Here is a 72,089-nt window from a genome sequence, read left to right as displayed (position 1 = left end):
TACAAGATCTCCTGGTTTAGTATAACACACCGTTGTTCCACAATAGTTTCTCTTTTATATTTTGGTACACTTTCACATTTTTGCATTAGCTGCTTCTTTGGATCCTGATGAAGGCCATGACACTTCTATAGGTCGTAACGGCCGAAACATGTTGATCTCTCTAATGTAGCTGTCTCCAATGTTGACAGGCTCATTATTCAGTTTATTGGGTTTAATCCTGTCACATGGTAGCTGAATAAAGCTTGCTGCTAGCTCTGTGGGCAGTTTTAACCTATTTTTCACACTTCACTCCAGCACTGCACCACACAATTTGTTCGCACACCACACTCACATAGGGTTTTTGGGACAACCCATATGTTTTATATGAAAACATCCCTGAGCTGCTCCCTCATTGAGAGGGGGTTGTAGCCCGTGCTAAGACTAGGTCTTGACGCGAGGAGGCACCCCTATGTTGAAGCATGACACCTTTGGTGTGTGAGGGGAACCGTCCTTAAAAGGGATATTCCCCTCTCTTTTCTTTATTGCTTGGTATATTCAATCCACATACGTACTGGATCTTTAATGTGGACCCGTGGGCTTGCTTTGTGCTGTTTACTATGAGTGGGGAGTGTGCCCACGCTGGTCCCTAAACCTGCTCTTGGCCCTCTTTTTGTGAGTGGCAAAGCCTTTTTCTATACCTTGGGTAAGACATGTAACATTTTATTTCCAAATATTAGGACTTGAGAGCTTCTGGAGTAACCCAATCTTTATAACAAATGTTACATGGGATGTGATAAAAAAAACTCATTCTGGAATTACACAATTGAACAATATCATAGAAGTATTAAATCTGTCAGTTTACAGGATGATTTTCTGGATCACAAACCAACTCCTGCATTTGAGTCCTATATGGACGCTATTAGTTCATTTTACGCCAGAAACCTGTACATTAAGTTTAGAGTGGGTATTTTATTTATTGATAGTCTTCAAATGGAAGCAATGCACAGAGAATCATTTTGCTCACATTATAAAGATACAATTGAGGATACTGACCACTTGCTATGCAAGAAAGCTAGAAGGACCTCTCTGTTTGAACCTTGGTATTAGGCGCTATTCTATAGCTTCCAGGCTGTTTCAACCTGATACCAACTCTCTTGTAGTATTCTCAGTCAATAAATATCTTTATGCTGTTTGGCTTGATAGGCAGTGGCTGGGACTCCGGTTTTGACAAAGGCTTGTTTTATTATAACGATTCACATTGAAGTGCAATTTGTATGCTGTTTCTACCAGCATTGGTTATGCTTCATTATAAATTTGCATATGGAATCTATATTTTTCTTTTAACTCATGTAATTAATTGTTTTAACTTGAAATTGTACTGTACTATTTTTGTGTGTTTTTATGGGTGTCTTTCCCCGAAATAAACTATTTGGGTACTAATAATACTTATTTTGATACTCAGCATTGCACATGGCTGCAATTCTAGAACGTTTCACAAAAGTTTAGATTCTATCAGCTAACTCATCAATTCAGTGTTTTTCTTCTCCATACGATTTTCACATGCTAGAAGTTATGTGCTGCTCAGTACTTTAGTCGTGTTTTAGTACATTTCATTTTATGTTCTGTTTCTTTATCTAATCATCTTCATTGAATGTATTTCATGTTGGTTTATTCCAGTCTGCAAATTTGTGTACTTGTCCTCGTTACTTGAAGACATTTTCATTTTTATGGTCTGGCTTGACGCCACAGCTGTCACCAGACAATTATGCGAGCATCACTAGGAAGGGGCTTTGCCTCTACACAAAAGTTGGTTGTATGTTTTCATTAGGCAGAAGTCGTGTGCTTCCACAACAAAATTGTTCATGCCTCCTCACAGATGTGATTATTTTGTTTATTTAATCAGCTGCTTGAACTTGTACTTTCCGGGGCATATACATACCATTGTAATGCAATGGTGTTAAAGAGTCTTAGATAACTGGATACTTTATGGTGTTTTTCTCTGGCAGCAGCACTAATGGGGGGGATAGTTACTACCCCTACATGGATTTTTAAGTCTGGCTTGACAGACCTACACCAATATTATTCTACAGTTCTTTGCTTTCACACAATTATATATCCATTCTCATGTTATCTACGTGCAAAATGTCACGTTACCATACAACATTCTTTTAATGCCAGTCCTATTGTTATTGTCAATGCTTGTTTAATTGTTTGTGCCATTAACTGAGCGAGTAGTGGCTTAAGAGTGTGCCTGAAATTAAGGCTTGTCTTCTTACAATGTATTATTTCAGTTGTATGAATACTGTGCCATTTTACTTGTTGGACGTTAATCAGTGTTTAATTAAATGGGAAAGGGGGCATTACAGAACGCATGATCGATGGTTGTTTGCTGTTCCATCCCTCTTGAATCGCCTGCTGCACGCTGGGTCTGTAATCTGGCATTGTGTGTCTGTGCGATGGAGGATGTTGTCATGGTAACGCTGAGCTCCGCCAGCTCTGTTCTACTTTCCCCGTCTTTTGTGATCGGGAGCGGAGTCTTCCGGGTCTAAATACACAGGTCTTCCACACAAACAAATCGTATGCTGCGGTTATTGACTTACTGACCACTTTCAGAAAATCCTTCCGCAGGTGACTCAAACATCTGAGAGAAATATCGCTTTTTGTGTGCGCGAGGCCAATGCTTTCTGGGTGGAAGAACAAACCGCAGCCATAGAAGCATTGTGGGCTTGACTGAGGCAACGCGCCCTGTATTAAAGGAAAGCCTGTTAATCTTTAATAATCTTTTGCCACCTCGTGGTATTAAAGGGGAAGTGCTTCCACGAGTTTATGGAAAAGAAGAAAACACATTTTCTTTACAGTATAAACACGTTGCCAAAATGTTTTTAAAATAGTTCTATTTTTTACAGGAGGTTTGTAAATGTATCTTACATTTTTTTAGAATTTTTAGAGTATGATCATAGTCTAAGTGACACGATCTTGACCATATGTTCTGTTTGCCGTTGCCCAGGAGCCTTTTCTGATTGGATTAATGATATCGCCTCTAAAGCCACAAGTGTTTCCATCTGTGATATCTGAGGGAGGACAGACACGGCTGAGAGTGATGAAAGACTGTCACCCTAGGCTAGTCAAAACGGGAAATAGAAAACATTACGGAAGATTTGGTGCAGTTCGTCCTTTCTTATTTACACTCAGAGTGCATCATGACAAGCTTCATAGCTAGCAATCAAAAGTATATTTTTTACATTAGAACCTGGAAACAGGAGATTTTAGGATTTTAGCTACGACATCCGGGGCATATTTGTGTGCCCCTGTGTCGCTCTGGCGGCGCAAATGGAAAATTAGATTTATGAAGCCCCTCAAGGTCACCATGCGTGGCCCTGCATGGCTTCATAAACCTCGAGTGATGTAACGCAGTACAAATCGCTACTTTGCATAACTCTACTCCAGGGAGGTGTTTCCATGGGTGTTGCATGGGTGTTCCACGCAACATCCATGGATTTTGACACATTCCCAGATTCACAAGAACAGGTAAACCTGGGAATGCAGGTCCTCCCTCTGCTGCTTGTTGCTTCTCCCAGCTACCTGGTTCCTTTTTTTTTTCAGCTGTGTTGACATTGCCCAAAATAGATTGCCTGCATAGCCTTTACTGCTACATTGTCTCCCCTCAGACTTAACGTTGTATCCAACGTTGGATAGCCAACTACTGTTATTTAATTAGCCCTTTACTGAAACTTGTTAACTTTTGCAGCTGCATCTGTCTGTTTTGTCCTTTGTTGTATTTTGCTGTTTTGTCCCGTTCACCTGTTTTCCCGCTGTAATTGCTGAACCTTTCCCTCACGCTTCCTGCCTCCCAGTGCCCCTCCCACCTCTGAAAGGCAACAACACAGTTGCAGACCTCTTAGCCCTGGATTCCGTGTGCATCGACAACAACAACTGCTGCTTCACATCTCCAGACACCACCAGAGGATAGTTCTCCTGCCAGCACTGCCACTTCACCTGCAACACCGAAGCAGCTAACAACACTGGAGACACGGCAAACATGCCTGCGTCCGCCACGCCGACCGACACCACCACGGTACAACTCGAGTGCATTCTACCTCAAAGCACAATCGCTCAGCAATGACTTCACATAGATCAGGGACAACATCTCAACCCTCACAGAGACCACGCTGGAACCCACGTCTGCATCAGACATAAAAATCGCCATGAGAACAAACCAACAAGCACGGAGGTGGAATTGCCATCATCTACAAGGACACCATCTGCTGCACGACCTCCTCAGATGTCTCAACCCAGACAATGGAGCATCTCAACTTTCAGCTCCACACAGATGGAAAAAGCACCTTCAGAGGCACTCTTGGCAATAGACCACCAGTACCACGTCCCAGCTTCTGCAAGCCATTGCTGACCTCTTGCCTCAATCACCATCGACTCTGAGCACTAAATCTTTTGCGGGGATCTTAACTTCAACCTTGATGACCCCAGCAGCACAAACACAACTGACCTCCTGGAAAGCATGAGCAACATGGGCATCGAGCAACATGGGTATCAACCAACTTGTCACCAACCCTACCCACATCGCAGGACACACGTTCACCCCTATTTTCACATCCAGGGGCAGAGTCAAATACAACCACGTAACACAGCTCACCTGGACCAACCACTGCTACATATGCTTCACCATCTCAGCACTTACCAACACTGGCACTTTTACCCCCAGCTCCATGCACCAAAACTGGAAAAAAATATCAGAATTCCAGTGGAACAATGCTCTCAATTCCCACCTCTCAGACACAATATCCAACCAAGAACAGGCTGCGAAGAGCTTCTCCCAGTGGATCACAGAATGTGCCAAAACAATTGTTCCTGCCAAGACAGTCAAATCCAAAGGACCTGCCAGAAGTGCCAGCTGGTTCACCTCAGAGCTGAAGTCCACCAAATGCAATTGCTGGCAACGAGAAAGGAAGTGACGCACCAGCAAAGAGATGGGCACCCATATGACCTTCAAGATAGCCCTCAACCAGCACCACCACCTCCTGAAAGAAAGAAAGAAAGAAGAATGCCCTAGCAGACTTCACAGAAGCCAGCATAAACCACAGCAAGGAGATCCTCACTATTGTGAAGGAGTTCTTCAACCCCGTAGCCGCCGAGGATGATATCACCTCCTCCCAAGAACCTTGTGACACCCTGGAGGACTTATTGCACAACAAGATCTCAGTCATCTATGAAATCTTTGAACCCCAACCCTCTGCCGCCAACAGCATCAGTCTGCTCACACCCACAACAAACCCTGAACACCAGCTCACCCATTGGAACCCTGTCACAAATCAAGCCAAAATCTCCATCACGAACTCCAGGCACTCAGGAGCACCCATGTACCTCTGTCCCCACCACATCCTCAACCATGGGAGCAAGTTTCCCTTGCGGACAGAGTAGCAGTTGTGAAAATGTAAATCCTCCCCAAATTTCTTTACTTGTTTTTAAATATAACAATCTTTTTTTTTTTTTCACAGAGTTTTATATAGCACGAACTTGACCCGAATTGGGTATCAGAGCGCTTTACCTAGCACCAGTTGCATTACACGAGAACACATTCATTATTTTATTGTTTTTTTTGTTAGGCACGGTGAGATTAAGTGATTTGCCCAGAATCACAGGATGTTCAGTGTTATTCCCGAGACTCGAACCCAGTTCCCCAGATTCGAGGTAGACCGCCCTAGCCGTTAGGCCAACTCCTCTCCCCATACTCAATAGAGCAATATTCAAGACACTTAAAACAAGTTTGTTAGCTCTGGTGTGAGCGGGTAAACAGCCGAGATGTAGTTAAGACAACCTAACACAATGAGAGAGGGGGTTTTAGTGCCCCTGACTTAAGACTCTATTATTTATATCCGCAGGCGTAATTCGCACACTATTGTCATTTTCCTCAGAGCTATCTCCCATATATAGCGGTGGAGGCAGACAATGCAGACCCAAACCCCCTAACTGCCATGGTGTTGCACAACAGAACAGAACTTAATAGCCATGGCCATGGCTCAGACAGCTGGACATTAAATATGAACTCTTTGAAAGTGCCTGGCTGCGGATCCCATGGACGGCGTCTCAAAGGAATTCTTTGACCCAGAGGATCTGTGACTCTTCCTCGTTGGACTTTCGCAGCAGGACATGGACACTGCCTCCCCCACTGCCATGGGTCCCCACCACATGGCACAGACGTCCCTGTCTGACCCCTCCAGGGGGAGGCGGCAGACCGACACCAGATCTCGACACCGGGGCCGGTACCCCAACAGGATGGCATGTTCCCTCCAGGACGTGGCGGTCCTACACAAGATCAGGGAAGAGACAAGTTTCCCTTCCCCCATAGCCTGCCTCCACCATGGAGTGACTGCTCTGTCGCCCCACAGGGCTGGTTCACCTAACGAATCCGACTGAGCTGCCACAGGGACCTGAACTCCGATGCCCGCCGGATGGCTGAGTACCACTATGATTGTTTGAATATTTTGACACTTTGACTGTATTAACTGTTGATAGATTTTGCATGTGCTCTAGGTGCGCTGTACACCCTTTGGTTTCAGCCTACCCTCGGAGTGCTATGCTAGTCTTGTCCGCTTGCTGCAGTAGCAGGTAGACGAGTAGCCAGTGTCCCAGGCCCCTATCAATCTAGCCAGCACACACACCCGGCCAGCCTGTTCTCGCTGCCCCCACTCTGGCCCAACCTGTAGCTTTGTTCCCCCCTGGGAGCTCTGCTGTCTCCTGGTATCTGGCTCCTGGATCTATGCTCCTACTCAGGCCTGGTCTCAGCCTACCCTCGGAGCGCTATGCTTGTCTTGTCTGCTTGCTGCAGTAACAGGTAGAGGAGTAGCCAGGGTCTCAGGCCCCTATCAATCTAGCCACAGCACACACCCGGCCCGCCTGTTCTCGCTTCCCCCACTCTGGCTTGACCTGCAGCTTTGTTCCCCCCGGGAGCTCTGCTGTCTCCTGGCTCCTGGATCTACGCGCCTACTCAGGCCCGGGTACCCCCAGTTCCCCTTCCATTTGGGCCTGCACTCCACATGCCCACCCTACGGGGTCCTCCTCTCCCTCTCCCACTGTTGGGGACACCCCCCATACTGGTGATAGTCCACTGCAATCCTGCCACTAGGACCCGGTCATGTGCCCTGCTAACCTTGACCCGACCGAACCTCTGGTCAGGGTGCTATGCTCTTCTATGCGACCCCATCTCCTGAAAGGGTGGTACACTGTCACCACTGCATCCCGGCATGTGCATTCCTGCTATTCCTCACCCTAGGGGTACTCCCCTGGAGCATCCATCTACCCGTGCTCCATTTTATCGAAGAGCACACCATGCCCCCGGACATCCACGCATACGCCTGGCTGTTGGCAGGCAGGCCCAAACCGGCCCCCTCCCTAGGCACGCCGTCTCAGCAAGCCTAGACCCACAGTACACAGCTCAGTGTACCCTTCGCTGCATTTGGCTGCACTTTGCTGCAGCTCCTTTTCCCGTTCTTTCTACTTATCCCCCATTATCCCTATCCACTTGTGGCTCGTGTCCTTGACATTGGTAATACATGCTTCATGTTGGGTAGTACCCTCGAGAGAGTCTTCCCCTCTGCGTGCCCAGGATTTTGACTGCCCACTCTCCCTTTCCTGCCTCCCTACAAGCCCTACCCCTCCCTGACGTTCACCATCCCCACCCGCCCCTGTCTCTCCATCCGAGACCCCTCACAAGACTTCACCTGGCCCTTGTCACTGTGCCGCTCTAACAACCTCTATGCCCTTGCACACCTCCTCACTTACGACCCTCTGCCTCCACTCTCCGTGCTGGATCCCAATCCCTGGTGTACCACAGTAGCCCATTAATGTCACATGCCCCGGGAGCGCTCATGTCTACCCCCACAGCATCCACCTTTCATCCACTACGTGTCCTCTTGCGGAATATCAACAGCCTCACCCACCACAGCAAACTGAAAAGAAATCTCTCTTATCACCAAGCGAAGAGGGCAAACATAGCTGTCCTTCCTTCAAGTGACTCCCTTAGACAGCCTCGAATACAATAAACTGCGGTGTGATTGGGTGGGTAGGGTGATCCACAGCAGTGCTGCATCAGCGCCACCTGCTGAGGACGGTACGGCTCATAAGTGCAGGTTAGCGATTCCTATTAGGAAGTCCCTACCTGTCACAGTCGTGAAAACATGGTCGAATGAAGATGGTACGTTCGCCAAATTGCGATTAGGTGACAGGTCCCTCTGTGTAGGATTGGTAGATGCCCGACAGGGGCTAAATGCCCCTTCCTTCTTCAAATAAGCTGCCTGCTTTTGGAGATCAGGCCTCACAGTATGTCATTGGAGGGCAATGAACCTCGCCCGTGACACTGTACTGCATAGGACAAGGCCCTTGTGAAGAAACAATAACCCGGAAAGAGCTCTCTTGGGAGTCACGGCCTCGAACCACAGTCTAGTGGACCACTGGCATCTGTGTCACCCAGATAACTAGGAGTACAACTTCCTCTCACTGGTCCATGGCACACAATCTAGGCTGGACTACTGACTCATCTCCCAAAGAACGGTGGCTCTTGTTGGAGAGTCCTGCATATTGGAAGCTGCACTGTCTGACCACTCCCTGGTCCTCCTCTCTTTTGATGTGGGTCTAGCCCCACAGGGCCGCAAGCCTTGGCACCTGAACATTCAGTGCTATCACTTCCCCAGGGCAAGTCCCAATTGAATGCCTATGTCTCCACCTACATGTCAGACAACAGGGGCTCTGTGGACTCCCTCAAAAGGAACTACTAGCGGGAAGATGAGCAAAGAAGAGATAGCATTAGCCATCTCCGAACTGCCCTGCCACAAAGTTCCGGGCGAAGATGGCATCCCTGTGGAATTCTACAGATGGTTGGGCAAAGAGGTAGTCATCTCTTTGCATGCTGCGTTCTGGGAGGTTGAAGAGACGGCTTCCCTGGGGCCCCCCTCCAGCAGGGCGATGATCGCAGTTCTCCACAAACTAGGGAGGGACCCGTTATTGAGTGAAGCTACAGGCCCATCTCCCTGTTGAATGCCGATATCAAAATTCTTGCCAGCATCTTGGCATCATGCCTTCCCAAAGTCATACTTTCCCTGAGCCACCACAGGCGGGTTGGTTTTGTGCCAGCCCGCTCCTCTACGAACCACCTTCACACCCTGGTCCATAACCTTTGGGTGGCCAAGGACCTTTTGGACGACACAGTGGCCCTCTTCCTGGATGGCGAGATGGCGTTTGATCTTATCAAATGGGGATACCTCTTTGCCACCATGGAGCCCTTCGGATTAGGGGGCGACTTTATCACCAAAGTACAACTGCTGTATGACTGCCCAACCACCCAAGTCAACTGCGGGGATTTCATCTCCAATCCTTTCTCGATCTGCAGAGGTACTTGCCAAGGCTGCCCACTCTCCCCCTCCTTTTCCTCTTGGCCATGGAGACCCTTTTCTCTGCTATCGCCACTCACCTTTTATTGCAGGAATACCGCTTGTGGACAGCCTGTTCAAAATTTACCTGTATGCCGACAACGTACTGCTCACCCTCACAGACCTCCAACACTCTTTACTGGCCCTGCTGGAGGTCATTGAAGGCTTCGCAGCTCTGTCCAGTTACAAAGTTAACTTAGATAAAAGCGAGGCCCTTCCGCTTTCTCCAGCACAACGAAAGCGGCGATCCACGGCCACCCTTTTTGCTCACAGCCCTCACACCTCAAATACCTAGGGATCCTTGTCAATAAAGGACTAGCCGGGAAGGTGTCAGACAAATTGGACTTTCTGATAGCCCAGATGAAACTGGACTTTGAGAAATGGTCCCTTCTGGGATTTTCCATGTGGGGCAGGACGCAAGCGGTGAGAATGGTGACCTATCCGCGCTTCACTTACACACTATTACAGAACAATGGAGGAACCCAAACCGTAGGACCTGGGTATATTCGTTACAAAAAACAAGGTGGTCCTAACAGGAATTTATTTTTTCAATTCAACATAAAGTACCCAAAAATGTGAAACATACAAAAATTGAAAGAATTGACCGATTTTATGAATTGATAAATGTATTCAGTATATAGGCTCCAGAATTGGTAATGGTAGTAATCCAATATGAATGCATACAGTTACTGATAGGAGGCAGTTGCTCCGTAGTGGATCAAAGTGAGTGAAAGGTAAAGTGCTTGTGATTCATTAAGGAAGATGAAAAAGGGTAAAAACGAATCGACAGTATTTACAATATTTACTATTTTTCACATGTACAACCTGTCTATAACACTTTATGCAATTAGAGAATCCAGAAGATACAGATGCAATATATGCCCAATTATTTTCATACAAGTGTAAGAATGTATCAGTACCGGTTTAAAAATATAGAAAGTATCAATGTTTCAACCCCATAGAGATGAAAAGGGCCAATTATCCCTCAAGACGGGGTCCTCAGCAGGACAGGGGAGCAACCTATAAAGATACATTGTGTATTAATCTATTGTATCTACACCTTTTATCCACCGTTGAGTAATCAGTGGGGTCCATGGTGAGGACTTGGGAAAACTCCTATACAGAGGAAGAGTGGGGGCCTCTTCAATAGACGTGGCCGAGTTACAATGAACCATGTGCTAAAATAAATGGCATCCTGTTATTTCTAAGATTGTAGCCAAATTGAATTGAATTTCTATGAATATTCTTTCCCAACTAGAGAGCAGGAAACTCATCCCTCATGGGCTACAATTTTCTTGACAATGGAGCCTAGTCGGGGCTCTCTGGCCGTCTCAGTGTTTTGTGTTTCAGAGTGAATCAGACTGTTTCTCAAATAAAGTCTGTAGAGCAGAACAAGGAAATGGGAACAGCAAGGTTAAGAATGTGCCCTTCTACTTAATCCTAAAGGAATTCCCAAATCAGTGGCCGATGCGGGATTGTCCTTGGAAGATGCTCTGGACTAATCAGGCAACTTGACACGTCGAAGAGCAGCTGCTGAATGGTCTGGCTAAAAACAGACACGTCAGCGTACCTCATTTATGGATTCCTCATCATGCACATTCAGGTTTCCTTCCTTTATGACGCCATTAGGGAGAAGAGCAGATGGGGAGGGAGGATGCCAAACAGACATGCATTTATCAAAGAATGCCAGCAGAGATTCATCAAGAATGCAATGGAGCTGGGAGGAAGTTATTGGGACCTGAGTCTGATCTCAAAATTCAGCATGATGTTCCTGTATAAAGTCCACTTGAGAAGAAGCAAATCAGCACTTTACTGGAGGAACAGAGAGTAAGTAGCAAGAGTAATAGCCCCTTCACCAGTCCTGTTTTAAATCTTCCTTATGGACGACTGGCAGAGTCTTCAATAAACACACACTGTGCAGTTTCTAAAGGTGTGTTGCTAGAATGACTTTAGTCTTGCACAATCTTGGCAACTCTCAACCCATGAAATCACGGCCCTTGAACCTCCCAAGAGGATTCAGGGTTTGAAGTGGGTCCGTTTCTCTATGGTTTGGAAAATGGATGCCTTGATACAATTGGTTCGTTACTTATACAGTGTTTCAAAGGTGTTGGATGCTTTAGAGGCGGGTCTATATTTTAAGCGGGGTGGTAAATGGGTGTATGGAATCAGAAATAAATATTATTTTCAGGTGCAGTGGAAGGCCTTTAAGTTGTGGCATGAGAAACATAAAGAACCATTGTAAGTGGTGTGATCAATGTAGAAGAAGTGGTCTATCTTATGTGTTACTAACTACTTACATATGACCCTCATATACTTAAAGGAAAGCTACACTGAGCAAAAATATGTTGCATCCCAACCCAGGGAGATTGATAATAATATATTTGATATAATAAATTGAAAGGTAGTCCAAATAACTATCACTCTCACTTTCATGGGCAAGACTTCCCATCAACACAAGGAGAAGTGACATCTTTATCATACTGGCATTGTCGGGCAGAGTCAGGTAATTTCTGCCTTCACACAGTTGGAGAAAGGTTTCCTCATTAATCTGATTCAACAGGAGGAAAGGTAAAAGCTCTCAATCTATTTCCCTTTGATAAGGCAGATCGCTGAAGCTTGGAGCCATACCATGGTCACCACTTAAGAGGTGCCAGGAAGGGCAACTGGGGCTGGTGACAGGGAGTCAAGGAGTTTGGATTGGTGGGCTGCACATTAGAACTGGCCTGTCCAAACACACCTTCTCAGGCTTGCCATGGTAGGGGACTGGTGAGTGATTGCACTTTGCCCTAAAGGAAAGGCAGAGCATAGACCAATGCATGGGAATGACTCTTAGAGGTGTCAAGTAACCTGCTGCTCTTTGTGGTCATTTGCAGAAGTGGGAAATATTTCTGAATTCTGCACAAGGATGTTGAAACTGTATCCTTTTTTGGGGTTTACAATGAAATCAGAAGCTTTTCACTTTGCAAAACTTGCAACTCCAAAGACATCACATATTTGCAGATCCCTAATCAACATGACACTATGCCAACAGTCCCACCGATCTTCACGTTTCACAAACTGACACTTAGGGCTTTAATTAGAGTCAAGCAGAGGGTATACTCTGTCAAAATGTGGCCGCTACCCCGTGTTACAAGTGGCATAGGCTGTAATGCACTCTTAATATGGGGCCAGGATATCTGCCACGTTAGTTATGAGGTATCACATCCTCTAAACTCTGAATAAGGCCCTTAGATGCCAATCTTTCAATGAAGTAACATAGGTCTTCTCCTCTGACATAAAAGAGGTGTTTCTCATTTTACCCTTCATTGGAATGGATAGGACTGACTGGATAGGTTGAACAGTCATAGCAGAAAATCATTGTAGATTGTTCATCACATCTCCTTTATATACTGACCAGAATTTTAAATTATTTCAAATGCCTTAGGTGAAACGGGTCAAACATGAAAAAGTGTACATTAAAGACAAAAACAGTGCAAAATAAAAGCATTTTAAAACCGTTAAAAAAATTGCAATTCTGATTCACAAGGGGCAAATCTCTTCCTCTTGACTAATTTTTCCCCTGCTCCATCCTCTAAATAAAAGAAGGCATACAAGGAGGCAGGGTAACTGAGTATATAAATTGGTCAGGGCCCCTCCCAAACCGCACCTACAAAAGTGCTTTCTCATCCACCACCTCAATTCCTTTGGTAGGAGCTGAGAAAAAATGTAACCTTCGATGGACAGAGCTGTTGTGCCTCAGACGGCTTGTGAGTATGATGGCTATGTTTCTTTAAACCGAAATCTGCAAGCCCTGTCAATGTGAAAACGTGACATCACACTTTGCACACACAGTATATATGGAGCCATATACACATACACATTGCTACTAGTTTGTGTAAAGTTGCAACATCACCAGACTCGCAACTTCAAAAAACGTTTTTCAATCTTTGTGAGCTTTACAAAACATGAATGTTAGACCTGACAGCGTCCCTCCATTTTTCTGTGCTAGTTTTTGCTGGTTTTACGACTCTGCATAATTTACCACTGCTAATCAGTGCTAAATTGTTTCTGCTCTCTCCTCTAAACATGATAACATTGGCTCATACCCAATCGGCATATTAAAGTTTCTTATACGTCCACAGTAAAGTGCACTACATGTACCCATGTAGTGAAGACTGCTATTTATATACGTACAATGCTAAGTTTGCACAACCGCGTTAGATGTAAGAAAGCCATCTTGCCACTTTTGCTGCTTTTGCACACGACACTGTAGTTACATGTTATTAATTGAGAAATGCTTGCTCGTCTCTGCTTCACATGAGAACTGTCTGTTGCTCACATCCCTAGCAGTGATCTGCGACCTTGGTCTGAACATTGTGTGAAGAAATAGTCTGGGTCGCTAGACGGTGCATGTTGTTGGGTTCAGGTTGATCGGCCCACTATTTAGCCATAACACGCACGCAGCTGCAAATACCTGAAAGTCGAGTGCTTTTAATATTGCAGGCAGCATGCTTTATACACATTCGGAAGAAGAGCTTTCCCAGGAGCAGAGTCTAGCTGATCCTGTGATGTGATTCCACTAAGCTGATCTTTACTGTATGGGGTTCCCCATTCAAGCCTAGAGACCTTTTATTAGTAATAATAATATTATTAGTTTACTAGCGAAAGGAAGGTGGCTGTCATCCACTGTCATTTTATTATGATTACTCCTTTCATTTTCTATGGTATTGTAACTATGCTGATGGTTTTGATTTTAATCATTTGTCTTCTTATGTTAGCCAACGTACTGCATCTTAGGACACAAGGTTTATAAAATAAACTCTTTAAACTTTACAGTGTATCTGTTTATTCTGTTGTGGACTGATATGAGAATAATTACGAACAGGTATTTCTGATTCCCACCATTCCTGAGAATACACTAAGTTGCTTGTTCTGGGTTGTCTATACATTGGGACCGCCAAGATAAAACTCGGATAACGAATGGGACACTGATGCTGGTCAGATAAGGGGTTCTGGGTTCTGAGGTGAGTTTTTGGTACACCACAATTCACTGAGGTCCTGGTTTCCTGTGCATAGTTCTGTGCATAAGCAGAATCCCTGCAACATGGCGCACCTAACGTTTGGTCAATTGATTTGAAACGCCTTAGTAGTGCTTATAATAGTCCACAACACCCTCACTCTTGTTTCCGGTTAACGGGAGTGACGGGTTTAACCTACCTGTGTCTCGACTAATAGGTTCTTTCAAGCTTGATCATTAAAAAGGTTTTTTCTGAACCCCAGTGCTACTGTTGATATCGTTGATACTCTTTGGTGTGTCCTTATGGCGGTTGACATTGCCGCACATAGTCGTGCACCTCTGCGCCGTCATTTGACGACGTATGGGGTGCCGGATGATGGGATGGCTGTTATTTTTGTGGTGAGCCCTGATGTGTCCTACCCGTATGAGTTGTTTTACTCTTGGGTGACTTTTCCGGCGGTGGATCCAGACGATGATATGTTTCATTCATTTACTCCCACGCAGCTACCTGCAGTCTATACGCCGTATAGGACACAAGAAATTCCTATTTCGGCCTGGCAGCATACCGTTTGGTTTAATGGCGCCCTTCCCCATGCGGTTGCACCGGCTAGAATGGGCCCTTTGTCGATTGCAGGGGCCACATGGCCGGTGCTGGCCGGCTTTACGCCTCAGCCCCGCTATCTCACGGTGGCGGTGGCTGAGTTGCGGGTACTACACACAGCCCTGATTACAGTTCATAGGGCTTTAATGCAGTACGTGTCACGCAACGTGCAGGTGGGGGCACCTGCTATTGCGGGACAACCAACGGACCACCACGCGGTGGTTATTAGTCCTGTTATGGTTAATTCGGTGATGGGCAAGCGCCCCCAAAATAAGGATGATTTGCCTTATTGGCTTGCTGAGAAATTTGACCAACTGGAGGTGGTTTTTCCGCATACCTCTCCTGTGGAGAAACACAGGATTCTCACCATTAGTTTGCCGAAAGACTTGGTCCCAGATATGGCCGATTGCGCAAACTGGGGCAAGGTCTTTGCCGCGACCTACTCGAAGTGCTTCGGCACTCCGTCTATGTCTGTACTGCCCTCCGTCATTAAACGTGTTCAAGAGAATCACGGGGCGGAGGCTGCTGTTGAATTGGGAATGAGGCTTGTCGGGGTGTTCGATGTGGTTGCTTCCATGGTAATGGGCAACCTCAAAGGCGATGCCATGCAGTTCCAAGTAGCTAATAAGCTGGACCGCGTGGACGAACTCAACAGGCCTAAGGAGTTCGCTAAAATAATTGCGGAAGCCTATAGGACCATAGGCCGCAGTGCCTTGGGTGTTAAACCAACTGTGATAATTCCTGATATAGTACAGCAAACTAAGGTGAGCTCGTCTGGTAAAGACGAACGCCCAAATTTTCCTAAACAAAATCGGCGAGCAAAGAAACAGGGGAAGCAGCAACAGAAACAGGGGTCTCATCCTGCCTCACTCGTACAGTCGTCTAGTGAACGCACATAGGATCTGCGCAATCAATCTAGTATTGAGTCACCTGGTAGGTTTCAGGTTTCTGAACAACGTTCTCCTCGTTCTTCACAGGAAACATCGGCTTCACAATCCGGTGGCAGAGAACGTGGAAAAGGACGGGGTGCCAAAGTCATGCGCAACCCCGTCAGACTGACGCCAAAGGCAAGCAGGACGAGTCTGCACGTCAACGACCCCCGTTTCAGAAGAAGAAAGTTGCTGCGCTAACAGTGAGGTATGCCACAGATAGTGCGGACGCAGCTTCAGAACCTGACATGGGCACTAACGCTGCTCGACAGCACGGCGGAAGTTACAGTAGTGCGACAAGCACTGCGTCCATATCTGGTGGCGACAGCAACTGATACGTTCATAACTGTAGAAACTGCTGACACTAGAGTGGCTGCCCCTGACAGACTATAAAATATAGTACTTTTAATTGAAGGTGACATACAACGCACGATTCAAGGGATTTTTTGGGATAATCTGACCTCTTCGTATGATATTCTATTGGCAGAGACAGATTGGCCCCCGGCTTTCATTTTAGATGCTCCTAGAGGGGAGGAGATGATCCTCCTGTCCTTTGCGCACACAGTGCCGAAGGACCAAGCTAAGAAGTTCGCCGAGGAGTGGGCTCTGGTGCTTGCACCTGCTTTGTATCGTAATCAGGTAGGCTGGGATAAATTGTCCCCCAGCCATGAGATTCCATTGCGGTCCTCGCCCCAGCCACAACCCCAATATCCCACGCGTCGCGATGCAAGACCTCACGTCGCGGCTGTCCTTGAACAGTTGGAATATCAAGGTGTAATTGAAACATGTGTGTCACCAATGAATAATCCTTTATTCACTGTGACGAAGCCTGATCGGTCATACTGCCTGGTTTTGGATTACCGGCATTTAAACTCTCATTGCCGGACATGCGCAGTACAGAATACCCACAGCTCGGCTCTCGTCGATAGTCTCGTGAGAAAACGGTTTAAAACCACACTTGACATTTCCAACGGCTTTTATAGCCATAACCTGTCCTCTCTTAGTAGTAAGTGGACAGCATTTACCTCGGGCGGCAAACAAAGACATTTCAAAAGATTACCGATGGGCTATAAGAACAGCCCTGGTGTCTTTGCCGCCCGTGTAGTTTCTCTGTTAGAGAGCATTGACCCTGATGCGTACTCGTATGATATTTATCTCACAGATGACAAGTTGTGGCCGCATCTGTGTCGCGTTGATCGCATTATTGTTTTGTTTGCGGACTTCGGATACAAATTCAACTTTGCAAAGTTTCACATTGCTGAATATACAGTGTTGTTTTTGGGATACAAACTCAACAATGAAGGTCGAGGATTGGCTCCGCACTTCCTAGAGAAATGCGCATGCCTACGTGCTCCTACGACACTGAAGAAATTACAATCTTTACTGGGCTTTCTGAATTTCGGTCGAACGTACATTCCTGATTATGCCCAGCGTATCAAGTCGCTTTATGCCTTGGTACAACCTACTGCTGGAGCATTCAGCTATATTGCAATCTTTGCAAGCTGACCTTCTTGCTTCAAAATATTTACTGACGCGTGATAACCACACTAACCTGGTCATAAGAATTGTGCCAGGCGCAGTGGGTTTCACGTACTTAACGTTCAATGAGGGCGACACCGTCCCCATTGCCTACAAATCACACCTGTACACTTCGGCTGAACTGCGATTTTCCGCTGTCGAGAAAGTTTTGACGGCAGTGCAGATGGCGATTCTGAAAGAACGAGCGCTATCGCAAAGAAAACGCATGTTGGTGGTCACACCATATCCAGCCCTTGAGGCGGTGACGAAAGCAAGTGTACCAAATTCTAAGGCTTTGCATCCACGGTGGATACAATGGGCCACTTCCTTGACATTGCCCGACATCACATATATCTTTGACGCAGCTCTGCAGACTCAGGAGTTCTTACAGTATGAATTCGTTCATCCAGCTCCTCTGTCTTTGCGCCTGCTCGAGGATTACCATTGTGTCATTTACACTGACGGTTCTGCGCAACTGGCGACTGGATTGAAGCATGCCTATTCAGCGGCCTGCGCAATTGTGGTCGGTACTTTCGTGAATGGTGAATTCCAATCTGATGTTGTGCATACGCAGTCATTGGGTGATTGTACCGTGCAGTTAGCGGAGCTTTGTGCTCTGGTGCTTGCACTGGAGTTTGCTGATCCTCGAGTCACTACCTTTATAGTGAGTGACTCGTTCTATTGTGTTAAATCTTACAACGACAATCTACATTTTTGGTCTCAAAATGACTACCGTGATTCCAAAGGTTGCACAATTAAGCATAAAACGCTTTGGGTTAGAGTGGCAGAACTTAAAGAACATCTGCCTCTCGTGAATGTTATTCACACTCTTGGTCACCAACGAGTTGGTGTCCATGCTGTCGGCAACAGCCTGGCTGACGAGGCAGCAAAAACAGCAGTGGCGACATACTTAATAGCAGCAGTTACAAGATCACAAAGTAAGATCGATGATGACATCTTGGCAGCTATTGCTGCTACAGAGAAGGGAACAAATTACCCGAGAGGTTTCCCTTCTCGTTACCATTATCGCTTAAGTCCTGATAACGTCCCGTTAGTGAGGATTAACGACGTTGGTGACAGATTGATTCCCAACGCGGACTGCAGACCATCTTTGATATTAGCGGCTCACGAGGGCATGGCGTCTGCCCATGCCGGCGTTGCAGCTACTGTATCTCTGTTACAACAACGTTACTGGTGGTGCGGTTTATATAAACAAGCTTGCGCTTATGTTCTTAATTGTGACATTTGCCAGCAGATAAAACCTTCATCTGCGGCGTGCCCACCACAGACTCAGTTGTACATATCTAATAACCCACTGGGGTGTGTTTATTTAGATCATTGCGGTCCATTCACCTCTGATACTGCGTACAAATATATCTTGGTTGCAGTGGATTCGTGCACACGTTTTCTGTGGGTATGGCCACAAAGGAGTGCTGATGCCAGTACTGTCATCAAGGATTCGCGTGTCTTTGTTGGAAGTTTTGCATGTGGAACCTTTCATTCTGATCAGGGCCCTGCGTTCGCCTCTAAGGCGTACAAAGAAGCCATGAGAAATTTGAGAGTCCAAGTCAAATTTACGTCTCCATACCGACCTGAGGGTAGTAGTGTGGTGGAGGGAATGAACCGTGACATAAAGCAATCTTTGACAGCTAGGGTTTTAGGTACTGGCCGGAACTGGCTAGCCCACTTGTATGACATACAACGTGCACTTAATAATCTCCCTAGAAGGTGTCTGGGTGGGCAGACCTCATACATGATTCTCTTTGGCATACGAATGTTTGTCCCGGACCTTGATGGTCTAGACATGGCGGCGTCGGCAGCACCCTTTGACGTGGATGATCACTGTGCTGTATTGCAGAATCTACAAGAAGCCAGAGACAGTCTAGCGAAGGAACACTTGCCCTCCACATCTGATACTGCGCTTCAGATTCCGGTAGTCGGCTGGCTACCTCGAGTTGGTGATCTGGTCCGTGAGAATGTGGAGAACAAGAAGGAGTACAGGGTACACGTACAGTCATTTTACCTCCACTTCCTGGTCGCAAGGATAACAGGTACATCTCTATTGACAATGTCAAGCTACAGCAAGTGGCCAATTCTTCTTAGTATGACTCCAGTGGTTTCTTGCCCTGCGATGCTTTGAAATTCTGTTGTGGCCTCAGCTTCTACCACCTTGCCTGATGTTGCCGTCGAGATGCATACAGTTACTGGTCCTTTATTGCCACCGACAGCTGGTGGTCTACCTGAAGATATTGAGTATGCTTATCCTGCGGATGTCCCACTGCCTGTTTTACAATCCACCACAGTTACCCAGTCGCGCTACTCCTTTGACACTAATTCATTGACTTCCATTGCCCCATCAAAAGTTTCGATTTTTGTTGCCTGGTTTAAAAGACATTTTTTAATTCCCCCTTGGACTTACATTTGACTAGTTCTCATATGTATTTTTTTGTTTATGTCCATTGGCTTTGTGGTAGTGTTTTTTAGACTTATAAATGGACACTACCTGAAAGAAAGATCTACAATTAGACTAATTGATGGAACTTTGGCACCCCACTCCTCATCACATATTATGAAAAGGGACCAGACTTTTGTGAACATTACTGCCTGGCCTGTACTGGATGGGATCGCTTGGGATGCTGTTAAATTTCAAATTCATGGTCCCACTGAAGTAATCAATGTGCCAAATGTATTTCGTGTTTCTATGGTTGATGTAGTTAAGCAGAACATCCACTCAGATGATTGGGATGTTCAAGCCATAGAAGCACTGTTTTCTGATTTGAAATATTATGCTGCGTGTGATGCTGAGGATTTGTATTTAGACACTGCTAATTATGATGAGCAATTTTGCTATCAACATTATGGCGCTCATTTCCTACACAAAGCAAATACGTTTAGAAATTATGTAAATTATACGTAATGGGAACACTGTCCAGCCCCTAGGCTGGGCAGCTCCACCACGCTAGTGGACAAATTTAAATATTTTTCTGATTTCAGTGTGTCGAATCCGGCCTCCTTTTATTTTAAGGTTGCAGCTGAGTCTGCTTCTAAAGTTAGACTGTCACACACCAAATTGTTGTATTCCAAGTCCTTTATGGACGAGTTGGCAATCGGAGGCTATGATCTGTGGAAAGCTACTATCGATCTTAAATCGGTTTGGGGTTCTAAACCGTGGCAGGTACAGGGAACAGAAGCTTTGCATCGTGCCTGCCTCATCCCGAACCACATGTTATTTTTGAATTCGTCAATTTTTCAGACCACCTGTTTTGGATTGGCTACTTCTAAAAAATGTAATTCTCCCTCCACTCCGGGTCTGGGTGCTTATCCTAATTGGGATAATCATACGGATCTGTCCCTTGCTACGTTGCAGTCATACATTTCCAACACATCCTTCAATATTTCCGAATTGAATCCGGAAGGGTGGTTAATATGGCAAACAAGCTCGGATTCCTGTCAACATCGGTTTCTGGATTTGGCACCGGGGTATACACAAGTTCGTGTAGACCCCCGTTTTGAATCTTCTCACACTGTAACTACCTACTCAGTAGGGAAGTTATGCCAATCTACGCTGCAACATTCCACCTTAGCATCTGTTAAACTTCATTTATCACAATTGAACGACAAAATAGATTTGAATGATTTTGTTAAGGGTCCTGCGGAGTTTGGAAGCTATCACAGATTGAAGCGGCATCCAGATTACGAGCTATTGATCAAGCCAATATGGAGAAAGTATTGGCTGTAATAGCTAATAGCATTAACACCCTGTCTTCCAGAATTTGTACCTTAGATAATATTGTTTCATCTGTGGTTGACATTGTGCAGGATGATTTGTCTGTTTTGTATCATGGTCAAAATCAATTGCGTTCTATTATGCAGTTTGCTTGGACATTGCAGACGTTAAAGGCTGGGAAAGTCCCTTGGGATTACATGAATACTTCATCTTTGTTCCTTCCATTTAATTTAACTGCAAAACAACAGTTCATGTCCATGAAAGATGTGACATACTCATTGCTGCACATTGAAAAGTTAGAACCTTTACCTTTCTCTGTTGCCGAATTAAACTCCGCTGTGTGGCTTATCCACAGGTTGATCACATTACCATTCCCCCTGTTTAAGTTCAGTTTGTGCATGAAACATTATGCCCCTGGCAGATATGAAAAACTGGGTACTGCCTTCCTGCATGAAGTCTGCTGTAATAACGTCCTTTTCCCACCCCCGCATGGACGCCTCGATGTATCCATCTGGCCTTCCATTCCAACCTTGAAAGCAGAGTTCAACAAGATGAGCAGAACAAGGGTTCTATTGTCTCAAAAAGAAGTCGCGTTGACTTCATCCCGGGAAACATTTGTCCTTCACGTAGCAAACACGCGCACAGAGGTGCAAGCGCTTTTGAATACTCATCTCCCACTTCATTTTGGGGCCCTGATTCAGACTATCTTTAATGCCTCGTCAACAAGTGGCCTGGCACATTTTTTCAAAAATGTGGGCTCCGGCTTCGTGACCTCCTTTCAAACTATTTTTGGTGTGATCCCGACATTTTTTCATTCTATTTTTTCCAGCTTCTTCGGAGGTCTCCCTTTGATTCTCGCCCTCGTAGCTGGGGTACTTTTGTTGATCTCAGTACTACGCTATGAATGCACAACTTGCATCACACAACAGCATGTCCCGGCTGCTCCATCTTCGTAACCGGATGCTTGAATACTATGGAACTTTACCACTGGCAACTCTAAGCATAGCCTATGGATTGTCCTTCCGGTTTCCCTACTTTACTTGCGTGCAGCCTGTCTTTCATTGCCTAGAGTGTCCGTTCCAATGGGCTCTGGATTTGTGCTTGTCGAAGTAGGTGTCTCCCGCCCCGGATTATGATCGGCTAATGAACCCCTTAGTGGCTCATGAGTTGGACTGTTCTGGTGTCAGGATTATGGCCTGTGGAGCAGCACATGGAGTCCTAGGGACTGGGGACATCGGAACGGCTGCAGCTGAATTCTTGGTGAGAAGTTATCTTGAAGAACACACCGGTTGTCCTCTGATGGTACTAGAGGCTCCGGTTGTCGAAGAACATGTGTGTTCCTTCCCCTTGCTGAATTGGATGGCAGATAATTTTGCAGAACGTTCCAATGATTTCCTCTTGGAAGCTGTTGCAGCTTATTGTGCTTATACCTTGATGGATTAACTTGGAGGTCATCCAAAATTCCTGTGGAATTAAACATCCGTCAATGATATTTTTTTCTCCTTTAAATGGTTTTTTTCTCCCTTTTTTTTCTTCGAACTTTTCCCTTACCTTATGTGGATTCACAATTTGTGCCCTTGGTTCCGTTCTATCGAACTTGAACTCTGCGTTCTTGAAATTGCGCCCCTACTGGTTAGTGGTCCGATCAAGGGGGGGTGTAGTGAAGAATGCTATTTATATACGTACAATGCTAAGTTAGCACAACCGCGTTAGATGTAAGAAAGTCATCTTGCCACTTTTGCTGCTTTTGCACACGACACTGTAGTTACATGTTATTAATTGAGAAATGCTTGCTCGTCTCTGCTTCACATGAGAACTGTCTGTTGCTCACATCCCTAGCAGTGATCTGCGACCTTGGTCTGAACATTGTGTGAAGAAATAGTCTGGGTCGCTAGACGGTGCATGTTGTTGGGTTCAGGTTGATCGGCCCACTATTTAGCCATAACACGCACGCAGCTGCAAATACCTGAAAGTCGAGTGCTTTTAATATTGCAGGCAGCATGCTTTATACACATTCGGAAGAAGAGCTTTCCCAGGAGCAGAGTCTAGCTGATCCTGTGATGTGATTCCACTAAGCTGATCTTTACGGTATGGGGTTCCCCATTCAAGCCTAGAGACCTTTTATTAGTAATAATAATAATATTAGTTTACTAGCGAAAGGAAGGTGGCTGTCATCCACTGTCATTTTATTATGATTACTCCTTTCATTTTCTATGGTATTGTAACTATGCTGATGGTTTTGATTTTAATCATTTGTCTGCTTATGTTGGCCAAAGTACTGCATCTTAGGACACGAGGTTTATAAAATAAACTCTTTAAACTTTACCGTGTCTCTGTTTATTCTGTTGTGGACTGATATGAGAATAATTACGAACAGGTATTTCTGATTCCCACCATTCCTGAGAATACACTAAGTCGCTTGTTCTGGGTTGTCTATACATTGGGACCGCCGAGATAAAACTCGGATAACGAATGGGACACTGATGCTGGTCGGATGAGGGGTTCTGGGTTCTGAGGTGAGTTTTTGGTACACCACAATTCACTGAGGTCCTGGTTTCCTGTGCATAGTTCTGTGCATAAGCAGAATCCCTGCAACACCCAGGGCATGTAAAATAAATGCTACTAGTGAGCCTGCAGCACTGAATATGCCACCCACATAAGTAGCCCCTTAACCATATCTCAGGCATGCAATTGTAAGGTCTGTGTGTGCAGTTTACTGCCGCTTCGACTTAGCAATTAAAACTACTTGTCAATCTTTAACCTCCCCTTTTATTACATATAAGTCACCCCTAAGGTAACCCTGAGGGCAGGGCTATGTATGTAAAAGGTAGGACATATACTTTTATATTTTATATGTTCTGGTAGTGACAAACAGCCAAATTAGTTTTTCACTGCTGTGAGGCCTACTCCTCTCATAGGCTTGTATTTGGAATTCCTTAAAATCCATTTAAGCTGCAATTCCTCATCAGAAAAGAGTAGATTTTTCATGTTTCTCATCTTTGGAATGGTAATGATAAAGTCTCTTTACCGGTAAAGTCGGATTTAACAATAGTATTTTAGAAATGCCACTTTTAGAAAGTGAAAGACACACAAATGATGGACGGAATGCTTAACAAATAAAACATTTTCCCCAGTCAAGAGATCTGGGTTAAATTCATTGTTCTTTGGCTCACCATGCCACCCCAGTTTAGACCTATCCATATGCAAATCTGTCTTGACCCTGCTCCTTATGGGAACAGTCCAGCCCGAACTGCCAAGCCACGACCTCCCTGGACCAGAAACAAGCATCCTAGGACCAGTTTCAGGGTATAACCCTTCATCAGCCAAACTAGCTTGAATCCAGTGGTACAGTGATCCCAGGACCCTCACCTAGGCATACCCAGTGCACGTAGGGCGAGAAAGCAAAAGACACATGAATAATGGATGGAATGCGGAACACATCAAACATTCACCCCAGTTAAGAGTTCTAGGTTAAATCCATCGTTCTTTTGCTCACCATGCCATCCCAGTTTAGACCCAGCCTATGCAGATCAGTCTTGACCCTCTTCCTCATGGGAACAGTCCAGCCCAAACTGCCAAGCAAGGTTCTCCCTGGACCAGAAACAAGCATCCTAGGACCGGTTTTGGAGCATTACCCTGCATCAACCAAGCTAGTTTGAATCCAGTGGCACAGTGAGGGTGGGACCCACATCTAGACATACCCGGCCTTGGAAAGTGGACATTTTTCTGTTCTTACTGCTGTGTGTGCCTTGCAACCTGTCCCCAATACACGTCTGGGGTGGGTGACAGTTTCCTTTTGTGCATTCGCCCTGCAGCCACAAACACAGGAAGGCTAGGTGTGGCTGAGTACCTATCTACAAACATCTGTATTCGGATGTCCCTTTATTGGCAGAAGGGAAGAAGGAGCTCACACTTACATTTCAAAGGGTAGTGACCTGACCCCACACAAAAGAATGATTACCCCCCCTTCCCTCCCCCCACAGGTAGCCTGGCAGCCAGGACTGGGCTGAATGGGATACTGGTGCACTTCTTAACCACTCTTTGTAGTTTCCCTCACTTCAATGGCATATTTGGGTAAAAGTACTGTGTATCTGACCCCATCAAATCAGACACTTCTTGAACTGAACCTTTGTAAGAAAAACATCTGTGCTGCTCAAAGGACTCAACTAGACTGCTTCTCTGGGAGAACTGCTTTTCTGATTGTTGCCCTGCTACTTGCTGCTCTCCAACTGTGTTGAAGGAGAGCTGGACTCTGCCATCCCTCCAAATGATTCCCAAGGGTTTGCTGGCATGCCTCCTGTTTTCTGAAGTCTCTGGGACACAAAAGACTTCTTGCAAGTCTTCTAGAGCTTCAGGACTCTGCCATCTATGAGTCCTACCATTGCCTGAGGTGCCCTCTCCAGTTCTGGGCCTCAGAAGTGTGTTCTGCAGCTATTTTGCTACAAAATTGATGCATCGTCACCACTGCGCTGATTGGAACCAATGCAGGGTGCTTCGACGCTGACACAATGCTGATCAGGAGAAACCCCTGAGCGGCTCGATGAAGACACAGGCCCCTACTGCGAGGCTCAACCTCAATGCATGGACCCACCTGCATCAGAACCGATGCATTGTCTTCACTGCATAGAGAAGATGTACGCAACTCGTTGCTTGCAACCAGGAAAGGTACTTTGTTCACTGGTGTGCATGGCCCTGTAGCCGACCAGCACTCCATCTCAGTCAGCCCGGTCTTTGACTGTGCCCCTGTCCGGCACAACTTAAAGTAACCTTTTTAGTGCTATGTGCTTCTAAGTGCCTTACTGCCTTTATGTCTTCAAAGTTCTATATCTAAACTTCTATATATTGTATGTTTGTGATTTTGGTATTGTTTTATTCAGAATATAATAATCTATTTTTGTAACCTGGAGCGGAGTCATTTTGTGGGGTACTTACTGTGTTGTTGTATGATTTATTGCAGAAATTCTTTACACATTAGCTTTTAAGTTAAGCCTTCCTGCTCTGCGCCAACCAACCAGAGGGTGAACACAGGATAATTTAGGATTGTGTTGTGACTTGCCCTGACCAGGATTGTGGTCCCTACTTGGACACGGTGCATACCTCTGCCAACCAGAGACCCAATTTCTAACAATTAAACTTTCTAAATGAACAGAAAAAGAGACAGCTTCAGTGACCTTTCTCGACAGCTGTAAACACATTATGACTGAGTGAGGGGTGGCCCAAAGCAAATGGTAAAATGCTGTGGGAGCAACAAGGTACCCCAAAATGTAGATACCCAAAAGTTTCCTAATTCAGTACTCCAACATTTTATTAGATCGGACACTGTTAAACCTCATTTTCATGAGGCAGTGTGTTCCCTCTGTAAGGGACATCCCAAAGCATCAAATCAACAGAGTAAAACGATTCATTATATAATGGGGACCACTTAATAATTGATTTCTAAATCAATGAAAAGTTAAAAAGTTTTATTACAAAATTCAAAATAGGCAATACAGAATGAATGCCAAAAGGTACCCACCTGCATAAGTACACAGCGTATGCAAAATTAAAAAAATATTATAAGTCTCAACAAGCAGCGAAATCTGAAAGAAATTGGGCAGCATCCATAATAGAATAGGAAAGCATTCAAACATTCTGGCTTACCCCTGAAATCAAGGGTTGTTTATACACAATTCTTCCATATGAAATTAACAGTTCCGCAGTTTCATTGAAGTTTGGACAAATGTACAATTTCTTCAGCAAAATCAGAACACAAGAAAAATAGACAGAATTATTTGAATACATAAGCACTATCCCTTTTTCTTAAAAAAAATATTCAACACCCTCTATGTTAATGTCATCTAGAGATGTTTAAAAAAATATGAAACATTTGGCTATAAGAAATTCTTTGAATGAATAGGTCTAGTGAAGAAATGTAAAACATAGCTACATGTAACAATTTTACAGTTTCACCATGAAGATTCATAGTGAGTACAACAACAACGATGGATATAAACTATAAGACTTCAGTTTGACTGTGTGCTGCGGAGCCTGTGAGGAGAAGATGTGCACAGGGGGAACCAGGGTGATTGGCAGTGATGACTTCCATTTTGTTTAAAATTGTGTTTTTATACAGAATAGTGGCCTTACTAAAGCACATTAATAAACACACTTCTACACATCCTAAGAGGTTTGTTTCAAAAGTAATTGTATTCATTCAGTCTATGTGTGTAGAATCATGTGTTTAAATGTATAATACACATCGTTAATGATGCACAAAAACATAAACCCACAAAATTCTCCTACAGTGGTACTATGTGGCGGCCATCTCATGTTACTCATTGGGAGATTTATCTTCTCCCCTTTATGTTCTGAAGTCTGCCCAGGTTACCAAACCCACATGTACCATACCTGAGTTCTGCCCCTATCCCCACCACAAATGTCCTCGGGCCCAGTTTGTGCCTCAGCTCTATTGCTGCCTTATGCGCAGATGTGTCCTAACCTGGAAGTTCTCAATCCCTCCCTGTACCAAACCATTTGCCCTCCATTGAGCCTCTTAACGGGTGACCATGGGGAAAGCTGCAGGGTTCTATTATTTCCTGCTCTAGAATATCCCACTCAGGGCACATCTTGGGCAGAAAATCAAAACATTCACAGAAGTGGGCCAGGATTTTAATCGTCTCATCAGCGACGTGAGCACAGTCAGGATCTTTTCTTACCTTCAGCGAGTGCAAAGTTCCCGACTTCTCTTTTTAGCGACATTGTAAGGATTTGAAATACTTTTACAATACAATTCTTTTGATTTGCACTCTTATATACGGTGCTCATAATGACACTGTTGCCGCTTTGTAAATATTAGGTTAAATAATGCAAATATTAGGGTTTCTCTCTACTCAAATCACCTGTACTTACTCTGTCGAACTTTTAAGAATGAAAAGCTATTTTAGCGACACAGATATTGGGACTTTTGATGATCAAGGTGGCCGCATATATCCACAGCAGGAACAGATGCGCGCGGATCTATCTTAAAAGCTCGATTTCCTACTCAATTGTATCATCTGGTATTACAGTCGTAAATTATGTGTCTAGAAGGACTAAGCGTCCAATACTAATACAAAAGCTCAAGTAAATAATATACGCTCTGTAGAGTACCAGGGGTTTTTGATCATTCCCTATTTTGCTTCTGTGTCTCACTTGTACTCACGGTCTAAATCTATATTTTCCTAAAATTCATTCCACAGGTTTATTTTTTGAGTGGTGCGAATAATTGATCATTGTGTTTATGTCGTAAAAATCAAGGTCCCTGAGCAAGGCAAACTGTGAAATGCAATTCTGTAAGATGATTTCTCAGTGTTACATGATGTTCTTTCACCAATGAACATGTTTACAAACAAAGAACAAAAGAGGCAGAGACTTTTCAAATTACACTCACGTTCAATTGAAATTCCGACAAGCGAGACCTCACGATTCTGGGTTACAGTAGTGATTATCTAAAGCAGAAAGATGTGCCCCGTAATAGCAGGGCATTGCCAAGCACGAACGCATTGTTCTGAGGCAGAGCTTGTTTTTTTACCGTATGCCATTTAACTCTCAAATGTAAATCCTGATTGCGTTTCTGGAACTCTACACACATTTGTTCAGGAAGCACCAATTTCAAGGATGTTTAGGTTTAACTGAAGACGTATTTGTTCTCTACACTTTTCAAGCTGGTACGAGCATCTGTGTGAGCAGATGACTCTAGTAAAGCATTAACTTTTGAGCCCCCCCCCCCCCCTTGTACCTCAGGAACATTCAAGGAGCTGGTATAGTTTTAATGACTCCTCTGGAGAGTATGGCCCCCGATGGCCCCAAAGGCATGTCTGGCTTTAGTTCACTGATAGAATCAGTGCGACAAATCCATGTTTAAGGAAGCATTGTCAAAGTCAGTAGGTCTGATGCATAAATTAAGTGCTGCTTTGTTGAACAATGAGTTTGTCTGTGTATTTTTACAGTGGATGGGCGAGTGGGTGAATGCAAGTAGTAGTCAATGGGTAAGCGAATAGATGCATCTGTACGAGGAAGAATGAACTCGTTATCTTTTGTTTCTAAGTGCAACTTTCTGTGTATTGAGTTTGAAGTTGTAGATAGTGACAGATCCAATGATCCAATGCCTGTTTAACCAGAAGTGGCCCTCCGTGAGTGACATTTTTCAGTTACATAGTACTTCTGCCCCGGTTAGGTGGCCAGAACAGGAATAAGTCAAAACACGGTGTACATCTTAATCCAAGGTGCATGGGTCATACATGGATAGCTACAACAGTGCAATGTTGGGGTGGGATTTTGAGACAGGAGGATGGCTTGAGGTGGTATATGGTTGGTAGAATGGTTGGGGGATGTACGAGGCTGGGGTTGGAAGTGTCGTACTGATAATGGTCTGACCACGACAGTGGAGTGATGGGGGAGGTGCAATGAGGTCCTAGTTAAGTGCTGGTGTGTGGTAGTGCAGCTGTCGGATCAGTAGTGCAGGGTCATGAGTTGATATTGCACTGGTGGTAATTCTTTGCATGGATGATAGTTTAGTGGGCGTTAGATGAAACTGTGGTATTGTGAGGAAGGGTAAACAACAGCCCTTACAACGAATCCATCACCCTGCATGAAATTACAACGCAGTCATTACAACGACCGCGTTGTAACAATGCATGCCATTACCCCGCAAGTTGTAACAACATCTTGCAGAGGGGGGAGAAGGTGTTGGATTTAAAATCCAACACCTTCCCTACTGTCCAAGCAGACTGGAGTTGGAATAATAAATTATACTATTCCAACATAAAGCGCCCCCCTTCGCAAGTCATTGTTACGACTTGCCGGGTAATGGTATGCGTTGTTAAAACGCAGTCATTGTAACGACTGCGTTGTAATTGCATGCGGAGTGAAGGCATGCCTAATAAGGAGGCATATTCGTGAGGAAGTTGTGCGCCAATGAGGACCGTAACTATAATGATGAAGGCATTGCAATCATCTGGCCGTTACTTAGGTGGCGCACTGATTATGAGGTGCTATTGTGGTGCAGTAGGGAAGAACAATGCTGGAAATGAAAGTTCAGTGGAGTAACGATGTTGGTGCGGAAGAGCAGTTTGATAGTGCCATTGTGTGGGGCTCTGTAACTTAACCTTAATTTCTAAGTATGAAATAATGTCTTGCCTTAGATATAATTTCTGTCTTCATTACACTAGCAATTTGTTGTGTCTAATCTATTCCTCGTTGATGTGTAGATCCACAAAGGAATGTATTTTTAGTCTAGGTGTAACTGTATTAAAAGCAATCACATTTGTGATTGTGTAAATTAGGCTGTGTGTATGCAACTTTAGAGCTTTCTCTCTCTCTCTTTATCTCTCTCTCTCTCCCACACATATACTTAGACATACACACACATAAACACAATGGGCAAATGCAGATATTTTGAAGGGGTCATGAACAGTAGTATAGAAGACGCAGCGGAAAGAAGATTTGAAAAAAAATACTATTGTCTACGGGTGCTTGTGGAAGACAATTTCTATGGACTGGAATCTAGAGAATTCTAAAATGATTCTGGTATTTTACTGACGTCTGCTGGTTGTTTTCTATCACGAAAGTTGGATAGAGGCAGTTGCTAGAAAAATGGAACAAAGAAAGTCCCTCAGCAGAAAGCATTTCTGGTATTTTACTGACCTCTGCTGGTCGTTTTCTATCAAGACAGTTAAATAGAGGCAGTTGGACAGAAAAAAAACGTCACTACGCGAAGCAGACAAGTCCTAGGGCTGATCTCCAGAGCCCACAAAGTACATGCACATATAAATATATACTAAAGGATAGAATGCTCGACCTAAAAAGATGGCTTATTCACAAAGGAAGGAGGATGAGTCTGCAGCTGACTTGGCCTTTCCATCCTCTTTGCATGTCACAATGAAGACAAAGGTCGAGCATGTATTAGGCATCTGAGAAACAAAACAGGCATGCTCTATAAATGTATATTATTTCATTTTCTACTCTTTATAGCCATCAACATATATGTACAAAAATGAGTATACACTGTGAACTATCCTGCTAAGAAAGGCTTGAGGAGAATGACAAAGTAGAGTTCTCATAACATTACCTCACCAGTCATCTTTAAAACCCATAGTCCTTGCTTCAGTCAACAAATGCAACACCATCAACAACTTCTTCACCATGAAGATCAACTAAAATAGATGTAAAATAGTTACCACATCCACAGCCCCCTTATTTCCATCCACCTCCCATCATCTCACCACCAAATGGATCTCCTCATCCAGACTTGCGCATTGACTTCTCTAATATCCTGAAATCTCTCAAGGCAAACTTCTAAGAAGATAATAGCCTGCCTTTTTTCATCATCATATCACTCAGAAGAGAGGGCCTCACACCCTTCCTTCACCTTATCTATGCCTCTCCAAGACAAAAAATATGCCCAGATTCTCATAAGGCAGGTCAGCACTTCTCCTCGTAACCAAGTTATCCCTGGCGCCAGCCGAGCTCACCAACATCTGCCTTATTAATTGTCTTCCTTTCATTGTGAAAATCATTGAGAAAGCAACTGCCAACCAGCTACAGGATAACATCAGCAAAACTAACCTTTTACAGGACTACCAATCAAGCGTCAGACCATGATGTAGTACTGAGACAGCTACACTCAAAATAGTTGATGATACACTCCTCATCATTGAGAGAAACATCCTCAGCCTCTTGGTCCTGCTTGACTCCTGAAGCTTTTGCCACAGTCGACCAACCCAACCTGTGGACAAACTTGTGGTAACCCCCACAAATCTGCACTAATGGGGGGGGGGGCAGAAAGACTGTTGGTTCCCATTCTGGAGTAGGATTGCAGCCCAATGCATTGATGAACCGTCCCCACCGCCACCATCACCTAAACGCCGATCTCTTCTTTTTTCTGACCCATTTTCTCTCCGGTGTCATGAATGCCCCCCTGAATGCCCTGGGGGGCATTCAGGGGGGCAAACACCTCCAGTAAGCTCCGGAAGGCAGAAAGACTGTTGTTCCCAGTTCCCACAAGCAGTAAATAATACCCTGTTGTTTAGTGGGCTTTTTACCTTCCCAGGGGCAGACAAGGGTAAACACCCTCTAACCCCCCCCCCCCCAGGGGGCAGAAGACTCCTGTGCCTTCTTGTGTGGAAGGACACAGGCCCATGTCAGGGGGGCATCCCCCCAACAGTAAATGTTCCCTGGTGGTCTAGTGGCCTTTCTGCCCACACAGGGTTGGGAGAAGAGGTCTGATAAACTCCCACTATATTCCACTTGGGGTTGTGCCTGAGGGCATGGAGAGCATAGTCCCATGTCCACTGGTATGGGCTTCCCCACCTTTATTTCCTAAATATTCTCTGGTGTCTAGTGGGCTTTATGCCTGCCTGAGGATGTCATACTGGGGATAAACACCCTCTATGCACCGCCACGTACTGGGGAAAGACTATTTTACCTAAAGGTGGAGCCATGCAGTCCTCTTCCATTCTGGAAGAAAATTTCCCTAGTGGTCCAGCCAAGTGAATTCCTTCTTGTGGATTATGTGTCCAGTGTAATCTCAAGCAGGAATTCACCTGACGAGTCAGCACTGGAAAGGGGACATTATTCAATTTTCAGTACTGTCTCTTCCATGCCTATCAACAGAGTTAAGCTCCCCGACATTGCTCACAAGTGAAATTTGTCCATGCTATTGGTGAGGTCTACTTTCACTTTTGTAAAGCTTTGAAACATGCAAAGCACATCTCAGCAAACCAAACTCAAGCACATGAGGAAAACATTTTCCTCACATACCAACTTTAAGTTAAGAAAACACAGAACTTCTGAGTTTAAAAACAGAACTTTTTCTTTTCCTCTTGGTGAACAACCTGTTAATAGGCCCACTACACTGAAGTGGTTAATGAATGCCATTTCGGAATTGTGTTGAAGTTTCATCCCTATATTACATTAGAAATTTGTAGTTCACAGCATTTATTATGAACAGTGTCAAAGAAGTAAGAGGACTCCCTATTTGATCCATGTCTATATTCATTATGGAAATGCCAGTCAATGTTGGTAACTCCACTACTATGATGTATTGGCCTTGTGAGTCTTAGATCCATATCTGGGTTTCAAAATTAAGGTTTTTATAAATTAAAGTTATTAACACCTCCAGAAAGGGCATTGTAGGACGAATAATATCTGTGGTTTCATTATTTTAATTTCAAGGAATTGTGTGGGCAAGGATGTAAGGGAGTCGCTTATAGCATGACTATATCAATGTTGTGTTCAGCGGTAGCTGCTCCTTATGGACAGAGGAGCGTCAAGGTTGTGGGCGCAGCCAAAGTGAATAACTAAATTTTAATAAAGTGCGTTTATTACCATTTTATTATCCGCTCTGCTCAGGGCGGGGCTTTTGCTGCATGCATGACATGCACAGTTTGAACTTCTCCAGCCCGAGCTCTTACATGGCTGGGTGAAAGACACCTGGGCCCCTAGTGCCAGTATGTGTGGTGACCCAGTCCACTTCAACCAGTTCCGGTACTGCTTTCATGCCGGGTAACAGCATGAAAGCACCTTCGGAACTGATTAGGGGATCCGGCTCTGGGGACGTCACATGGGCCGTGCTCGGAGAAAGGGAGTCTTGCCTATGTGTGTTCCAGGAATCCACACTGCCAGTTTTTTACCTACAAAAGTGGGACATTTTCTCCAAGTAAGAACTGTGAAACTCCAGAGGAGTGCCATAAATCTGGACTTTGGTAATAATGCAGGCTTTATCTGTTCTTCATATAGATTTCTTTTGCTGTTTTTTCATGATTTCTTAAAACACATGCAATAGTAGAGAATAAATACAGGAGTTGTTGGATGAAATTTAACTTTCCATTTCAAAACAGTTGTGTCGTTCTCCTTATCTGCTGCTAATAACTATATCATATCTCATGTTTTTAAGCATTTCATTTTTGAACGATTTTATAGGTTTAAGTAATTGTGTTTGCTTGAATGACAATTGCCGAAATAAAGCTATTATGATTATGATTTGTTAACGGGGGGTGCTGGGGGGAGAGAAACGTTTGTACTTGGGTAATCATGTGCATAGACCTTGGCACAGTTCTATGGGATCATGGGAACATTCACTTTCGGGAAAGATGTTTATAGGGGTGATGCATTTAAGGGAGATGAGGGTGGGTTGTGCATTGTCAGCAGGCTGCATTGTACTGGTCCAGTTTGGGGAAGCAGCTAAACTCCTCATTTCAGGTTCTCTCTGTCAAGTCCGCTCTGAGTTCCACAGCCTGTTTGAGGCAGTGTGGGGATGGGTGACTCAGGGAGGCCCTTTGTCCTTCCGTCTCCACACTCCATAACTCACTTTAGGAAGTGAGGAACCATAGATAGGGCCTCTTCCTTTTGCAGCCTCTGAGCCGCCACCTCCCCTGCTCGCACCACTACCATTATTTTGATATTGTTGTTGATCTGCTTCTCTCCCTTCTGCTGAAATCACCTAGCAGTTCACTTTCAGGGGCAGGGGCAGGGGGTGTAACATTATAATTAGAGCTAGTATCAGAAATTAATATTTTTTGTGCAATAAGACTACATAAAGGCCACCTCTGCCACTGGTATTCATAAATTAAAGTGCGATTTTGTCCTAGCCCGCCCCAGTCTCCCCGCTCACGCTGCAACTGGACAAATCCCCAGCTTTTTCTGATGCCATGGTCAGCACAGATCTGTGGTGCTCTTTTCAATGACAAATTATTAAAGCAGACAGTCCATCTAATATTCAGCGCTTTAGCATGGCTCCCAGAAGCGCACTGATATATTCCGATGGATTGAAGTTTGCTCACCCTACGGCTTTGATGTTGCCAGCCGCAACTTTTTGTGTTTGTAGGTACTCAAGAGCTTGATTCATTTTCGGGGGCTTTTTAAGTCCATGAACATTCCAGCTTAGGAATCTAAGCATAGGCTGGGGGTTTAAAATAGCTAGTGAGCCATTCACCTGCAGCTAGTTACAATACCACAATCACTAATAGACACAGGCAAGTCTCAGTAGATAAATCCAGGCTCAACCCTTGGTATCTTGGTAAATGAGCAGTCAGGCTTAACCTAGGGGACAAGTATGTGTTAGGCATTTAATATCACCAAAGCAAATCTCCTCCTACCAAATGGGCGTATTATTTCAGCTCCATGCCTCTTTACACCTACTCAGAGAGCAGCTTGGTGCACGATATCAAAGGCTGACCAATCAGAAGAGGCTGCTACAGCACTGTGTTTTAGGTAACTCCAGGATAGTCAAGTTTTAAAACTACTGTCTCTAAAAGATACATTAAATCCAACTTTGGCAAGTCATTGTCATTCAGTGTATTGTGATTATTAATTTGATACTTTGAAAAAAATTGCTAGCAAGTTCCAATCAAAAGTTAGACTGTATTAAGTTTAATAAAGCCATCCCTTGTCAGCCTACAGGGCTAGCAACACTACAATAGGTAAGAACAACTGTGGCTGTTTTTCCTTACAAAGTCATATGAATCACATTTTATACTATCCCTGCTTTTTAATACAATGCCCATGGGGCACCTAAGGCAGACCTTAGGGATGACCTATGAGGTATAAAAAGGTTGTTTTGGATTTTGAAAGTAACTTTGATTTCAAAGTCGAATTTAGACATTCTTTTATTTTAGAACCAGCCTGCAAGGGAAGTCTGGCTTTAAAATGACACAAGACAACACAGAAGTGCACACTTAAGTGCATTAAGTCCACTGGGGTCTCTACACCTTCAAGCCCTACCATATACTAGGGACTTACATGTAGGTTGTCTTGGCCAATTAGAATTATACCAATGGTCATACAGCTTTAGAGTACAGAACACTGGCCCTGGGCCTGGTTAGTAGAGCCCAGTGCACTTTATGATTCAGTAACCACAAGCATCAGTCACAAAATGGGGGTGATCAGGGCAAAAATGATAACATTCCTACACCTATGTTGTCACCAACACTCTAGGACTATTAACATTTCCAGCCCTCTCCTTTCACCTTGTCTCCAAATGTCAATCATAGTACCTCTTACCTTAAAATAGAGGTACAATGGCATCACAAAAACAAGCATCAGTAGTTTTCAGTGCACTTTGCACCAAGGCGCACAGCAAGCCTGGTGTGTCATCCCAATGTCTAAACCTAAAATGTAGCATAAAACAACTTGTATATAAAAAATATAACTCCCTCCAGCAATGAGTTTAAACTGTGATTGACACCTCAGCTAGATAGCTGATGCTTACAGTCAGAATGCATTGAAGGATCTAACAACTTAGCTGATCATCTATTTGCATTGTATAATCATTAAGTGGGCAGAAAGTTTGATCCAGGCAAAGAAATGTGACCCAGAAAGCTATTCGCAAATACCCGTTTATGTGCTGAACAGCGAGCGCTCACCTTTATGTCATTTAGTTGCACCTAGGTGTTGTTCTATGTCTCTTTTTCTTTGATATGGATATCCAGGAACTCCATCAGAGTTTCTGGGGATACGAACAAGTGAGTCTTTCCTTTGTAGCCAATTTACAACTTGATATGGTAGAGCAATGCATATTTCAGCATCTTTTTACTCCATTATCTCTTTACCTCCAAGAATGATCTCCTGGCTTATAAGATGCAATTGGGAAGTCAGTGAAGGAAAGATAAGTTAGAGTTCTCATATTGGATGGTATCTTTTGTTCTGGTAGGACCAAGAATAATGTCTTTGTCCTCATAGTTTCACTGCTTGGCAATGATTAACTGTGGCAATTCACTGTTGGGATGGTTAGGGTGTAGACACTGAGGTGCCGATCACGATCCGGTAAAAAATTCCCCCGTGCGACTCGTATCCGGTCTTTTTACCCTACGAATTGTACAAATGACGTACGAACTGGCAATCACGATTCGCATGGTAAAAAGTCCATACGAACCGCATTGGGAATATTTCCCCACACGTCCTCGGGTCGGAAAATGTGTCCGATACGTCCTCGGACGATTTACCGTACAAACGTGAAAAGTCAAGTCCGACCGAGGAATCACGATCCATCCCGTGCGTCCGAACTCACAACCGTATGGAAAAAACACCGTCCGCACCGAACTCCTACAGCAACCATGGAGACATGTGCCCGCATACGCGCCCAACACTCCCCCCAGCCCCCGTACGTCTGACACGTACCCCCCGTGTATGTACACCCCCACCCGTCGAGGTACACCCCAGTACGTCCGAGTCCTACCCCCACACCTGTACGTGTCATACCCCCGTGTACCCACACCCCAGTACGTGTCGTCCCACCGTCTATGTACACCCCAGTACGTTCCAGTCGTACCCCCACCCCAGTACGTGTCGTACCCCCGTGTACCCCCACCCCAGTACGTGTCGTACCACCGTCTATGTACACCCCAGTACGTTCCAGTCGTACCCCCACCCCAGTACGTGTCGTACCCCCGTGTACCCCCACCCCAGTACGTGTCGTACCACCGTCAATGTACACCCCAGTACGTTCCAGTCGTACCCCCACCCCAGTACGTGTCGTACCACCGTCAATGTACACCCCAGTACGTTCCAGACCTACCCCCACCCCAGTACGTGTCGTACCATCGTCAATGTACACCCCAGTACGTTCCAGTCCTACCCCCACCCCAGTACGTGTCGTACCACCGTCTATGTACTCCCCAGTACGTTCCAGTCCTACCCCCACCCCAGTACGTGTCGTACCACCGTCAATGTACACCCCAGTACGTTCCAGTCCTACCCCCACCCCAGTACGTGTCGTACCACCGTCTATGTACACCCCAGTACGTTCCAGTCCTACCCCCACCCCAGTACGTGTCGTACCATCGTCAATGTACACCCCAGTACGTTCCAGTCCTGCCCCCACCCCAGTACGTGTCGTCCCACCGTCAATGTACACCCCAGTACGTTCCAGTCGTACCCCCACCCCAGTACGTGTCGTACCACCGTCAATGTACACCCCAGTACGTTCCAGTCGTACCCCCACCCCAGTACGTGTCGTACCACCGTCAATGTACACCCCAGTACGTTCCAGACCTACCCCCACCCCAGTACGTGTCGTACCATCGTCAATGTACACCCCAGTACGTTCCAGTCCTACCCCCACCCCAGTACGTGTCGTACCACCGTCTATGTACACCCCAGTACGTTCCAGTCCTACCCCCACCCCAGTACGTGTCGTACCACCGTCGATGTACACCCCAGTACGTTCCAGTCCTACCCCACCCCAGTACGTGTCGTACCACCGTCTATGTACACCTCAGTACGTTCCAGTCCTACCCCCACCCCAGTACGTGTCGTACTATCGTCAATGTACACCCCAGTACGTTCCAGTCCTACCCCCACCCCAGTACGTGTCGTCCCACCGTCTATGTACACCCCAGTACGTTCCAGTCGTACCCCCACCCCAGTACGTGTCGTACCCCCGTGTACCCCCACCCCAGTACGTGTCGTACCACCGTCAATGTACACCCCAGTACGTTCCAGTCGTACCCTCACCCCAGTACGTGTCATACCACCGTCAATGTACACCCCAGTACGTTCCAGACCTACCCCCACCCCAGTACGTGTCGTACCACCATCAATGTACACCTCAGTACGTTCCAGTCGTACCCCCACCCCAGTACGTTCCGGTCCTACCCCCAACACAACCTCCTAAGTACGGAGCGCACCCCAGGCCCCAACATCACCACCGCATGTACGAGTCGTACCAACCCACACACAAGGACAGCACCGTACAACCAAATGGCCCATGTACACACCGTACACACGCTCAAAACGCACGTACACAACCAGGACAAAACAAAACAACACAAGAATACACCATTCGAATGGCACAAAGCCACTAAACATGTCCAACAACCACTAAAACAACACATTCACTGACCTGCAACTGCCAAAAACAAACAGAGGCCAAATACACCACCACTCCTTATAACCAACCCACCCAAGATTCAAACACAGCCACACCCACCAATGGACCAATAAAAAGGGCCCACACACACAAACCATGAGCCTTTGCAACAGACTCACTGCTGCCAGACACCACAGAACCACACTACAAGCTACACCACATCTTACACTTGCACACCTTCACACAACCACCCTCACAAACACCCCCTCATCACATTCACACACACACACACACAACCATCCACACCCCCCCCAACATCCACACACCCCCCCCACCATCCCCACCCACACCCCTCACCATGCCCACCACCAAGAATCCAAAGTTCAGTAACCGAGAATTGGAGGTCCTTGTTGATCAAATCCTCAGAGTCGAGCCACAGATCTTTGGAACATTGGTCAGAAGCACCAGCCTAGCAGCAAAAACTGCCATGTGGCAGACCATCGTCGATGCTGTGAATGCTGTTGCGGACACCAGACGGACCAAGCAGGAATGCCAGAACAGGTGGTACGATCTGCGGAGGAGGGTCCGAGCCAAGAGGCAGGATGAACACGACCAGGCCAACGCCACCGGAGGAGGGCCCTCCCGCAGACCCGTACAGTACCATCCCTGGGAGGAGAGGGTGATGGCCATACTGCCGGTGGAGGCAGTCGAAGGATTAGAAGGACTCCGAGACCCGGGTGAGTACACAAACAACGCACCTCACAAGGGGGGAACGGCATCCACAACCAAAATCACCAACAGGCACGCAACCACCACAAGCCATCGCATGACTCAACCACACTCCATGAGCACGCACATGCCACTGCTGCCACCATGCCCCATGCACCCAGCTGGACAATGTCAAGTCACAGGCCACAGAAGACAACAACACATGACACGGTAACCCGGATGGCGGGAGGCTGGGCCCAAAAAAGCACATAGTGCAACTCAGAAGCAGACAACAATTCACTCTACCCATATGGCTTAGGTCACAGCCAGACAAACAGTGTGTCCCAACACAGGAATGACTTGCCAGCAAATGGCGGACGCCTTGCATCAACACATGGGGGTGAAGGCACTGTTTTGCACATGACAGCAGCTAATGAACAGCCAACATTGTGAAAGAGTGGCAGCACACACCACCACAGCAGCAGCTCACAGACACAGACACTACACCCAATGGGTGCCTGGAGATCAGAAACAAACTCACATCAACAATCCAAGGGCCACTCAAAGATCTGCTAACAGTGTGTGCCCAGGAAGCTGGGCCGAGGTGACAGAGGGTGACACACGGAGGGAGGGAGAGGGGGACAGAGAGGGAGGGAGACGGACAGAGGGAGGAGGCTGACACACGGAGGGAGGGAGAGGGGGACTGAGAGGGAGGGAGAGGGGGACAGAGAGGGAGGGAGAGGGGGACAGAGATGGAGGGAGAGGGGGACAGAGATGGAGGGAGAGGGGGACAGAGAGGGAGGGAGACGGACAGAGGTAGGAGGCTGACACACGGAGGGAGGGAGAGGGGGACAGAGAGGGAGGGAGAGGGGGACAGAGATGGAGGGAGAGGGGGACAGAGATGGAGGGAGAGGGGGACAGAGAGGGAGGGAGACGGACAGAGGGAGGAGGCTGACACACGGAGGGAGGGAGAGGGGGACTGAGAGGGAGGGAGAGGGGGACAGAGATGGAGGGAGAGGGGGACAGAGATGGAGGGAGAGGGGGACAGAGAGGGAGGGAGAGGGGGACACAGAGGGAGCGAGACACAGGGAGAGCCAATCAGCCATGTTGCGTGTGTGAATGTCTGCTCGTCAGCAGGTAGAATGCGTGCATGTAGACAAGGGTGGCCAGTGCCAGAAGCCCCCCTCTTCACCATGGCAAAACACATGGCCATGTCACAACCTGTTCACGAGCACAAGGACAGCTACCTGGATCATATAAGTGTGTGGATCCACTCCATGTGCACATGTACAGTGCATGGCTCGCCACACCTGCCCACTCCACTGCTGACTGCAGTCACACTTGACGCAGCAAGTAAGACTGTGCCACGCATAGTTAAAGGGGCCAAAGTGGTGCCCAAGGGACACACCCATGCACAAGTGCACTGTGAGTGGAATGCAAGACCAATCCTAATTCCAAGAGGAAATGTGCCAACTTTGAAAATGATGAAACATGGATGTTGCATGGACAAAAATTAACATTGTCTCTCTCACACACAGGTCAACGTCGTGGTGCACCCCCCAACACTGGTGGGGAACACTCACAGGACCTGGATCTGCAGGAGCCCGATCCCACCGGCAGCGACCACTCTCACCACTCTGCGGACGACCCCGACCAACCTGGCCCCTCTGGTGTCCAACCACCTGCAGCACCTGCGTCAGGTACAACTGTGCCAACCACCACCCCCACTCCTGCCACATCCCAGGAGACACCCAGGATCCCTGCCCCAACACCACAATGCAGCCAGGCTCGCCAGGAGGGACACGGTGTCCCGGGCACCCAGGAGGAGGCAGGCGACAACGCCAATGCCACCCCTCAGGGGTCCCGGAGACCCCATGTGCCCACAAGTGCAGGCCAGGTGCAAGTGGGCAGGGGTGGTGGGAGTGGAGGACGGCGGAGGCGCGAGCCTGACCAGTTGGCTGGGGATCCGGTATTTTCCCATGTCCGTAACATCCTGGACTCATACCGGCAGGACACCACGGGCATGGCCCAGGTTGTGTCCGTCCTCGAGGGGATCAAGGCCCAGCAGGCCCAGCAACATGCGGAGCTAATTGCCTGTCTACTGGTACACCAACGGAGGATGGAGGACAGACAGGCTGAGCAAGTGACGGCATTCCAGGGGATTCACGCTACCCTCCGTCGGATGGCCGACACCATGGCCGACCCTCCCTGTGCCAGAAGGCGGAGAACATCACAACCCACAGGGAGGGATCAGGAGGAGGAGGAGGAAACATCCGACGGAGCATCCCAGACGTCGTCACGGCCTGCTGGTGAGGTTCCCCGCAGGAGGCCGGGTCGTCCACGGAAAGGACCGTGAGGGTGGCTGCTACATCACCATCTCCCAGGACACCTGGCCTGGCACCTGGCCCACTGGAGCAACAGCATCACAGCATCAAGAGACATTCTCTGCCACATGGCCCTGCTGGTCACTGGCTGACCAATGTTGACAAAGACTGTGGCATGGACTCTGAGGATTTCCAATGGCAAGGACCCCAACTCCCCTACTGAACTTTGGATTCAAACATCCCGGAAAGACCCTTACTTTGCCCCCCCCCCCACTAATAAATCACACTATGATGAGTAGATGCCTGCTGGTAGCATTATTAACTAACATGTGTCTTGTAAAGTCAAAACATGCCTGAGTCATCTTTTGTCTTCAACCATCCACAACCTGGGGCCTGAGTCTGGCACAGGACACATGGGTCACAGTGTATTAGGCAAGACAGACATGGAGCACCATACACACCCGTGATGGGCCCAACCAGCTGAGGGGGTTGCCGAACAACCGTGCTGACACACACATTGAGTACAGCAACTGTCATGCGCAGTGGTCAGGGATCCAGTCCAGTGTCCTGGGGGGCACCCAGGCATGTGTACACAGGTGGCAGAACCATGTCCTGCAAGCCGGAGTCCGGTGGATGCCGAGAATGGGGGCCTGGCCAACGTTGGATGCATGGGGATGGCACATGTCACAATACCAACACAGTCATGGACATCATGCCCAATACACAGTCTCAGCCCACACACACAGCTTGCATCTTGCAACTCGACACATTGACACATAGCCACAATCAGGGAATACCATGCCAGACATGCAGGATGCACCGTGGCAACACACCAGCATTGACTGAGAAGAGGCACCTTGGAGGCATAGGGACACCTTTATTAGACATGTATTCGGGATTGCAGAGGCCACTCGAAGTACACATGAACACATCATGTGGAGTAACATGTGGGTCCAACACTGGCACCCCCCTTCTGCAGCACACATGCGTGTTTGCCATGGAAGTGGCACACAAGCGTCGGCTAACAGCTAAATACCCACAGCTGCACACGGAGAGCCTGCCATACACCATAGATCCGCTGATGTCGAAGTCCCACACCATGTCCAGCCAATGCTAACCGTATGTGGCCGAGGGCAGTGTCACACACATTGATGCCATCATCACAATCCCCTATCCCATCACTGATGCCTGTCAACCAGGCAGACCATCTATTCAGGTGTACACAGCTGCATGTCGTGTCCCATGGGGATGCGACATGGCTGCAGAGGAACAACACATCGACAGGGGCAGTGTGCATACATCGTGAACAACTGCCACACCCAATACACCCCAGATGCATCCCTTACCCCATGGAGACTTCCAAACGTGTCCGTGCCTGTAACGCTGAGTCAGCCCACGATGTCATGTCCATGATGAATAGCAGTGCCACAACAATGCAACCAGCAGACGGCATGTGCAGGTACCTGGGGAAGAGAGACACACAAGAAGTCAGCCACAAAAATGCACAGCCACTTGCATGTGCATTTACTCGACACATGTATGGATGACAACATGCTAGGTCATTATAATGACTGGGGAAATACTACCATCACTGGCACCATCCCTCCAGTGACACACCCACACACACCTCTGAGTCACGTGCCATACATGCAGGTGGAGACACACATCACAACGCATGCCACACGGGGACCAATGCGTGCACACTCAGACACTGGTACTCACCACTAAGCAAAGAAGTCGCGTATGAGCCGAGTCCGGATGTCCTCTTGCGGCTCCACATCCTCCACATCACTAGCCCCATTGCCAAGCCCTTCGTCCTCCACGGGTGGATGGTCCTCGTCATGTTGATTCAGGATGAGTGGCACAGCTCTTTCAACTGCCATGTTGTGCAGCATGCAGCAGACCATGAAGATCTTGCAGACCTTTGCCGGGGCATAAGGGAGTGCACCGCCGGTCTTGTGGAGGCACCGGAATCGGCTCTTCAGCATGCCAAACGTCCTCTCTATCACTCGCCTTGTCCGGCCATGGGCGGTGTTGTAGCGGAGCTGTGCCGGCGTGATGGGGTTGCGGAGAGGTGTGATCAGCCATGGCATGTTGGGATAGCCAGCGTCCCCTACATGGGAAGCACATGGTCATCGTTAGAAGTGGTGAAGCGGTCGTGCTGGTAGGCGATACAGAATAGAAGACAGACAGACTGTACCCACCTACAACACATGCCCGTTCGTTGCGCAGCTGCATCATCATATCAGGCATCCCGCTACGCCTCATGATGTAGGCATCGTGTGCTGATCCTGGAAAACGAGCACAGACATGTGAAATCACCATGTTGGAGAGACACACCACAAGGGCATTGATGGAGTGATAGTGCTTCCGATTGCGGTACGCCACCTCCCGTGCGTGTGGTGGTACCAAAGCTACATGTGTCCCATCTATGGACCCAATGACATGGGGCATCCCTCCCAGGGCATAGAATCCACGCTTGACCTCAGTCATCTGTTCAGGGGTTGGGAACTTGATGAAGTCATCCAGGTAAATCAACATGGCCTCCAAGAAATCATGCAGCACACCGCTGAACATGCTCTGGGACATGCCACCAACATGAGCTATGGTATTTTGAAAGGTACCCGTGGCAAGAAAATGTAGGGCAGCCATTACCTTCAGCTGGGGTGTCAGTGCCGTAGGATACCTGTGCAGCGGTTGCAGGTGTGGTGCCAGTCTCGCCGTCAACTCCAGAATCAACGGTTGGGTGAAGCGGTAGAGCCGGATGCTGTCATTCTCCTGCATGGCAGCCAAGTCTGGAATTATTCGGGCAAGAGGCGGCGCTCTGCAGTAATTTGGAAGTGACAAGGAAGAGTGAGTGCACCACTACAACAACTCATGTCTACTGAGCACATGTTAATCTGGCAATACACACATGCTACATAGGGAGTCAGGTATGTGCTACATGGCCAGCACACGTATGGATGCAAAGTGGCACTCCTTCCAAGACCCAGCTACATACGGAGATTGAGAACCTCCCCATGCCACGCCATGGGAATAGCTGTGTCCCAGTGCAAGTGAACAGCCAGACGCAAGACAGGAGTGACATACACCCACACATCAGCAGAAGTAGGATGCCGATTGCAGAGACTGGTCGCCGAACACTGGAGCCACAGGTCACATGACATTACACTAGGACAGCCCACACACCTTGCCATGAAGGTGCACATGTCATGACTCACCACACATTCCTTGTGAGGATGCAGACATGGCCTTGTCACGCTACTCCGTGTCCCATGCATACATGTGCACCTCACATCCGATACCACATGTGGCATGGTGTGCGGAACAGTGTGCAATGACAATCTACACACAGACACATGTTGGTTGCTGCTACGGCTGCAGCTTATGAGGGTGCTACAACATCAACCTGATGTAAATCCCCCACACATAAATGACATAGTCACATTGTGCACTGTGGGTAGTGACAAGTCAGGTGTCATAACCCCTGTACCGGGCATCATGGGACACTTCCGTGTGTTGGTGTCCGTGCCATGCCAGTGACGCTTACCCCAAGTGTGCAGTCCGACATGCACACATGTCAAAGGAGTCAAGGGCATGGCTGGCACACATTGCACTATCACACAGTACACCTATACACATCTCATCATACATCTGGTGCCTTCTCCACTCAGGAGTCATGTTCCACATCACAGCCTGTCACACCTGTGCCCCACACATGTAGTAATGCACAGACGATGCCTTGATGTCCATTCCTGGACAAGTATGTCCATCCATGGACAAGTATGTCCATCCATGGACAAGTATGTCCGCCCTATTCCTACCTGTGTGTCGCCTATCACCACTGTGATGTGTAAAAACCGCCGTACTGCTGCTAAGAGGGCCTGTGTACGTTCCCAAATCACTGTGGGAGTGCTGCCGTATGTGTACCCATCGTGATGGCGAGCGTACAGGCATTTGTACGGTCCGTACCATTACGAGTACGCATACGCGTGCAGACCCATAGTGATAGTGAGCGTAGATGCGTGTGTACGGCCCTGTCACAATGTGTGTCCTCGCGTATGCGTACTCGTAGTGGTACGGGCTGTACACACGCATCTACGCTCACTATCACTATGGGTCTGCACGCGTATGCGTACTCGTAGTGGTACGGGCCGTACACACGCATCTACGCTCACTATCACTATGGGTCTGCACGCGTATGCGTACTCGTAGTGGTACGGACCGTACACATGCATCTGCGCTCACTATCACTATGGGTCTGCACGCGTATGCGTACTCGTAGTGGTACGGACCGTACACACGCATCTACGCTCACTATCACTATGGGTCTGCACGCGTATGCGTACTCGTAGTGGTACGGACCGTACACACGCATCTACGCTCACTATCACTATGGGTCTGCACGCGTATGCGTACTCGTAGTGGTACGGACCGTACACACGCATCTACGCTCACTATCACTATGGGTCTGCACGCGTATGCGTACTCGTAGTGATAGTGAGCGTACATGCGTGTGTACGGGCCGTACCACTACGAATACGCATACGCGAGGACACCCATACTGATAGTGAACGTAGGCATGCGTGTACAGGCCGTTGCAACGCATTTGGGGTGCCCTAGGGCCCCGAAACGCACCGTACCTGTGTGTGATGCTCCAAATTACATAGGGGACAAGTATTGAGGCCTACATTACCTTGTGAAGGAGTGACCACACACAGACCAGGGAACACATTGCAAGGAGGGGAAGGGTGGCAGGGGCGCAGCGCTATACTGGGGCAAACAGGATCTGCACAGCACCTTTAAACCCTGCCAGTGAATTAATTCTACCGTGCCCTTACAAATGCCGGTGACACACAACAAACGCACATGTACCTACCCCCTTCCGGCTGCTGCATCGCCTGTAAGCGCCTCTCCAGGTCTGGAAAGACCACCGGCAGCACACGCCTGTGGAGGTGGCTCAGACGGCGGCGGCCGCGGTTCTTGTGGCTCTCAGGTGAGTCCCCCAGCAGGAGCCGTGCAATCCTCCGCGTCCAGCACCGGATATCCTGCCAGCGTTTCCTCACCTGGGGCAGGCTCCGCCTCCGACCATCCACACCCCTCACGGCACTGACGGCGGTCAGCCAGATCTGCTCCTTTCCAGTGGCGCCTACCTGTGAGGAAGAACAAGTGACACCACATCAATACACCAGCCACATGTCACAGAGAGACATATGAGAACAAATTAGCTGTTTACAACAAGGCATGTCATGCAGCCAACGCATTGCACCTTTGTCATAGGGACATCATCCCCTGGTGAGGGAAAAAGCTGTACGTGCTATAGTGGGTACACAGGTGGAATGATGGCAATGTCACAATCAGTGATCAAGGCTCACACTGTGCATCACACCCACCCCTCCTGTCTCAGGGCACTGCTGGGAGTGATAGGCACCCACCCCTCCTGTCTCAGGGCACTGCTGTTAGTGATAGGCACCCACCCCTCCTGTCTCAGGGCACTGCTGGGAGGACTCCACACCCACCCCTCCTGTCTCAGGGCACTGCTGGGAGGACTCCACACCCACCCCTCCTGGCTCAGGGCACTGCTGGGAGTGATAGGCACCCACCCCTCCTGTCTCTGGGCACTGCTGGGAGGACTCCACACCCACCCCTCCTGTCTCAGGGCACTGCTGGGAGGACTCCACACCCTCCCCTCCTGTCTCAGGGCACTGCTGGGAGGACTCTGCACACACCCCTCCTGTCTCAGGGCACTGCTGGGAGTGAAAGGCACCCACCCCTCCTGTCTCAGGGCACTGCTGGGAGTGATAGGCACCCACCCCTCCTGTCTCAGGGCACTGCTGGGAGTGATAGGCACCCACCCCTCCTGTCTCAGGGCACTGCTGGGAGGACTCCACACCCTCCCCTCCTGTCTCAGGGCACTGCTGGGTGGACTCTGCACACACACCTCCTATTTCAGGATATGTACGCTTGGAACATACACGGTGGGGGTACGCTCCATGCATTCGAGGTGAGGGTACGAGTCTACTTACACTGGTGTGGTGGGGGTATGCTCCATGCATACGCGGGTGAGGGTACGGGTCGTACTTACACTGTTGGGGTGTGGGGTACGCTCCTTGCATATGTGGGTGAGGGTACGGGTCGTACTTACACTGTTGGGGTGGGGGGTACGCTCCTTGCATATGCGGGTGAGGGTACGGGTCGTACTTACACTGGTGTGGTGGGGGTACGCTCCATGCATACGCGGGTGAGGGTATGGGTCGTACTTACACTGTTGGCATGGGGGGTACGCTCCATGCATACGCGGGTGGGGGTACGGGTCGTACTTACACTGTTGGGGTGGGGGGTACGCTCCATGCATACGCGGGTGGGGGTACAGGTCGTACTTACACTGTTGGGGTGGGGGGTACGCTCCTTGCATACGCGGGTGAGGGTACGGGTCGTACTTACACTGTTGGGGTGTGGGGTACGCTCCTTGCATACGCGGGTGAGGGTACGGGTCGTACTTACACTGTTGGGGTGGGGGTACGGTCCGTGAGTCCGCGGGTGGGGGTAGGAGTCGTACTTACACTGATGGGGGTGGGGGTACGGTCCGTACGTCCGCGGGTGAGGGTTCGAGTCGTACTTACACTGTTGGCATGGGGGGTACGCTCCATGCATACGTGGGTGGGGGTACGGGTCGTACTTACACTGTTGGCATGGGGGGTACGCTCCATGCATACGCGGGTGGGGGTACGGGTCGTACTTACACTGTTGGGGTGGGGGGTACGCTCCATGCATACGCGGGTGGGGGTACGGGTCGTACTTACACTGTTGGGGTGGGGGGTACGCTCCTTGCATACGCAGGTGAGGGTACGGGTCGTACTTACACTGTTGAGGTGGGGGTACGCTCCATGCATACGCGGGTGGGGGTACGGGTCGTACTTTCACTGTTGGGGTGGGGGTTACGCTCCTTGCATACGGGGTGGGGGTAGGGTCCGTACATATACGTCCCCACGCTATGTGATGCTTGTGCGGCCCGTACCCAGGCCTTTACCACGTGGGTGCGATCCGTCCCGCCATTGTTGGGGTGACGTGTGTGTGGGCGTGGTACGACTCGTACCCACGCTCTTCAGGCGTGGGTACGGGACGTACCTGTCTGGTTGTGTTGCTGGTTCGCGTGGTGACGGACTTCCGTTGTGGCGGTCGCTGGCTTATCAGGACACGCCCCCACCCCCTCGTGGTGACCAGGGCATGGGAGTCAGGTATGTCCAGGCCATGTGTGGTGTGTGACTTATGTGGTTGTTTTGTGGCCTGCCCTGGTCCTGCCACCCCCACCCCACCCCACTTTCCCCCCTCCCTTAGTTATTCTGACCTTCTGCGGCGTCTGCGTCGTAACCTGTAGAGGAGGTGGACTGCTATGAGGGCAGGGATGACTCGTAGGTTCGGGTCCATGTCTGTCCGTCGCGTACTGATACTCCTTGATCGCGTCGTCCTGTCGCGTATGGGTCCTCCTTGATCGCGTCGTCCTGTCGCGTACGGGTCCTCCTTGGTCGCGTCGTCCTGTGTGTCCGTCGCGTACTGGTCCTCCTTGTTCGCGTCGTCCTGTCTGTCCGTCGCGTACTGGTGGTCCTTGTTCGCGTCGTCCTGATTTCCCGGCAGATTTTGGGTGCCGGAAAATATTCACCGTGCGGGATGACGTCGGTGCGAATCGTAATTCCTGGGTCGTGAATGGCTGGCTGCGAGCGTCCCGACGTCAGGTCGGCGCTTTCCCGGATGGCATTGGTAGGGTTTTTTTGTTCGGTCGGGCTTTTTTACGAATCGTACTGTGATGGTGTACCCGTGCGAATCGTAATTCCTTGTTTGTATGAATTGACGACCGGGTACGCGTCGGACGGAGATTATGCTCCGTCCGACGGTTCGTACCCGGTTTTTACCGGATCGTGATCGGCACCTGAGTGTGCTCTTTCATCTATGAATTCCTATAAAAAAGCAGCCCCATCCAAATATTGATGTGAGTAGAGGTTCATTGTATTGTTCGATTTAAATCATTGTGATGGTTTCTGGGATGCCCAATATCATCATGCTATTACATCAGGATTGCCCTTCCAGGTCTTCAATGTTGGATCATATGCTTTGCAAGGCTTTTTTTAAGTTGCACAATGTGTCATTAGCTTTGTTAGAATTGTCTTCCACTTCACATATTCAGGTTTCAGCCATTTCTAATCAAGATACTTGTATATCAGTCTGTTACTTCATGTTGTTGAGCTTTAGACAAGTAAAGCAATTTTGATACCTATGGTGGCCAGTCTTGTTTTATTCTCCAGAAGCATAGTTTGCTCTAAAGCAGGGGACAGTTGTACCCAAGTGTCAGCCATTTCCCCCTGTTTGGGGTCATTCTTTTCCATTGTGCATGTAATACCCACCATATTTGCACAGTATATTTGATGATTAGATTTTGACTTTCATCAACTGACTGACACAAAGTCCCAGAGAAGTTGTGAGTTACATTGGTGCACTTGGATCCACTCACTCATGTCTTATCATGAAATCTGTCCCCATTCACAGTTGTGGTGGGGTTGTGTCCATGAGAAATATCAAAATGGTCTTCCTTCAGGGTTTCATATTGAAACTAATAACAGTTTATACAGCAGGGAGCCGGTGGATCGGAGAAAATGGACACCACTAATCTGAGATATGAAACTTTCTTTGACACAAGTTTTTTTTAGTTTAATTTTGTATTCTCATTCTTTCATATTGTTTCCCTAGTTCAAACTGCTAATGCTGCACTTCTGGATGCATTTTGAGTGCTCGCGCTAAGCATCCCATTGTGTTTTGTGTTTGTGGGTGAACCCAGGGGCGTGTTCAGTATGTGTTTCCTTGCAACACGAGTTGGCCTTTTCCTCCCCAGGTGCTAATTTACTTTCACCACTAACCGATCATCAATTATTTGGATCTCTTCTTATTGAATGGAGCCGGCTCACAGCCTTGCCACCTTGCTCTCTTCCTTAGCAGATGTCAAAGCCCAGTATTTCTGCTCATACTCACCCCAAATAGTTGACCTCACTTCTGGAACATATCCCCTCTTCGATTGCCAGGTCGACGAAGGAAATATTTTAAACTTTGGGCCAATGGAGCTCACAATTTATGCCTCCATCTTGCTGTGGGGCACACTGATGTTCACATGCAGCTGGTTTTGAAGATGGTACGAGCCGGCAATGGGAGCTATTGGGGTTTTAACAGTAGGGGAGGTTGGGTGAGAGAACAATATGGTCATATTTCTTCGGACCCCTGATGTGGTGTGCTGTTGGATGCCATTGTGGAGTCTGGACCAGGAGCGGCTCCTGCAAGTAAGAGCGGTAGGATGGTAGGTTGGGGGGGGAATTGACGGATGATGAGAGAAAATTAAATAAATAATACATTTTCCCTTGTCGTCTGTCGAGTCACCTCCCACCCCGCCCCACCGCTCTTACCTGCACAGACCTCTCCTGGTCTGGATGTCTGTGTAGCAGGTCATTGCCACCATACCCAATGAGATTCCATTTTGAAATACAGTTAGTTACTAAGAAGCAACATTTTTCACGACCTTCTTTACGAAAATTCAAAGCACTTGTATTTAGAACTACACAGTTAGGGGCTACATGTACACAATTTACAACCAGGATTTTTGCGACCAGTGCGGGATTTTGGAAACTGACTTATGTACTAATAGATTGGTTCACTAAATACAGAAATGCAATGGGTCGCAATTCGACTTACCTCATGAATATTAATGAGGTAGGTCATAAATTGCAATCCACTATGATTTGTTGCCATCACAGGAATGGTGGCCACATTGGGTCAGCAGACAACAATGCCTGAATTCCTTGAAAAAAAGGGAGGTGAAACAAATTTGGCTTAAAGAACGTTGGGGCATATCATCAAGGCGGCGCTATGAAATTATCGCCGCTTTTGAGTCAGTTTTTGGGTGAAAAGCGGCGATAATTTCATCGCCTTATCAGCTATCGCGTGTTTTGCTGACTTAGCGCCCGTTACAACAATGCCCAGCTTTGCATCGCTAATGAGATGCAAAGTGGGCTTAACAAAGAGATATGTCTTGGAAAATGTCGCTAAGCGACATTACTCCAATTATCAACCTGCAAGCTAACCTGTGCAGCGATGATAAAAGGAGCACTAACCACGCTCATTGCAGGTTTCTTTACGCCTGCTTTTCATTTGACTAAACAATGTTAGCCAAGGGGTGGTGGATTATAGGGCTGAGACCACCTAGCCCTATCAACAAGGTAACCCCTGTCCCTGTGCGTTTATCGATGGATTAGGATAATTATCACCCGCTATCGCTGGTTAGACCAGTGATAGCGGGCGATAATAATCCTAGCGCTATGTGCGTTTAGCGATAATTATCGCCGGTTGTTGCTGATATGCCCCGTTATTCTTTTTTTATAAACAAGCTGACTGTAGAACACTGAAAGTATTTCTTTAGGGCTGTACTGAAAAATAGATGTAAATATTATGAACTGAAGAAGCAGAAACATTTCATCAGAAACAACAATTGTCTTTTGTTAGACACATTCAGAAGAGAACAGTCCTAATGATGACCTTTTCAATTAGGCTCCAGTTAACCAGGCTCAAAATGTGTTTACATGTTGTAATAAAGTGAGGTGAAACACGCAAAGACAATTTAATACACAATGGAGATTGTGTTACTTAGGATTTGAGTGCTGTTTTAAAAGCCCATTTTTCTCTGATGTTTCCATCAGATGTACCATTAAACATAATCAAAGGGAAAAACGATCTATTCTAATGCTCTGCATTGGCCTTGCTTCGTTATAGACAAATATTGGCTTAACATTGTAAATAATATGTGTATACAAAAGTATTAAATATTTACTGTGGGAAAGTAAGCCACTGAATGTGTTCACGAAAATATTTTTGGTCATAGGAAGATGATGGCTTTGATTATGATAAAACAATTGAGCTCAAAATAATGATAAAGATAAGATTTTGTGAATTTATGAAGAAAAATAGTAGTAACAAATGAGCATCAAAGCGAGAACATGAATAGTTGTGCACAAAATAGGTCATGGGACTGAGGGGACATATTTACAAGCGGATATTGCTACCACAATGTAACTTTTAGTGACGTTCTGGTGGCGATATGCCCTTCTTCATATTTACAAAGTGCCGTTAAGCCAATTTTTGTGGCTTGACACCACCTTGTAAATAATCAATCGATCAATCAATCATAGCATTTGTAGAGCGCGCTACTTACCCGTAAGGGTCTCAAGTCGCTGCGAGGAGGGGAATGCTGCTACTGCCTGAAAAGCCAGGTCTTGAGGAGTCTCCTGAAGGTCAGCAGGTCTTGGGTCTGCCGTAGGTGGATGGGGAGGGTGTTCCAGGTCTTGACGGCGAGGTGGGAGAACGATCTGCCGCCGGAGGTCGCTCTTCGGATGCCAGGGACTGTGGCGAGGGTGAGGTCGGCGGAGCGGAGCTCGCGAGTGGGGGTGTAGAAGCTGAGTCATCTGTTGAGGTACGCTGGTCCGGTGTTGTGGAGTACCTTGTGTGCGTGGGTGAGGAGCTTGAAGGTTATCCTCTTGTTGACGGGGAGCCAGTGCAGGTCGCTCAGGTGGGGTGTGATGTGGCTGCGCCGAGGGATGTCAAGAATCAGGCGTGCAGATGTGTTCTGGATGCGTTGAAGCCGTTTCAGGAGTTTGGCCGAGGCTCCTGCTTAGAGGGCGTTTCCGTAGTCCAACCTGTTGCTGACGAGTGCCTGGGTGGCCGTTCTTCTCGTTTCGGTGGGGATCCACTTGTAGATCTTGCGGAGCATGCGGAGGGTGTTGAAGCAGGAGGAAAACACGGCGTTGACCTGCTTAGTCATGGAGAGGGTGGAGTCGAGGATGATCCCTAGGTTGCGTGCGTAGTCGGTGGGTGTTGGAGCTGTTCTCAGTGCGGTCCCTTCACACACCTCACTTAACATGAAAGGGGCATGAAATAGGGGTTGCTGTGAGCATTCCACCGTAACACCCACTGCTTTTGACACTGCTCCAGATTTACAAGCAGGTGTAAATCTGAGGCAGTGCCAAAAACTCGCTTCCTGAGCATAAACAATCATTAAATAATGACGATTTGCTACTTCTATGTGTTCCGCATGCTGCAGCACACATAGAAGCAACAAACCACCATAATTGATTGTTTATGTACAGGAAGGCGCACCTTCCTGCACATCATTCTCTGCAAAGCAGACACCCTTGAACTATGATACAAAGGTGCCTGCGTTGGCGCTAGGCAGATAAATTTAGCGCCAGCACTAGGTGTGCACTGTATACTTGTGAATACGGCGCATCCCTGAGGTTTGAAAAAAAGAGTGCGACGCTGCCAAATTTGGCACAGCTCCTCGCTCTGACATTTTCTTGTAAATATGTCCCTGAGTGTCATGACGCATAATGCAGGTAAAATGAGAAGGTTGCATACTTGAACAATGTTAGTGCATTCATAAAATTTAGATAAAGTTTTCAAGGCAGCAGATTGGGTGGCATTTTACTTTTCGTGGTTCAGAGAGGGATAGCAGGGATTCCAAAGGAACTAAGTGGTGTTGGGGTTGAAGGCTAGAAGAGTGAATAGGTTGACGGCCCCCAAATGGGAGCAGTACATTCTCTACCATACCTTATACTTTAAAAAAGGGTATTTCCAATGAGAAATTGAAACTTTGCTTACCACTTGCTATTTTAAATATTCTGCTCTCCCTCCCTGTCAAGTCTACATGCACTCTGTCAACGGTAGTTTTTATGCAGGATTCTCCTAGAGTTATGACGTTTACAACTGTTGATTGGGAACAATGGGGCATATTTACAAGGAAGTGGCACAGCTTGCCGTTAGCCTCCTTGGCTTAACGCTGCGCTCCGCCACTTCTGAAACGCAGGGCTGCAACGTATTTACAAGAATATGGTGCAGCCTTGCGTTTCCCCCTGCGATGGCGCTAATTTAGCTGTCTAGCACCTACGCAGGCACCCTTGCACCATAGGCTGTTCAGAAATATGTCTATAGTCTAGAAGAAGACCCTGGGTGGTGTTCTGTAACAACACTCTACATTGGGGGTCGAAACATCGACGTAAAGAATAGGTTTTCAGTACTAATATTTGACATATCTATGCCAAAGAATAAGGCCATATGTTTGAATATGTAACATAAGTATATACGGAGGCCCAATCAAGTTATTTTCTGTTTGTTGATATTGTTAATTGTCCTATCTTTTGGATTGTGTTCTGTGTAATGTATTTTATATGGCACTAATGTATGTATGTAATCCTGTATGTTGTGGAACAGTCTTGTGTCCTTGAAATTGATATATGTATTATTTTGTACAATATATGATTTTTAATATATTGTTCATAATTTGAGCTCACAGCGTCACTCTCATCTTTATTGTCGTTGTGGTTATTAGCATTGAAAGTATACCATTGATCGGTTGTCCTAGCAGAACAGGACAAACTCAATTTTTCAAGGCAATTGTATTTTTCTCAACAGAACCTATCTGTGTTATATACTGACATATGCACTGAAGGCATCTGAAGAAATTATTAAGGAGCCTAAAGCACACTGTTGCACAGCATGGTGTATATTGGTTGAAAGTTTGTTCTGTTACACTTAACAGTTCATGTAACTTACATGGCGTGCAAGGGTATCATTAGGGTGAAACATAACCTTATTCAATATTGCTGCTTTTACATTTTTAAAACAACTGATCAGCTAGTAAAGCTAACATCCCCATTGAATGGTGGCATTCATTTCCTGTTTTGGGAGTACCACACAGACATTAAGATAGGGTGGATGCAGAAGTAATGTTTGTTTAGCATGTTCGCTACATGCATGTCTGTGTTTCAAACGTCCACATGATTTGTTGGTATTGTGTCTAGTTCAAAGTTTTCACTCTGTAACCCTACATCTGTGCAGGCACACTAGTCTGTTCATGTGACATAAGAAATTATGTGTTCTGTATCAAGCTTGTGTACCATCACCTTCTAAGTTCACTGTTGTTATCATTGAGGTTAAGTATTGTATTGGGACAAGCTTCAATCATCTGATAATTAGGCATGTGAAATTTATCAACAGGCAAGAGTATGGAGGAAGACCTTTGAGTCCCATAATTCATTCTCGAAGTTACCAGTGAGTCATCCGTGTGACAAATGTTCAAGTACTCCGATAACCATCTCACAAGGAATTTGTATGTCTCCAAGGTAGATGGAATTCTATTGTTCCTCAGGATGGAGTCATGGCTGAATCAAGGAAATTGGACTCAGTAGTTTGGCTGCAAATGCCATTCTTCATCACATAACACCTGCACTTTTATGGTATTTTGCCTTTTCACTTTCTGTAAATTTGGGGGCTTAATTGTGCGATTTTGGCATAGGGCAGCCCTACGTTAACGTGAAATGGAGGGAATGCACTTTGCTTAAGCAATATGGGGCATTCCTGTCCTTTCTCCCTGTGTTGGCGCCGTTTCGGCAGGCTAGTGCCAATGTAGGCACCCTTTCACTATGGTGCAAGGGTTCCTCCATTGCATGCAGGATTGTTTTTGTGTAGGAAGGAGCACCTTCCTCCATAAAAACAATTCTGAGAGGCATTTTCCTCTTTCTATGTGTGCTGAAAATGGGGCACATAGAAAGAGGAAAAAACAAGGAGAAATAAACATATTTCTCCTCGTTACTCCTCACCTCGGGAGGCGTACGGATTTGGTGCTTCTCCAGGATTCATCACATTGTAAATCTGGGGTAACGTCAATTTCCATGTTTGCTGCATGGGAAAGCCCACCGCAATGCCCACAGAATGCCTCCAGTGCTCAGAGTAAGGGAACGCAGCAATTTGCTCGGCGACTCCTTACTCATGATTTTTTAGGCCATTCAAAGCCACACACAGTGGCTTTGCATGGCTTCATGAATCAAAATGAGAGCCCTGCGTTATGCACTTTGGTTGTGCAAAAGTGATGTAGGGCTCTCATAAGTAAGCCCCTTGTTCTGTGGCCCCTGGCTCTAGGAGTAGCACATATGTGCAGTCCTGTTCCCCAAATACATTTGTGAAAGTCCCAATGGCATAAAAAATTACCTTACCTTTAAATGTTCACTCTTTGTGGGTCAGTTGGGAATACAGTTTTTTAGGGTGCTCGGAATAGATGTGAACTTATTAGCTGCCTCAACACTTAGGGGCCTTATTATGAGTTTGGTGGTGCAAGAGCAGGACCGCCCTGCTCCCGCACTGCCAAACCCATGTTTGAACCGCCCACCAGTTTGGGAGTTTTACCCTGTTTGGCGGGCAGTTCTTTAACATTTCCACGGCGGTGCCTATTAAATAGGCACCGCAATGGGAATGTTAAAATCAGTACCTGCATGGCATGGGCTGCTGCAGTCCATGCCATGCAGGTGCTGGGTTGCATGCACACAGGGGGCACTACTTGTGCCACACTGCATGCATCCCATGGCTCAGAGGCACAGTGCCCCCTTTGTTTCCTCACTGCTACACTTTTTACACCGCCATGAAAAATTAGGCAGTGAGGAAACTCGTAATATGCTTGGGAGGGAGGCGCAACGGCCCGCCAACCATATCGTGGCCTCAAGACCACTGCGCCACCATCAGGGATCTCTGGCAGTTACAGATGTCCCAGGGTGGGCTGATGCACTGGTCGTAATATGGCAGTCGGAAGAACCACCACCACAATGCCCCCACTAGCCTGGCAGTCCATGGACCGCTAGTTTTGAAATAAGCTCCAGAGAGACGATGGGCTGTGATGTGGCATGCAGATGTCCACCTGGGCTCTGGCATATACCAGTAGTGAAAAAATGTAATGCAGTCAATTGTTGCATATCGCAAATATAATGCCAATGTTGGGCTCTAGTAAATCTCCACTGGTTTTCAGGAGATCCAGGATGGTGTCCATGCTCAGCAAATATGAGCTGAGAATGGAGTCTTGGGACATGCTGAGGGTGCAAGAAAGTCCTAATGAGCCTGATTCTTCTCCTGAGCCAAGGTTCTAGCAATTCCCTAATGTCATTGGGCGGCTTCTTCCTCTTAAATCTGTGGTAAGGCTTGGTTGATTATGATTATAATTTATGCAGCTGCTAGTAATGGACACTTGCTCCTTTGGGCCGGCTGCAAATTAGGCTATGTGTGGACTGTTGTCATCTGCCTTGTTGGAAAATTGGTGTAAAGGGGCTTCAGGCATTCCCTTTAGTTCAATTGTACCTTGCACCTTATCCTATGTACACAGTGAAGAAGTATATGTTTTCAAGGTATGCAGATGTGTTTAGAATAGTATACTATATTTACCTACATGATTCCAGTTATTATAATTTTGTTTTCAATATTCTTGCTATGATATTTTGTGTGTCTGATTTTACTATGATTGTTCTAAGGATTAGAAAACTATATTGAGCAGCAGGTACTGCAATACCAAACTAAGGGCAGACCATGCATATACAAGTACTATTTAGAAATAATTACTACAAGTGGGGGTGCACCAGGTAATGAAGTCCAGTAGAGTTATAAAGTCGTCAAATCATATTCACAGGTGAACTGTTCACATAGAAATGTTCCATATAGAAGCTTAGGATGACTGTGATGACAGAAATAGTAGTTCTTTCACATTGATGGTGTTGTAAATTATAGTCATCCTCTTGCTGTGGGATTTAAACCCTATGAATATTTGTCCACTTATCAATGCCTCTCCCACCTTTTGTGTTCATGTATTGTATTTGAAACCAATTTTGGGTGGCTGGTTTTGGGAGGTGGGCATTGACTATTAGCAAACTATATGCAGCTTTTTTAAATTCAAAACACTGGGAGTTGAATCAGCAAGATACACACTGCCACCGTGTTTGTATATAGAAGCTTTAGACTCTTAGAATTTTCTCCAGTGCATTGCACAGGAAGCCTTGGAGTTATTACAGGCATAATAAGGCCAACATATTGCAAACCGTCAAGACGTCCGTCCGATCAGCTAATAAGGTGTTAATAAAGCTGTTCAACTTTGTATACAGTGATTTGTTTTTTTGTGCTTTTCTTCCAGAAGACATGCCACACCACCCCCTACATTTTCAATGCATGGAGTACATATCATTATTTTACCATCTATACAACAAATAGTGCAAAGTATTTGACAGCAAATGATTCAGCCGAGGCTTCGCTAATAATCACGACAAACAAACATCATCACATTGTTTTGAGATTGTTAGAAACAGACCCCATGTGCACAAAAGACTTTAAATAAAATCTCATTATGTTTATAGACTTCTTGCCACTCATCAGCTTTCACTTAAACATTTATGTAAGTTTTGAACAACAAAGCTTATTAACCTAAAAGTAGGTCACTGCACATCGTGGGTCACCAATCAACTCTGATAATTGCAGACATGATAATATAAGGCACTTTACGGGTGGATGTGCAGAAACGTCCAGACTGTTTTAGTTGTTAAATTGTCTCTTTATGTGAATTCATAACTCTTACAAAAGATCACCATTACCAAACGGAGTAGCCTCCTTATTGGTGCCTACATGTTTAAATTAATGTGCAATTATAGGGCTACAGAAACGGCCATAGCGTGGCCTTCCCCCAAACCTTTTGCAGGCTTGCCTCCTCTTTTTGCTGTTTCTTTTTGTTGGCCTTAGGACTCGGAGCACTTTACCTCTGCTGACCTGTGCTAAAGTGCACGTTCTTCTCCTAAACATGATGACATTAGTGTATACACAATTGCCATTTTTAATTTTCTAGGTCCCTTGTAATGTTGTATACCATAAACCCAGGGCCTGTAAATCAAATGTAACTAGTGGGCCTGCAGTCCTGATTGTGCCCCCCACTCCAGTAAAAGCAAAGGGGATGATGGACGGAGGGTTGAACATTGCAAGCACTCACCCCCAGTCAACTGATCTGGGTTTAATCCATCATCATTCTTTAGCTCACTCTGCCACCCCAGTGCAGACATGGCCATATGCAAATCAGTCTGACCCTGTGCCTCATGGAAACAGTCCAGACTGAACTGCCAAGCCATGTCTTCCCTGGACCGGAAACAAGCATCCTGGGACCGGTTTCGGGTTCATAACCCTCATCAGCCAGGTTATCTTAAGTCATCATTCCTCCAGGATCGACTATTTATTAGCCAGCAAGTCTCTATTTGGAAAGGATTCTGATGTATCTATCCTTCCTAGCCACCTCTCGGACCATTCCCCCGTTTTCTGTTCCATCAAAAAATTACTAATAAAATCTCAATTGAGATGGACTCTCAGCAGGAGGAGGTTAGATGACTCAGACCTAATTCAGGCTATAAAAACGTCCTCTCTGGAATTCTTTGACACCAATATAGGTTCAGCAGCCATCGAGGTAGTATGGGATGCCTTTAAGGCTACACTGAGAGGTCGATTTCATAATCTCATATGTTTCAAAAATCGCTCTGAAGGGAGTGCGTTAAAGGCGGGCGAAGAAAAGATCAGACTGCTAGAAGTCGAGCATTTGAGGCTATTAAAATCCTCAGACGGACAAGGGGTGTTGCAGATAAATCTTGAACTTGAACAAGCAAGACAAAGATACAGGGGTATTTTAGAAGAGAAGTGTAAGAAGCAATGGGAAAGGAGTAAAATGGAGAATTATGAGTATGGAGAGAGGGCTGGGGCTCTTTTGGCGTGGAAAGCGAGATCCGAACGCTCGAAGAATGATATAGCCGAGCTGGTGATAAATAACCGAGGGGATAGATCCACAGATGCCGGTGACATCCAAAACACCATACTTTCTCTATTTGCAGATCTTTACGGGGAGAATTTATCCCCCTCCAAACAACAAATTCGCGGGTGGCTAAGCTCAAAATCCCTCCCCACGCTAACACAGGCTAATAAAGACCTCCTTGATTCCCCAATCACGTTGCAGGAAATAAGAACCCAAATAAAGATCTCCAAAAATGGTAAAGCCTCCGGTATTGATGCCCTCCCAAATGAAGTGTATAAATCCCTCTCCGAGGAAGTCATTCCGGTTCTGGGTTCCTTGTTCCATTCAATTTACAGCCCAACAGGCCTTGTCCCTAATTCATGGAGGGAGGCTATCATTGTTCTGATCCTTAAGCCAGGGAAGGATCCAGCTAGAGCGGATTCTTATCGCCCAATCTCCCTGCTAAATGCAGATTATAAAATCTTCATGGGCATTTTGGCAGGGAGATTGGGAAAATTAGCCCCGGGATTGGTCAAAGCAGATCAGAAAGGGTTCATTACTGGGAGACACATTCAGGAACAAACCCAGCTACTTATTGGGAACATTGATCTGGCGATCTCTAGACTCGAACCCTTGGCGGTGGTCGCGTTAGATGCCGCCAAGGCCTTCGACAGGGTATGTTGGGCCTATCTTTGGGAGGTGCTGGAGGAGATGGGATTTGGTCCAATTTTTATACACACTCTGAAAAGGTGCTACCAGGATGCTTCAGCTAGAATTCTCATCAACGGCGAACTTACCCCTAGTTTTAATATCCAAAGAGGGACTAGGCAGGGCTGTCCTATCTCCCCTTTATTGTTCGATCTTTACATTGAACCTCTCGCTCAGGCTATAAGATTAGATGAGACTATAACCCCGTTCAAGACTCAGCAATATCGTTCTAAAATGCCATTATATGCGGACGATATAATTATCTACACAGATAACCCCGAGATATTACTGCCAAAGGTTGGGGCTCTACTGGAAGAGTTTGGGGCAATCTCCGGATATTTAGCTAACTCCGCGAAGACGGAGGTAATGTGCTGGAACATAGATCAGTGGAGTGGGGCCACCAGCAAAAAATTTAAATATCTTGGTATTGTCATCGTAAAAGATCTTGAAAAAATCCCATCTATCAATATAGAAAAAACAATAAGGGAAATTGATCAGTTATTTGCAAGGTGGAGGAACCTCCCTTTGACCATCTTTGGGAAGGTGAATCTAGTCAAAATGACAAACCTCCCGAAATTAACCTACCTGTTTAATGCAATAACTCTAGGTTTTCCTAAACACTTTATCTCGAAGGCGCAAAGTAAAATCAGGAGCTTTATCTGGGGTGAGAAAGGGGTTAGGCTCTCCTGGAAAAAACTAAGACGTCGCCTAGCCAAAGGGGGATTGGCTCTCCCAGATATACAGTGCTACCTGGTCGCCTTTCAGTTTAAGGCCATTAGGATGCTCCTAGTAGAACCGACTGCATGTTCTTGGGGAAGGCTGTTGGGAGAGTTGGTTAACTCAGAATGCTGTGGAAATAGAGTTGGGTTTCTCTACAAGTTTGGTTCACCAAAATTTTTTAAACGAGTAAGGCTGAAGGTGATCAAAAATGCTTTGGAGGTCTGGTATTTTATTCGCTCTAGATGTGGGATAGGCTACTACTCCGATCAGGCACCAATTTGGGACTCCCCGGGGACCCCCCCTTGCCTCCAGGATAGTTTGGCCCTTCCAATTAAAAGAGCTGGGGTTGAGATCTGGTCTGAGTTGGGGGATGAAAATGGCATTCATCCTTGGGAGGTATTGAAAGCAAGAATTGGTATGGGGTTGTCAAGATTTAAGTTTATCCAACTAAAATCCTGGTTTGAAACAGAAAAGGAGAATTTAAGGGGAAATGGAGAGGTTGAAGCTGCATTAAAAAACATTCAGCATCGGAAAAAGGAGATCTCCATATGGTATAGGCTACTGATCAACGCGGATGATGTCGGTATTCCCCAACAGGTGTCAGCTTGGAACAATTCTCCATTTGAAGCCGATATCGGGAACCTTTTGGAACCCTCCGTGACCCTGCTTTATAAATACACCAAATCAGCTAGTCTGAAGAAAAATCATTTTTTTGTCACCAACCGAATCTACTATACTCCGGAGAAGATCTCGAAATTCGCCCCCAACCCTGAACCAAGGTGTCCCAGGTGCTTGCTCCCTAAAGCCAATGACATACATATCTTTTTTGATTGTCCCAAATTAGGATCATACTGGGAAGGGGTGTGCAGATATCTATGTATGTCCTTTGGAACTGACATTCTGTTGAACGGCTCTCTGATTTTCTTTGCTAATGATCAGGTGTCCACTGCCAGTATGGCTCAATCCGATAGAGGGCTGTTACTATGTCTGATTTTGTTGGCCCGAAGGGAGATCTGTCTAAGATGGAAGGACCCCCTCCCTCCGAAAATCGAGGACTGGTTAAAATCCGCACTTGCTATGGCCCGATTAGAATCTTTGAGCACCAGCTCTGGCCCCCCTACATTGTGGGCACCCTTTATACGTATGGGTCAGGAATTGAGACTCTGCTGATCCCCGGTTGCCGATGTTAAGGGTCGATAAAAACCATGGTCCTATGATTAACACCTAAATCCCGGACGATATAAGGGGATTGGTTGGATAACCTAAACAAGTGCAGGTGGTCGGAGGGCGCCCCATCATTAAACCGACCAGTTATGCCCTGCAAACAGTTTATAGGTGAGATGAGGACAAAAAAGAAAGAAAAAAAAAAAAAAAAAAAAAAAAAAAAACAAGCATCCTGGGATCGGTTTCTGGCTAATCAGCCGTCATCAGCCAGGCTAGCTTGAATCCAGTGGCAAAGTGAGCAAGCAGCCTTTAAATCTTGTCTCAGACCTACCTCTGCAGAGCCTGTGTGTGCCATTTTAATGCCACTTGAACTTGGCATTTCAAACCATTTGCCAAGCCTTAAACTCTCTTATTACACATAAGCCACCCCTAATGTAGGTGTTATAATCAAAATGTTTTCTTTATGACGTTAAGTTGTTTTATTTTTTGTTGGCACGTTCTGATGCTTATCTCGAATGTTCTGTTGTCTCCCTGGTAACTGTGTGAGCCCGACATTCGCACTGCAGCAGTTGCTTTCAGCTGGCGCAGAGTGGAAGTCACACTCGACTTTCGTGCTGAATAAATCTTCTCACAAAAACTCCCCTGGATGTTGTGTATGCTTCCAACATAAATTTGGCATCAAGTTGGGCTCTGGCTCAAAGGGGAGGTCATGGCGTGAACTTCAGAGTTCCGAGTGAAGAGCACCCTGTCATCTCTGGACCCCCGGACCTAAAGCGAAGGAGCGTTGGTCACCGCAGCTATTCAAGAGTAAGAGACTTTCACCAGGTTAATGGTGAGTCCAGCATGCTCCAAATTTAAGCTCCACTGTGGCATACTACCAGTTACCGCAACCCATCAGTCGATCAATCTGAGTGGCCTTAAGTATAAGCCCAGGGACAGTGCCGGGTCTGAGCCTTGCGAGCGGCGAAAAAAACTAAGGTGAGAGAGACCTGAGCAGCCTTGGATTTAATTACCCGTGCCAAGGCTCAGCATCGCATGTGGCACATTGAGATAAGGCCAGTGCGAGCTAGAACCACAGCAGTGCAGGCAAGCATAGCAGCCTCCAGTGACAGTGCCTGTAAAGGTGGCGTATTGGATACAGCCCAGCGCTGAACGCCATGCTGCGAAACGGAGCTCAGGTCAGGTCAGTGTTTTCCCCTGCCCTGCTCCATTAGTGCTCAGCACATCTTCAGTCAGATCACCGAGCCGTGTTGTGTGACTCACCTCTGGTAGACGGCCTGTTGATTTCAAGGACAGCAGCTCTTCTCTCATTACCTAAACAGCTAGTCAGAACGCACACACTGCACAGTGCGTCTGTGATGGTTTCTTTGGCATGATGGTGCTAGACAGCCCCCTAGTGATTATTTGGTGTGCTTCCACTTCAGCATGAATAATTAGAGAAAAGGTCGTTGAGCTCCTGGGGCACTGACAAGGAACATTTCGGGTCATATGGAAGTTTTGCTGTTTTCCCTTAACTTATCCAAATAATTTTTTTTGTTTTGTTTCTTGTCCTTTTACCTCAGCAATATCTTGGAGCATGAGACAGTCCTTGGTGTCAATGAAAAGTTTGCACTCCATTGAGTTTATTTGTTTTTTGTGTGTGTTTATTCTCATTTCTTATTATCCACTGTTTTTGGTACACACTTAAAATGAATGTATCTTAAATAGCATCACCACCACTACCACCATTTGTGTCTCAACCTGGTGATCCACCAATTGAATTAGAAGAGTGGTTGGACATTTTGGACAGTTACTTCGAGGCTTTAGATGGGTTAGCATTTCACCCTAGTCGCAAAAGGGCAATGTTGCTAAATGTGCTGGGGAAAGAGGGTCAGCATATATTCAGATACTTGCCATCTTCAGAAGGTTAGCAAGATTTGGGTGTGTACGAGGAAGCTCAAAAGAAATTGGATAGTATACTTATCAGGGAAAGGAATGTGGTGATGAGGAGGTACCAATTCTACACTGTCTGAATTTGTCTCTAGGTTGAAGGAATTATCAACTAGGTGCCAGTTTGGTTCGATGGCTGAGGAAATGATTCAGGACCAATTATTAGTGCAGTGTAAGGGTCGCAAAATGCAGGGGAGGCTGTGGGCTGCACAGAATCCGACTTTGAGGTAAGCAATAGCCATAGTAAAAATGGTTGAAGAGTCAGAGTATTGTATGATGGGGGTGGAGAAGAGGGAAAAAAAGTAGAAGGGTCAGCAATAGACTCTCCCATGAATAGCTAGCAGCCATCACCAAGACCGGGTCAACGGTTGTTGGGCAAAAAAAGAGCTTTCAAGGGAATAAACCCAGCAGTAGGATGTATGGGAGGTGTGGCAGTCTCAATCACACTACTGAGGCAAAGAATTGCTTCACCCTAGGGAAGGATTGCAGAAAGTGTGGGCGCAAAGGACATTTTGCCTATATGTGTTGTGGTGGAGAGAGAAGTAGAGTGACAGTTCTTACTGAGCAACCCCTCTCTGGTAATGTGGGTGCAGTGACTGAGAAGATCTTATTTGTCAGGGAAGATGATGATTGTCCAAATAGAAGGCACACAGTGACAGTGAGACTCACTCTTCTAATGCTGTGAGGATGTCTGTTTTCAATCAGCCTGACTTTGCTCCATCTGTCGTTGTTCCTCAAGTGGATTGCATCCTCTTCTACTGAACCTGGTTCATCTCCTAATGATCCACCTGTAGTTATTCCACAACTTCGAGGCGTGTTGCCTCCAGCAGTGAGATGGTGAATGGAGAAGGAGTTGGAAGGGAAAGAGCTCAAAGGGTGAATAGATCTCCGGTGTATCTGAAAGATTATGTAATGCTAGCTTTTATTTTGTTTAGGTGGGGTTTAGGAGGGAGGGGAAAGAGTTGTCAGGGTGAAATTTGTGGTAAAGTGAAGGGGGCAAGATATGTTATAATCCAAATGTTAACTGTATGACGTTAAGTTGTTATCCTTCTTGTTGACACGTTCTGATGTTTATCTTGAATGTTCTGGTGTCTCTCTGGTAACTGTATTAGCCCGACGTTTGCACTGCGGCAGTTGCTTTGAGCTGGCACAGGGTGGAAGTCATGCTCGACTTTCGTGCTAAATAAATCTTCTCACAAAAATTACCCCAGATGTTGTTTATGCTTACAACAGTAGGCCCTATGTAGCCCACAGGGCAGGGCGCTGTGTAAGGAAAAGGTAAGACATGTACTTTTAAGTGTTGCATGTCCCGGTAGAGGAATTTTTTTTTTTTCATTTTTCACTACTGTGAGGCATACTCCTTTCATAGGGTCAGGTCACATTGGGAATTCCTTAATACACTTTTAAGCTGTGATTTCTGATTAGAAAGGAGTAGCTGTGTCATGTTTTATATCTTTGGAATGGTAATGACAAATTCTCTTTACTGGTAAAGTTGGATTTGACATTACTATTGTAGAAATGCCACTTTTAGAAAGTGATTATTGTCAACATTTTATTACTAATATTTACAAGGGTGGCGCGTTAGTGGTCATGGATCGCAGCTTCTATGAGACTAAAGTAAATGAGATGCTGTCTGATGAATCGAGGTATCTACCTCCATATAGTGATCCTACATTTGAGTTTCAATCTACTCTTTTCAAGATTTTATCTCATGCTAAAGATATGGGTTGGATCAGTGACAAGACATTTGACTTTTTGGACTCCAAATTTCCATGCAGGCCAGTTAATTATATGCTGCCCAAAATCCATAAAAGCCTGCGAGACCCACCGTTACGCCCCATTGTGTCAGAGTGCAGTTCAATCCATGAGCCTTCGGGTTATTATCTAGACACTTTTTGACAAACTTTTGTAAAGTCCGGACCTACTTACGTACAACAGTTTGGTGATCTCAATCTACCAGCTGGAGAAAAGGTCTGGCTAGGAACTGTAGATGTTGTATCTTTATACACATCCGTACCCCATGCGGAGGGCATTGAAGCCCTTGAGTCGGCCCTGCTACAGCAGGAGGATATACCAGCCATCAAAATTTTTCTTCTAGAACTTTTAACGTTCTGCCTATTTAACAGTTATTTCAAATGGCAGGACAGATACTACCTACACACCAATGGTACGTCCATGGGTTTTGCAGGGGCACCCAGTTACGCTAATACCTTCATGATGAAGTTTGAGCAAGAGAACATACTTAACGATACATCATGGAATGATCATCTCATCATATATCGACGATGTATTGATGATATTTTCATCATGTGGCGAGGAGCAAAAGATGAGTTGGTTGGAAAATTAATGTCTCTCAATGACATTAACCCAAGAATCCAGATTACGTTTGTACTCGACAGGCAGTCATTATCTTATTTGGATGTAAAATTTGAGTTACAACACACAATGATCACCACCAAGGTGTTTAAAAACCCACTGTTTGCAACAATACATTACTGTTCGACAGTTTTCATCCGCACTCCCTGAAAAGACATTTGCCTTTCTCACAATTCTTAAGGATAAAACGTATCACATCGGATCCCATGACAGCTAAAGAGTCACTGGAAGCAGCGAAACAGAGTTTCTTGGACAGGTGGTATCCCAATGAAGTGGTAGAAACATCAGCTTCCCGTTTGGGTGAGTTTTCCAGATCCATGTTATTTAAAAAGCGAGTGAAATAACCAGAGAAAAGGGAAGTATTTGTGTCCACATTCTCAACTCAATCTACAGCCATCAAGAAAGTGATCTTAAGGAGATGGGATTTGTTGCAGACTGAACCCGATTTCGAGAATTTATTCAAAGATTGCCCACTTTTTCCATACAAACGTTCCAAAAATCTCAGATAAATATTGAAGAGGAAAGAGAAACACGAAACCCATCAACATAAAGGAATGTTGAAATGTCATAATGAATGAATGAATGAATGAATGAATGAATGAAAGAAATCTTATAATGCGCGACTAAGCCCAAAGGCATCAAGGCGCCTAACCAAGAAAAATCAAACAGACCAGGGACCAAATTTACGGATATGCCTTGGCAAAGAGCCATGTCTTTAATGCCTTCCTGAACGTCATGAAAGAAAATTGAGTTTTAATTTCGGGGGGAAGGGTGTTCAACAGTTTAGGGGCTAAAAACGAAAAAGCCCTTCCTCCCCACTTAACTCTTCGAAAACGGCGCACTGACAACAGGCTCTTTCTCAAAGAGCGGAAGTTTCTGCAAGGGGCATAAGGTACCAGCAAGTCCTTCACCCCCCCAGCCCCAATGCCGTAAAGCGCCCCATAAGTCAGGCAAAGGGTCTTAAAAGCAATCCTGGCTTGGATCGAGAGCCAGTGCAGACTCTTCCTAGCAGCTGTAGCAGAAAAAAGCCTAGGGGCATCGAGCACAAATTTAGCTGCCGCATTCTGGGCAGTTTGCAGGCGTTGCACAAGGCCCTTATTTATGCCGGCATAGAGAGCGTTGCAATAATCAAGCCGTGAGGCGACCAGTGCAACAACAATCTGTTTATGAGCCTGCAGAGAAAGGTAATGTTTGATTTTCCTGAGGATCTTAATGATGCCCCAGCAAGTAGCAACCGTCCTATTTACCTGCTGAGCCATGGAAAGAGCGGGGTCGATAATAACTCCCAGGTTACGAGCCGAGTCAGTAGGTGTAGGACACGCTCCCAAAGCAGGAGGCCACCATTCAGAAGACCAAATGTCCCTATTTCCACCAAAAACAAGGACCTCGGTTTTCTCCCCGTTCAGCTTCAGTGAATTGTGAATCATCCACTGAGAAACTGCCTCCATGCAGTTCCTGAAGCTGAGAGCGGAGGTACTGCCCGAGTGGGAGAGGGACACCATAATCTGGGTGTCATCAGCGTATGATACCACCTCCATCCCGTAAGATCTTATTAACCTGGCAAGTGGGGCCACATAGATATTAAAGAGGGTCGGACTTAAAGCCGACCCCTGTGGAACCCCACATTGCACCAGTGAGGATGGAGATAGATACTCACCCAGTTTGACCCTCTGTTCCCTCTGATCGAGGAAGGAGGCCAGAAGGCTCAGTGCCGAACCTTCCACCCCTATTTCCCTAAGACGAGATGTTAAAACCGAGGGAGATAGGGTATCAAAGGCGGCTGTCAGGTCTAACAGAACCATAACGGCTCACACTGCAATAATGTGATTGTAGGAACATCTATCTCACACCCATGGTCAGGCAAACCCATGAACTTTAATTTACAGCCAACTGTAACAAGCAAAATGTCATTTACATAATACGTTGCCCTTGTGGCATGTACTATGTGGGGAAGACTGAAAGAGCATTGCAGACACGAATAACAGAAAAAAAGAGCAGGATCAGGATGAGAACATTAAACTCACCTCTAGTAAGCCATTGGGTAGACGCACATCACACAATCGCACAATTGAGGTTTACTGTGTTAGAAATTGTGGAGACTCATCATGATAGAGAGATGACAAAACACATTACTCAGAGGGAGACATATTGGATCAGATACTTGGATACTATGAGCCCTAGGGGCCTGAATGACAAACTTGAGCTTTCTTGTTTCCTGTAGGGACTATATGTTTATAACAGGACACTGGTATTTCTTCTTTCAGACACACTGTAAAAATCAGGCGATACTGGTTTCATTGTTTTCATGTTCTATATTTTGTATGCCTTTTCCATAATTTGTAATTTTGGTTTAAATATAGTGTCAATACTGTTTGGGGAGAATTGAGTAATGTGGATTTATGTCATATTCTAGTACATGGACCCATTGTTGATTTGTTGTGTTGACAATACATGCCCATTGCCCTAACCAGAGAATTGAGTATGGCATAGAATTTGTTTAGAGCAGATATTATCACTCACCAACACATATGTTTGTGGGCTGATCCCCTTAGGTAGAACTATACATATAGGACAATGGGATTTTCCAGGCATCAATGTTTGTATTTGTCACCAATTGTTCATTCATTTTGTGTATCGTTTCGACGCGTTTTTGTATAGAATGAATCATTGGTATTTTCTGCTCACGTGGGTAGAATTGAGAAATGTGGATTTTTGTCATATTATTGTACATGTACCCATTGTTGATTTGTTGAGTTGATAATACCTGGTATTTTCTGATCACATGTATTTACTTTTTGTTGCACTGTTTTTGACTTTCTCCCATCATTTATTTTACTTTCAGCTTTCACTAAGTTTTCACATTTTACCTTCCTACACTTATCTAATGTGGCCACCTTTTGTCACTTATAGTCCCTCCTTTATTTTCTGCATTAGCATTCTTGTCAGCCGTTGTTACTGACAGCTGTCACATTATATGTATCATACTAGTGTTGTGTTCGTTTCACTGGTAGGTCGTACGAACTATTTATTTCTTATTCTTTTCCATTGTTGGTTCCTCTCTCATCCCTCATTTTGGCTTGGATGAGTTTGCCCACTTTATTTCCTTCACTCATCCAACATGGCCACTGTTTTTCTTCAATTAGTCCTTCTTTTATTTCTGCGTATGAGCATGCCTCTTTTTTATACAAGTGGTTGAACACGAGTCCGGGACCCGTGAGGCAGAACAGTTTGAAGGAGTACGCCGCACGTTTCCAGCTATTTAGAGTCCGCTTGAGCCCGAGTCAGTGACTCACTCAGTATCACATTGCATCAGTGGCGTTTACAGAGGGGTCTGCAACTGACTCAGTTTGCATCATTCAGCAGCACAAGTGAGTACTTTTATTTTTTCACGGAGAGTGAAGTTTCGGTTTGGGTTATGCTGCCAGCAGCGTATTTATTTGATTATATGTATTACTTTCAGCGTCGTGCTTATTGTTGGGATCGGCACATTGTGTGCCTCTTTCGGATACGATTTGGTTGGTGCTAGGCGTCTTGCATGCCCGGTGAGTGTTTTAATCTTTTACTCACATGCACTAAGTTTTGGCATACTTCGGTCTATCCTGCCTCTTGTCACTATTCTTAGTTTGTCTCATTTTTACTCCATAGGTAACTTTTGAACCGCGCAGTTATTTGATCTAGTTGTACTAGCTCCTGTGTTCAGGTGGACACTAACGAGGTAGAGGCGTTTACTTCTACTCACTTTCGAGGATTTCATGACAGATTTCCTTCAGATAGCTTTGGGAGTAGTTATGCACCGTTTTGGTGATTTTTGTCATTTGGACTTTACTTATTTTCCTCATGAGCACAGTCATGAACATTGTCATTTTCAGTACTGAGTTCTGTCTACACAGTTTTGGTGATTTTGTTATTCTGATTTGGTTTATCCTTCTTATGAGCACTATCATGAACGATGTCACCTTCAGTATCGCCTGTGCATATTGTTTCACATTGCATTCCATCGCATTTATCACTCTATTATCTACATAGCACCGTATGAACCTCCATGAGGCTGTGGGTCTGTTGTCTCAGCCTTTGCAAAGTTTATATTATGAATCATTGATTTATTACAGTATGTATGTTTTCATAGATATCCCCTGATGAAGGGTGCAGGATACACCCAAAATGCATCGGGTGGGGAATGAACTTATTTACGTTGTCCATGATCATTTGAATGGAAGTTGAAGCCTATTTTGATTTGGATTTACATTTTGCAAAAAGAATAAAAAAGAATAACAAGAATTTCCTCAACACGATTGGACGTCTCTTCGTTTATTGGAGATTATATATAACAAAATTGTTTGGGACATTGTGTTTATAATTGTCCTCTCTTTGAATAAATATTAGTAATAACATTTTGACAATACACACTCATGAATGAGTGTACCAGGTAGTGCACACTCTGTCTAGAACATTGTGCTCTAGTTTGCTTTTCTTGTTAGTACTGGTGGAGGG

This window comes from Triturus cristatus, chromosome 4_2, assembly GCF_964204655.1.
Source record: "Triturus cristatus chromosome 4_2, aTriCri1.1, whole genome shotgun sequence".
Classification (NCBI taxonomy): Eukaryota; Metazoa; Chordata; class Amphibia; order Caudata; family Salamandridae; genus Triturus; species Triturus cristatus.
This window is presented reverse-complemented; position numbering follows the sequence as displayed.